Consider the following 72,089-nt stretch of genomic DNA (forward strand, 5'->3'; position numbering starts at 1 on the left):
GGGAATGTGGAAATGAAAGAGAGAGGGAGAGAGAGGCTGGCAGATGTAATGAGCCGCGGTGAAGGTGTACGCAGACGGGCACTCCCACGCCTCCTCCCTTCGGCTCTCACTGCAGCCCTGGGTAACTCGCAGGCTAACACAAACAGCTTTTCTCCCGCAGCCTGCCCTCTGTCACTGTAAGTACATCACCCTTCTCTTATCAGCATGCAGATTCCAGCCACGCACTCCCTCGCCTTGGCTTTGCACCTTTGACAGCAAAAGCACATTGCGAAATTAACTTTCCTAAGCTAGGAAAGCCCTGCCTAGAAAACTTACTTTTTATTTGTCTTTATTGTTCTTTGGAAACAGAAGTTCATGCATCTTTCCCACGTTTGCTGCCTTTGTGGCGGGGCTCTGGTGCTCTTGTCCCCGGGGCTCTGCTTTTCTCAACTGGATGAATCTCAGATTCGAATGAAATTTAATGATATTCTCCATCTGTTTAAAGTCCAGGCGCAGTGCCTTGTCCTTCTGCGAAATGATATCTTAAAGGACGAAGAATATTATTCACGGTTTGCTTTTGTTGCTGAAACAGGAGTTGCAGCCTCGTTGAGGCACTGACTGTCCCAAGGGCACTGTTATTTGGGAGTTGATATTATCTGCTTCTCCCAAACTTAAACGAAGTGCCGCGGGCTGCTGGGGTGTTCCGGTGTTTGTCGCACAGAGTTAAAGAGACCAATGTTGAAAACTTTTCTCCACGCTGTAATTAAAGTTTTCCAACTTCTTCCCTTTTGCTTTTTACACTCTTTCACATATTCTTCGTTTTGTTAAAAGTTCTCCTTGGTGTTTTGGAGTGAGTGACATATTTGTCCTGTTTACACAGTAGCTGTGAAACCCTTCCTGCGAGAAGTTGGTCACCTTAAGATGAAGTCATGTAGGTCTGAATGATCCTCCCGGTTGGTGTAAGCCTTTCAAAGGGAGAAGTCGAGGTTTTAACGGCTGCTCTTTCCTTTCCTTTCCTTTCCTTTCCTTTCCTTTCCTTTCCTTTCCTTTCCTTCCTTTCTTTCTTTTCTTTTCTTTTTTTTTTTTTGCGTGGGTGTTTTAAATATTAACTTCTGAAGCAGGATTAATTGCGTTGCCCTTCCCAAGTTCAGGGAGAACCTCTCTCCAGGAACCTTGCGCGCCTTGTCTCTGCCAGTTCGTGCCTCTTCTCTGGAGGTGCGAGGCCAAACTTAACAAAGCCGAGTTGCCTTTGGTTGGTCGAGGTGCAAAGGGACACAAACACAGCGGGGCGCCCAGGCAGCAGCCGCAGCAGGCAGGTAAGTCAGCCCCACCCGCTGGCCTCTTCTTCCCTCTCAGTCCTGGCATTTCAAAGGCTGGGTTCGTGGCGAGCTGGCTCCGGACCCCAGGAGAAGTGAGCTTGTGTGTTCCAGGACTGGGATGTGGTGTCGGGTGCACTTCATAGACGTCTTAGAACCCGCAGGCGGTGCGGATCAGGTGGAAAGCCCACCACATCAGCGGATGCCTGGCTCTCTGCCTCACCCATTTGCGTGGTACAGCTGGTGCTCAAGGCTTTGGAGGAAACCCTTAGCAAACACACACCCCTACTTTTCCCGGGCCACATGTCACCCAGTGTAGGCTGCATTGTGACGCCCAGACTCCAAACTTCAGTTTCCTTTCTTTGGGACACAATATTGTCACCTGCTCTGGGTTGTTTGCCCCTCAGCCATCCTCTTTGGTACTAGTTTATGACTAGAAATCTAAAGAGGTATCTTGAGCTCCTTTCAGAAGGTACTAGGGCCTTGGATCATAGAAATCTTGGTAATCTTTTCCTTCTTGCCTCCTGCTAGCCCGCGGCCTGCTTTCTGGTCGGCTGGGTGTGCTTCCCAGGTCCCAGAGTAATCTGTGATTTAAAAGACCAATGTGCTGGTGTAGGGAAAGCCAAACCTGCCTCAGCAATTAGGAGGGACCCAGTGGCGCCCATGTTTGCTTATGCAGTGGCTCATCTGTGGCTTTTCCTTGCGAATTGGTCTTTGACACCTATCTTAGCGCTTCTTCTCTTTGCAGGCTTTTAGAGCAGGTCATTTGGTTTGACCTGTAGGATTTGGATAGGGTTTCTGGCACTGGAGTTGAATTTTAAGGAAGGCAGCTGAGGCAGCTGAAGAGTTCAAGGCTCAGGAATTCAGAGATGGGCCAGGTGGAGCCTCGCTCAGACAAAAATGGGGGACACTTTCTCAGATGCAAGTGCAGATTTGGGCTTTCCTCTGGAATGTTAGGTCTAAGGACAGTCCAGTGTTCTAAGGAACACTGCTAAATAAAAATCTGACCTGCTAGCTACTGGAGATTACCCCTCATGGGTCTCTCGTTCCACTATCTGGAGGCAGTTGTGAGCAATGGAAATCTCAAAATGTCTTGTCCTGGACTATTTCCTCCCAACCAGCCTTCATCAAGCCACTTTAACATACAACCTCTAAAACTCTGAACCCCCCAGCTCTGTTTCCCATAGAGCAGAATCAGCCAGTCTGCTTCCAGGCGCATCCTAGGTGTGCTCTCTCTCTCCATCCCACCTCTCTTGTCTGGTTCATATGGAAGCTAATTAACATGTAGCATAGGAGCCGGTTCCTTCCACTGCCTGGTTTACAAAGAGGAGGCTTTCTCTTTTATTCTTGCCTCTATCCATAGGAAGTGGTCTTCTTGTTGGTCATCATTCCTGATCCTTCTGTTTACTTCAGTGTTTTTCCTTAGAAAGCATCTCAGAGGAGCTCTCTTTTGTCAGTTTCCACAAAGTCGAAGCCTTTAAAGTCTCTGCAGGTTATGTTGATTAACTAGATCCTTGCTCCTAGCTTTGTTCCTGATGTAGGTCTCCACTGAACATAGCTGTTTTTTGTTTTGTTTTTGTTTTTTTCTGGGCCTTGTTTGAGGCAGACCAACCTCACCTTTTGCACACTGCCTCTTGCCAGCAATCTGATGAGGCCACAGATAGTTTTCTCTCTTGCCTCATTCTCTTTTCTCAACTACCGACATCATCAGTGTTCCCTCCATTTCTGGTCTGTGAGATAAAGTTCCAGGCCTCTCCTCATTTAGGCATTCTGCATCCGCCCCACCATTAGTCCAGCCTACACAGGGCTCAAAGGGGGATCTTGAGCCCCGGGTAGGTGTTTTATTGGGGGGAGGCAGTGCTTTTTATTAAGTAATTGTTTATATTTGAATATGCAATTTTATGTGCTATTCTGGTAGACTTGAAACTTTTCAACATCTCCAGGCTCCAGCTCAGCTACCTGAGATTGTTCCTACTAGTGTGTCTTTGCAAGGCTGAGTTAATGCACGTGTGTCACCCACTCAGTTCCATAGGAGAGACGTTCGGCCATTTTACTTATTGTTGTACAGGTATGAAGCCATCTGTGATGTTTGCACATATCTTTTTTATAGAAATTTTATCCTGTGAACTCTATCAGTAATATGGCCTTCAGGACAAGGCTACCCACAAAGTTAGGGATTTGTTATGCCAATTTCTTTTTCTTTCAGTTTCTCCTATATTGTTTAAGTTTTTCTTCCGCATTCACTGAGGTTCTATGCATTGATGGTTTTATGATCTCTGTTTCCTGCATCCTTTTCTCTCCACTCTGTTGATTCCTCTTTCTCATCTGCACGACTCACCCCCAGAGCCACTTTTCTCCTCCCTGGTCCAGTCATTCACTGTCCTCCTTCTGTGTTTCCCTCACTCACTATGACCTTCTAGTTCAGTATCCGTGGTTTTTAACTTTCAGACCGTGCCACCTCCAGTCACTTAACTTTTTGGAACCTTAAAGGGCCATCCCTACTTTCCTACCAATTGACAGCCTCGCTTTGCCTTTGCTCTCTTTCCCTCAGAGCTGCCTACCTCTTCCTGCTTCACTTTACCTTTTCCTTGGTTTCTCTCCAGCGGTCCCAGCCCCTAGCAATGCTCCCTCGGTCATTTCTTCTCAGCCTGCTCCGCTCCCACCTAGTTCTTGTTCCTTGTCCCCTCTTGCCCGGAATCGCCCTCCTTGTCATACCCCTGTAGCCGTTGCTTCACTCTCTGCGTCCCGGGCGCGTTTTCTAATTCCAGTCTCTGCTCTAGCCGATCTCTCTGCCCTCCTCTCTCAGAGGCTTGCTCTTGCCTCTGCCTCCTGCTCTCCCCTCCCTTTTTCCCAGCCCTTCCCCCTCCCTCCCAACCGCCCCGCCTGGCTTGCTGCCTCCTTCGCCTCTTGTCTCATCTTGCCTGTGTTGTCTGGGAGGGGAGCCCTGCCTCCTCTCCCTCGCTCAGATCAATGCCCTGGCCACTCACTTTCTGATGTTGCACGACGGGAAATGCTTTGAATACTTACGACATGGCCGCTCACACTGATTGCCAAGATTGACAGCACTAACCATCGCCTTCACTTGTTTCAAGGGGGGGAGCCCCCTGTCACCCGGCTCCGCGTGCACCTCTTGGCACCCCGGCAGCAAACTTGTGCGCTCAGCGCTCCCCCCAGGGCCCGGGACAGGACACCCCCGCAGACTTGAGTTAACGGGCGGCGGGCCGGGGCCGCAGCGCTGGGGACCTGCTCCCTTGCTCCCCAGGCTCAGCTAATTGACCTAGCACCGACCCTTCTTTCTTTAATTTTAAAAATTTCTATCTTTCCCTTTTTCTTTAATGTCTTTTACTCCCACGGCGCAGCGCACAAGGAGCCCTCCCGTGAGGTACCATCCTGGAGCCCGCCCAGGTAACCGGGACGGAGCGAGCGAATTAAGAGAGCGAGGGAGGCTGAGTATGAGAGCAGCAGTGCGAGCTACCTGTTGGGGCGCCGGAGGGGGCAGGGGACAGGAGCCCTGCGTCAGGCTGGGCACCGGCCTCAGCGCCTCCCACTCCTGCCCTTCCCGGCACCTCTGGGGTTAGTTTCTCTGCGCGGGGACGGCGGCTGGGGTGGGACAGCGGAGGGACGAGGCAGGCGAGTGCCAGCCCTTGGCAGAGCCACGGCTGGCCGGGAGGGGACTGGGAGGAGGGCGCTCGTCGGCGGGCAGGCAGGCGGGCGAGCCGAGGTAGAGAAAGGGGCCCGGCGCCGCTCGCTTGCTGTGGACACGCTGTTCCTCAGGATGCCTGCCTCTCTCGGAGAGTTGTGCCTTACTCCGGAGGCGGTGACAGATCTGCGTGGCGGGTTTCTGGTTTTCTTGCCCCCACCCCTTCCCCAAATCACTCCGAGAAAACACACGTTGTAGCCGCAGATAACTGTGCGTAGGACACCGAGGCAAAAGGGCAGGGAGAGACAGCCAAAGCCACCTTTGACAGCAGAAGTGTTATCGCCATCGCAAGTATTCGTCCGGAAATCTGTCTGCCCTCTTGGCCCACCTAATTCCTCCACCTTCGCCTCCCCAAGTAGATAATCTATAGAAGTGGGAATGAGATGAAAAAGAAGTCAGGTGGCTTAGAGAGTGAATTGTTAAGTCTCCGTAAAGTTCGAGGTAGGTATTTCATGGAAGTTCGCACAAGTGTGGGATGGAAGAAGTTGGTGCCTGCTGTGTTGTATTAGTGTTTCTCTCTCTCTCTCTCTCTCTCTCTCTCTCTCTCTCTCTCTCTCTCTCTCTCTCTCTCTCTCTCTCTCTCTCTCTCTCCCCTCCCCTCCCCTCCCCTCCCCCTCCTCTCTTTTCCTACCCTCTCTCCCTTTCACTCGCTCTTTCTATCCTCCAGCCTAGGGTTCAGATGGGGCTCTCGGATGGCAATGCCCTTTGTACCCACAAGAGGGCAACATCTTGAGGGCTTTGTGAACACTGGATCTTTCATCGCGGCATGCTTGCTTGGATTTTAAGAAAGTTTTAGCGAAACTTTCAAAGTGATATTTCATGTTATTCATAATATTAAAAAGTAAAGTCATAAAAAAGAAGAAACAAGAGAAAGGTGGAGGAGGAAAGGGGGGAGGGAAGAGGGGAGAGGGGAGGGGGAAGGGGAGAGAGGGAGGGAGGGAGAGAGAGAGAGAGAGAGAGAGAGAGAGAGAGAGAGAGAGCGCAGTTAGCTTGCCAGGGGAGTCTGAGCCACAAAAGATGGGGGAGGGCTGTTGTAATTGTGGGTTTGGCCGACTGACGACTGGAGCGCTCTCCTAGGCAGTCTTAGTTGTAGCCGGAGGTCATGTAAATCGACCTTAAAAGAATGCATAAGCCATAAATTAAACCCTCACCCAAGGGCTGATCCAAAAGTAGACAAAATCTAACCTGGACAAAACTGGCTTCCTTTAGAGCCGACCTAAACCCCTCCCCCAATAGAAACTAAATGCGAAGTAAGTTTTCTTAGCGAATGAACATTTTGTTTTCTTGAAAAGTGTCGGCTTGATTCGCGGTGTGACTGCGCCGCCGCAGTTCTAAGAGGCGTCTGTGTCAGTCAGGCTGGGGCGCAGGGGCCCGGAGGACCCGCACGGCTTCTGAACGATCCCCATTTCAGTTTGGAATCGTTGGCTAGCTGTGGGGTTGACGCTGGCCTAGGGCGGGCGGGACTCCAGGATCTCCATAGCTCTCTGCTCCTGGGGTGAAGTTTACCCGGAGGACTAAAGAAAACCCGGGTGGCTAGAAGCCGCGCGCTCCCTCATCGCCCTCCACCACCGGGGCTGCCCACGACTTTCCTGGGACACTCAAGTTCTAGTTCCCCTCGCTCCCTCCACTATTGCACTTTACTTTTTATGGTCTTCTTAGCAATACACAAACCGAACTCCAAGGCAGTTCGCAACCCAACGGTGGTCCTTTTTGCTCAGCACGCTTGCTACGCAGGCTGGACTGCTGGCGGCGTGGGCGAGGGCGGCCCCCCGTAAGGCTCGCGCGGGTTCGGCTTCCAGGTCCTCTGAGCTTCAGCCGGCACCCTCGGCTCAGAGCCTGACCCGCAACCTTCGTCCCTCTAGGCTCTCTGCCCGGCCAGCTAACGGCTGCCGGCTGCCCTATCTGCTGCGGGCCGATGTTCGCTGCTGGGCCCTGGGCGGGAGGCGGTGTTGGCGAGGCCCGCCTGCCCCGGGGGAGCTGCTTTCGGCTTTCTCCCTTAAAGGGCAGTGCGAAGAAGGACCCGGGCTTGTGCAAAGGCTGCTGGGGCTGAACCGCTGCAGAGGAACGGCCAGGCTCCGCGGAGGACAGATTAGCTCCGGGTCCGCGCAGCTTTAAGATAAAAAGAATTGGTGTGTTCGGACAGATAAAAGGTGGTCGTTTCCGGCGTATTTTGAGTTTTATTTAAGCTTGTCTGATTCTGGACCAAGTTTGAAAATGTTTGTTTGTATGAGTGACCTGTTATTGACAGCCGCTCCTGATTGTGGTCTAAAATAAGTCATTTACTGGGCTGGCAGGGTTGCTAGTTAGCAAGATGGGCTGTTCTAGGCTGCTTCTCTGTGTCGCCTCCTGTAAGGGCCGCACTTGAAGTTTCAGTCTCAAGATAGCCCGAAGCTGTCTCAGCGGCACAATGGACCGCCAGTTTCACTGTCCGAGAAGGAGTACGGGTGACTTCCCGGTCCTGGACGCTGGGCTCCAGCGTGAACTCCAGTGGCTTGGCTTTTGGCCCTGGCGGAACCGCCCAGCCAGCAACCCAGCGGAGAGAATGCCCCTTCCCCCGCCCACCAGGGTCTCCTCTCTTCTTGTCCTTTGTAGTCACATGTCCGGGTTTTCCCCTGGTCCCGAGAACAGACACAGCCCCGCCCAGTCTATTTCTAGAAGGTGGGTTCTGTGAATAAAAAGGTCAAGTGGTTACGTTCCCGAGCTGGTCCACAGTGAGGGGGGACAGGACAGACACCTGGCAAGACCCGCCCCGCCTGCCCCCCCCCACCAACCCTGGCGGACCTGCCTGCCTGCGACTGGCCTCCCTAGGCCACATTCTTGTGTTAAGTTCGAGAGGCGTAAGAAAGGCAACCCTGAGCCGGCCCAGAGCAGGCGAAGCTGATCCCGAGATGGCATTTTGTTTTGAACAGTTGGTGGGGTGGACGCTTCCTCATAAGGTAAGGTGTCAACTGGACAGTTGGCTGCCCAAATGCCACATGTATAATTAGCCTGCGCACTCAGCACCTCATCCCCCCAAGGCCCATAGGCACGGGCTTGGCTGACTTGAGTAGCTCACTTCAGCTCTGGATTACAGGAATCCCAAGGGAAGCCTAACCGGCCAGGAGAGCCTGGGGAGGCCCTGGCTAGGAAGACTGACCATAAAGCCTCGCTTTTGATTTTTGCCTTTTCTCCTTTTCCAGTTTTTCTTAGTTTTCGGCTAAGGGGCAAGTGCTGGTTAGGAGAAAGGTACCCAACATCAGCGGCAGGTTGCAGATTGGATCGGGAAAGGGAAAGCGGAAAGAATCTGGCCACATCCTACCCACATGCTGCCCTGGGGAGTCTGTTTGAACACCTCTGTGTGCACTCATCTATTGGGATCAGCCAGCCTTGGCACTGTATGTCTTGGCTTGGGAAGGGACTTAAGAACTGCTCACTTGTCTTCCCGCGTCCCCCACTCTCAGGGGTCTATCACAATAATTTAGTGTCAGTGCCTGATTGTAGTTTCTGCTCCCGCTTCAGGCCTAGTTGCTTGGGGCTGCTAGTGGACCCGGGAGCTGGGCAGATCTGTTGTTTCCCTTCTCATTCCTGTTCAGCCTGGGGTTCTTGGAGCAGAGCCTTGTCTCCCTGTCTGCTCAGATGGATGCTAGAGCTTCCTGTTCAGCTTCCCGGGACATCCTAGCCCGAGGCCAGCTTTAAGGCTTGTTGCCCCGTGCAGACTAGACTTGTGCAGCTTCAAACATGACCTTCTCTCTGTCATCCCTCTGCCTCCTGTGCACTCGCTGTGCAATTCAGCGCTCAGCATTAGGCACTGGCATCAATTTGCCTTCTTCCCTTGCTTCTAGACTTCTCAGATATAGTACTGGAAAGATTCTCTGTATTTCAAAACAAATGAGCACTCATTTCCTGAAACGTTCCACAGGTTTAGTGGGACAGAGTTAGCTTTCTCAGCAGCAGGAGTTCCGTGATGAGAAGTTGGGGCATGGCTTATTAAGTTTCACTTGCTTTGATGAGCCAATGCAGTATTTTCTTATAGCATGACCAAGGCTATAGCTGAAGTTTCTGTTCTCTCAGGCCGGGAAATTTTATCGATGCACTTTCCAGAGGGTCTTTGTTGACTACACATATGTGAGCATGTGGATAGGCAGAATGACACGTAGATTTCTTCTAAATATTTGAGAGCCCTTATAAGAAATACTATATTGCCCCTGTTTTTAAGAAAAGGGAACACACCACTTAATGGTTCACATTTTGAAAGCCAATGTGCACTATAAGTCATTGGATCTAGTTTATGGCTAAAGACATCAGATGACCAGGACCTGGATACCAGGAAGAGACCACATATTCCTCAGGCAAGCTGGCACCCTTAGCCATTCCATGAGTACTAACACCTCTTTCTCCTCTACCCTTCCACATTGCTTACTATGGCAGGATGAGAAGTTTTTTTTTTTTGTTTATTGTTTATCTGGTTTGTTGTTGCTTTTATTTGTGATGTGAAGAAAAGGAATGTTCTCTTGGAGTATATGTTCTTTTAAATTAAAATGCAAAAATTTGAGCTGTTTTAGAATTATGAGGTATGATACATTCTGTACTATATTGCATAACTACAACTCTCAACAATATATTGTAAAAACAAATGTTAAGAGACTACTTACCAAGGAATTATCATGTGCCTGTGTCTTAAACTGACTCTAATGCATTCAGCATCAGTGTTAGATGGAGTGATATGCTGTGAGAATGTTGTCTATGAAGCATCTTTTCAGTAGCAGAAGAAAACAACAGATATTTTTCTTTATAAGGGAAAAGCAAAGATTTACAACATGTCAACATAACTAGTAAATCTTCCTTTTTAAAGCTTCAAAATATATAACTTTAAACACATAAATGATAAATTTTAGTGGCATTACTGAGATTTTATACAAATTTTTATTTGTCTTGTTTTAGGAGATATTGGGTTTTAAGTTAATGATCAAATTCCTAAACCTATTTATCTTAAATATCATAAATCTGAAATATTTTATATAATTCTCTTTCAATTAATACATTAGGTCTTGGAAGGATTGGTATTTCTTGAGAATAAGGTAATACATTGGCTTTAAGGCTTTTTAATATTTTCTATCTTTTCATATTGGCTATTTTAATCCACTAGTGATATAACTCATATCTATATTTATATCATATATATATATGTATATATGTATCAACAACTTAAAACAGCATTTTATGAAATTGTGGTTTGGGTTTAAGAGAACTATTTGTTTAAACATAGTTTGGGGGATACATATATGTATATCAATTGATGTTTTTTTAAGTCGAATAGAACATACCCTAGAAATGTTTCTAAGAGTATGGTATCAGTACCATATCAGGTACAGACAGGTACTAGAAATAACAAAACACGGATAACACGCTGGAAGGTGATTTGCACATGGGGTGTGATATCTGCCATCATGAGGCTAGATGTATCATGTTACTGTATATATATATCTTTTTTAAAAAAATTAACCTAGGCCATTCACATTAACCAAGCTATGTGCATTTATGAGGTTTAATGATGGCAGGTATTATTATAGAAACCTGCTAAAAATGAACAAAATAAGCACTCAGTGCTTTTTTAGAAGAAGAAATGGGTTTGGAATGCAACTTGCTTAAGAATATGGTTCTGTTTTTTTTTTTTTTCCAGCAGGGAGAAATAAAGTGCTGGATAGTGGCCGCATTTCACGTCCTCAGCTGAGTTCACGTTTCCTTGTGATTATGTCCCAAATGTGAAAATAGTCTAGTTATAAAAGCTAGTGTTTTGGAGTATATGGAAACAGTTCTTACTAGACACAAGCATGTTTTAAATGGACAGTATGGCCTTGCCAATTAAGCTTTCAATTGTTATCTGAACATTAATTGTTTTGGTGAGAGGTTATCAGAGATTCTCACCATCCTCTCATTACATATTCATTATTCATTCTTAGGAAGGATGTTTTTATTTTCCTTGTTCTGTAGAAGAGGGTAAAGCTTTTCAGCTAATTATTTTGTTTAGACATTGAGTCAAACTGGAAATAGTTCAAAATTTGCATTATGGTTTTTGATGGAGTTTTTTCCCAAGTATATAGTATCTGATTGTCACAGTTTGGATAAGAATATCAACTGAAGAGCGTGGACAGGGGCTGAGAAATGGACCATAATTTAACTCTCCTCCAGGCTCTCACCTCCAAAGTGGGATGCTGTTGTTTTTCTTCAAATCTGTGGTAATCTTAAAGGGAACAGGAAACCCTAAAATCTCAGAGAGGCAGTATTGATTCAATTCTTAACTGCAAATCCTTCATATCATTGCTCAAAATATCCAACTTTGCACCAATATTAGCCATTCTTTTTATAGTGACACCATGCTTAGTAAAAAACTTCTAAGCACTGAGGTCAGGTGTTGAGATTGGATTCTAGTTTATTTTTTATGAATCAGATAAAGATTTCTGTGCATGAGACCATATGTGAAGATGAGAGAACAAGAACATTTCCATATCAAAGGCAATATATCTGAGGCTGCATGGTAATTAAGATGCAGTGGTTTGGGCTCTGCACTGGCACTTAGAGCATCGCCCGGCCCTGTGCATCATGCAGGCTAGTGCCTCTGCATACTTCTTGAAATACACTTATGATTTTGTACAAACATTTATGCCAGTCCACACTTTTCTGTGGATAATTTGTATTTCATCCAAACCATTCAAAGTCAAAGTTATTTTTCGAGCTACCCCCTCATTATGGCTTTTGTGCATCAACTATTTTTATTCTAGTTGTTTGTATTTCCTTTTACCAGAATGATGGCTTGTTTATATTCAGAATCTCTTCTTGCTCCTCTAAGACCCCTAATATATCACCCATTTTACCATTCACTCAAAAAAACTTTCATCTTTAGGAAGGATGTGAGTTATTTTCTGAGGTTAATTCTAGATCATGCAATCCACTATAAACTAATAAACCACATTAAAAGTTAACTGCCTAGTTATTTGTGCTTTACAATGCTAATATATTTAGGACTCCTCAGTAACTTGCATAGTATATAATGTTGGGAAAATTTCTTTTCAAAATGTTTAGAGAAGAATTCAGAAATCTTTTGTTTTACTTTTTTACAGCATGAAAATATGTGGTGACATTCCCTTTCATACTCTAAGTGAAAAGCAGTACTTCAAGACTGTAGAAATCTTGCTATTGATCTAGAGTTATTTGTTTTTTTGCATTTAAAGGGAGATGCTTTATTTTATTTGTAATAAATTGAATCAGTGTCTTAACCTGTTGGGGACAGAACAGTGCTGCAGTGAAGCCTGCTATAAACTAGAACAGTGAAATAGGAGGCTATAACCATTGGCACTCCAATGCTGTGCTTATTTAGGACATTGTGCACCTCTGGGAATCAGCTGGAATGTGGTATGCAATTTTCTGGACTTTCTGTTTCTGTGTTTCTCTCTATGAACATTCTGCTGTGGTGGGCATGGCAAGGACTCCACTTGGTGTGTTTCATTAGGAAATGAAACCAGGGCCAGTGAAACCTTTTTTAATACTTTCTAGGGATTGAAATATTACTGTGTATTGAGGTCTGATATGATATTATGAATCCTGTAAGAATTTTCCATGTTTTAGTTATTTTGGATCAAATTGTTTAAGTATATTGTTTTAATGCTTTTCAGTGATGTCCCATGTAAATTGGCAGAATGAGAATACGATCAGTGCATTGTATGATGTGCATATTATGGTATGCAGACTTCTCATGCTATCTCAGATGTCACCAGAAGATAACCCTGTACACGATCTTCCTGTCACCTTCGTCTGCTTGCTTGTTTCTAGTCATAGTAAAGAGAAATGTTGAATTGTATATCTTTAATATATTCATCCAAATGAAAAAAGGGACTACAGTGATGCTTTTGATTTCACCTTCTAAATGCAGTCTCTGCTTCTTTGAAGAAAGTAGTTCTTTAAAATTGGACAAAGAAAATTGAAAACACATAATTTTCCAAATCTAAAAAAAGCTTAGTGTGTTTAAGAAGAAAAAACAACACTTTAAAAAAAATGGAAGAGCACAGGTTTAAGAAGGGACCTATTCTGACACATGACCGTGAAGGCTCCATTTCATACTGTGCAGACATATCACTGGGAAATGTGATTGGGTACTTGTTTCTTAGCACCCAAAGGACATCTGCTGAAGGCATTGATATGTTACAGAAAACTTAAGCTTTCAGTTCCAGCTTTACTACCAAATGTAGCATTTGGCCAATTCCAAACTTCCTTCTTGTTTCCTCTTCTGTAAAAGAGAAACATCCGTGTATATTCTTTTTTTTCCTAAACAGAACACACCTGAATTACAGAGGACTTGGGAGAGTCCCAAGTGAGGAAGTGTAGTATCTGGATTTATGACCTCTAAAATTTGATGAAACTCCAATCTTAAAATCTGGAAGCAGTTGTGAAAAGTCATTTCATCTGTCATCTTCCATTCAAAATTGATGATCCTTACTTCATTAGGATCAATTAAATCTCTCCCTTTTGTATGCCTGCAACAAAAGAGATTTTATATCTGAATGTGGTTATATAAATAAATGTTTCACATTTGTGAAACAAAATGTTTCACAACACCAGAGAGTTCTTTTGTCCAATAGATACATTTTAGTCTTTCTGTTTCTCTTCTATTTTAAGGAAAAATGGAAACAAATATTTTTCTTCATTTGAATAATAGACCTGCAAAGAGCAGAATCAGACTTTTAACTTTTATTTCTTGAATCTTCCCTTTTACATCTTATCCCAAACTTAATTGTATGTCCTTGGAAAAGTTACATAGCCTCTTCAAGTATCAATTTACTAATTTAAAAGATGAGACAGTGATAGAATTTATCGCATAGAATTGCTGAGAAGATCCAGTGTGAAGCTGCTGTAGACAGCTGTGTTCAGGACAGATGGATAGTTGTTATGTGGTCAGTACTAGACCCTTGACATGAGAAGTGGCCTTTATTCTCTAATATTTTATAGATTTCCCCAGTTTTAAAACTGCATTCATATTCATTGTCTTTTTCAATAAAGAACATGCAGGACAGATAGACTTACCAGTCATCCTGCCTCTGTGCCTCCTGGATATGAACACGTTTCTCTTGGGGCTTTGCTTCATGATATTGTTTGTTCCAAGCAAAGATTGTATGCTGTAGGTAGGACTGGTTGTTTGGCTTTGTCTTTCCATCTTCTCCCTAGAATGTCAGTGCTCATTTGCTCTATCTTTGTGTTCAGTTCCAGAGCTACCATCGCTGTGCTTTCCATGACTAGTGGAAATGACCAGTGCCCTGCTGACTTAGGAGCACTGCACATTTGTTTTGTATGTCCTTGATGAATGAAAAGTAGAAAATGGCTTGGCAATTGCATAATATAAGTGACTAGTTTCAAAATATGGGGTTCATGAAGAGGAATATATGTTCTTAGTGGTGGAAAGGTTGGGAATCACTTGATTATATGATTTTGAAACTGAAACTGAATAATCCTTGAGGAGATATGAATATGGGTAATTGTGAGCAGTGTAGTCATTACCGCAGGGGTATATGTATATGAGCAGAAGTTCCTATGCTGAGGAAAGCTTTGAGTACATGGTGGCCTTCGGTCTGTGATAGAAAGGATGGTTGGGGGTAGAAGTCAGGTAGTACCTCAAGGAACACTGGGGCAACATTTGATATAATTCCTTACTATCTGGTGAGTCTGATAATGAAATGTCTCATTGTGTCTTTGTGACTTCCAAAAAGGCTGTATCGCTATAAATGTGATATGGCCATAGACCAGTAACTTAATCACTGCATCTCTTTTTCTGAGCTCGATTTTGTGGTCAGAAACATTATGGGTATATTTGAAGGTACAAAAATCTTTCAGATTTGTTTTCCTTCAAATTTTTTAGATAAGGTATAAAAATTAAAAGAAGTGGTTTATTAATAAGTACACTTGAGCCTGGGGATATAACCCAGAGGTAGAGTGCTTGTGTGCTTGTGTGGTATGTATAAGGTCTTCAGTTTGATTCCCAGACACACACACACACACACACACACACACACACACACACACACACGAGAAAACCAGTGACAAAATAGATAAGCTACTGATTCAAGATTATGAATTAATATGACCTTGTGTGTTGTACCGTTATGTGCTCCTTTTATTCATTTGACAAGCGTAGCTGCAGAGAAAATGCTATCTGAAAAGTTCGTGATCTGGGTATTAGTTTGAATTTCTCTTATTTGTTCCTGGCATTACATATTAACAATTTTAATCTTAATAAACATGAGTTAGCATAGTTCATAATTTTGTTGTCCTTATGGATGCATGCCTGAACTTGTATTCAGGTGTGTGTGTTGGACAGAAGTTAACCTTAGTGTCTTTCTCAGATGCTATCAACCTTATGTTTCAAGAGAGGGTCTCACACTAGCCTGGAGCTTGCTCAGTTGCCTGGAATGGCTGGCCTGAGAGCTCCAGGTATCTGCCTACCTCTGTCTTCCCAGTTGGGTTTAGTGATTACAAGTGCACACCATCATGCCAAACTTTTTATGTATGTGGGTTCTAGAAATTCAACTCAGATTTTCATGCTTGCTGTATGGTAATAATTTTATCAGTTGAGCTATCTCTCAAGACTCTTCATAACTTTAAATTGGAGGGTAGCTCGAAAGTAAATTCTTCCTCAGAGTATAGAAATAGGAATTCCTATAAGATGATAATGGGCAGAGACCACAGCAGAATCAGGGACAATAACAACCCCTTCCCACTCCTGAGAATGTTCAAACAGGGCTGCTGAATTTATTCTTGTTAGTTTTATAATCTAAAAACTCATGGTTTCTAGATTCTCAAGGCCTTTCCTCAGATCTGAGGGCTTCTGGTCTTGATCTGGAGTTTCTTTAGTGTTTAACAACTCATTTCTTCAAATTAAACATGTTCACTGAGATCTTGCCACTCAGGTGACTGTGATATAATGACAGAGAAAAGAGTGGGGACAACACAAGTGTCCAGAAGTCAAAGGGTATCAAAGACAAAGCAGGTAATGACTGTTGGAATATAGGCCCACCGCTTTTCTAACTGTGCCCCCCAGTTTGATAACATCATGAAAAAGTGATGCCATCTTTACATTACAAAGAATGCTCCGGAGGCATTCTTTGTAATGTAAAGGGTAGGACGTGTAGAAAACAGTTTTAAGGCACCCGAGTCACTAGCTGTGTTCCCTTTAAAGGAGCAACAGCTCAAACAAAAAGAAAATAAATTGAAGGTGGAGGCTGAATCACATCTAAGTTATTTAGAGCAGTGTATTAGCTAACTGAATCCCAGGAATGAACACACACACACACACACACACACACACATACACACACATACACACACACATCATTCTTGAGTCAAAAAGTCCAAGTAAATGCAAGAGGAAAATTTGACTACTTAAAAATTTCTTAGATTCCTTTTTCTTATAGGCACCTATTTATTTATTTATTTATTTATTTATTTATTTATTTATTTATTTATTTATTTATTTATTTATTCTTTTGAGACAGGACCTCTCTACATAGTCCTGGTTGTCCTGGAACTCACAAATATGGACTTCTCTCTGCTCCTGAGTGCTGGAATTAGAGGTGTGTACCACCACACCTGGTTCTAGTTCTTTCTTACTATTAAAATTTTCTGTTGAAATTAGATGTATTGAGATTTAGAAATAATTTTAATTTTGATATCCCCAAACTTGTATAACATTATAGTAAACTTCAAGTTTTTTTTATGATACCAGAGCCTTGTATGTACTTATCAAAGGCTCAACTACAATATTCTAAGGCATTACTAACAGAAATTATCTTTTGAGTTTTATAGATGATAGTCTTAGGGACTGCTTTGAGCTGTACATTTATTTAGGTTTATGTGGCTCATAGTTTCATAATTTAAATTGTGTGGTATATTGTAGTAGGCTTATTTTCTTCAGTGTGTGTGTGTGTGTGTGTGTGTGTGTGTGTATGCGTGTGTATGCATGTATATAATTAGCTTAAATAGGATAAAGTAAGTGAACTTGGGAACTCATATTCTTCTGTGTGGTTTGACAAGGGTAAAGCAAAAATGGTTGCTCTAATTATGACACATTGTTCTAAAGTACTATCCCTACTTAAGTATGTGCAAACTATGAAATGTCTTTGTCACAGCCATGTAGAAAGGTCATCAATATTTTCAGAAGATGTAGAAAAGTTTATCCTTTCTTACATTGTGTTAATGTTTTCTTTATATTTTAGCACTACTTTTACTTGTTTATATTCTTATTCTTTTTTCTTTTTAATGTGTGTATAAACTAGTCCCTGTAACTGAAATACCAACATATTAGGACATTTGTGTATAAAATCATATTTTATAGTTTAAGAAGCTAAAGTAGTATATATGTTAGTTTTGCTTACTTATCAGGTTTATATTAAAATGATTTTAAAAAGAAGTACAATTTTATTAAATGTAGTAAGAAGGACATTGAATTATATGGCCATCAGAAAATTTCCCAAATGTATCCTCTGTTCAGTTAAGTCTATAGCTGATGCATCTTTAAGAATATCTGTTATTACTAATAAAATGTTAATTTCAGTGGAAGAGCACAAAGGCACCATAGCTGTGGGTACCTGTACTTCCTCATTGGGATGAGCAGAGGACACAGTTTTAGGTGAAAGACACAGAGTTTAGGATGTTCAAAAGGATATGGAAACAGAAACCCAAAGTAGTGTAGAACTCTAAGCACAGCGAGTGACTCTGACAAGACAGTGGTAAGGCTCAGGAGGACTGGCAGAATTGCACATTGAGCATGTGCCCAATACATGTACATACTTATTTAAAACTTTAGGCATGCCCTGTTGAGGTAATGTATGCTATGATACATCTCTAAAGAGATATTTAAAGGAAAGCTATAGATGGAACAAAAATTTTAAAGTTAATTATATTTTCTCATACTCTAACCCAGGACATATTTTGTTATTTGTCAAAGTCTTGGCTGCACACCATGATGAAGTGATTCAGCATCTGGTTCTAGGCTTCTTTTACTCTGCTACGTGCTTTTGATGCTGTCACACTTAAACAGTAGTTCTGGAGATGGAAAGCGCACGCACGCAGGGGAAAATTACATCACCATTACACTTTCTAAATTGTGATATTAATGTTTTTAATAGTAGGCACAAAAAATGTAAAGGATTTTTCTTTTTAAATATGACCCCTAAATCACTGTCTTTCAATTGATTATTTCTATCAATTGGGAATGAAATTATAGTATTTTAATAATTTAATAAACAGACTCAAAATCCATTAAGACTTTGAATATCATTAAACAGGTTAGAATATTCTGTTGCCAATTTTAAAATTGAAAACAGATGAGAATTTTTTTTTTTTGTTCTTTGGATTTTTTTTTTTTTTTGAGACAGGGTTTCTCTGTATAGCCCTGGCTGTCCTGGAACTCACTCTGTAGACCAGGCTGGCTCGAAATCAGAAATCCGCCTGCCTCTGCCTCCCAGAGTGCTGGGATTACAGACATGCACCACTACCGCCTGGCTCAGATGAGAATTTTTAAAGGTAATAGACAAAGAATTTTAGTGACCAAACCACCAAATGTGATGCTTACAAATTTGTTTTCAAATCAATGTGTAAATGACACTTTTTTTTACTTGTTTGATTAAAATATGACCTTTACCTTAAAGAGACATTGTATATATGTATGTTTCTAGTTACTTACCTGTGTATCTATGTACCTTATCATCAATATGTCTATCATTTATCCTAGCTTTTTAATTACCTGTCAGAATATCTATCAATAATCTATCCCCCTCCCTTTGGCTTCTGTATCAAGTGTTATTTCAGGGACGTTCAGGGACGTATGTTAGGTCATTTGCTTTTGTTCCTTTTCTTTAAGTCTGGAAACTTCTCTCTGAGATAAGCAGGAGAACCTGTGGATGGTGCAAGCCGTTTTCTCTAGTGCTTGCCATTACCTTTACAGCCTTAGGAAGTCTCCACTGCTTCATAGGTTTGTCTTTAAAGGTAGACGTTACATATGTGACCTCAGCAGTTTTTAAGCAGTAGTTCGTGAAGCCTGTAGTGCTGTCTGTAGACTCATCCTTTGTCCTTCTGCCTCAGCCAGGACAACCAATTCAGCAGTTACACACTTCCTTAGTTACCCCTGGAAGTTACTTTTATTAAACAAATGAACAAACAAATGAACACACAAACAAACAAGCAAACTCATGGCCAAGATTGAATCTTCTGTTGTATTTCAGTGGTTCATTCACAAGTATCACTTTAGGCATGCTAAGAAACACGTGGATTTAGTATTCTGAAAAACAAGGCATGATAAGTCGTTGTGCAAATTTTCAGCCGTGTTTTCTATGAGCTTTTCAATTTTGTTTGTGACAGAGCTGATGTACAACCCCAAAAGATGTCATTTACATTGCATTCTAGGTAAATGGCTCCTCCAAAGTGGTGTATTTAATAGCTATGATTTTAATTACTGGAAGGGATTGTATATTGTTACCCTATTGTTTATCCTGGGTTTTTTTGGTAGCTTTCTTGATGGGAGTAACAAGAACAAACATGAGGCCTGCTATTTTATGAAGAAACTCAGAAAATATGCTTCTAAGTCTTTAATGTGTTGGTAAACATTTGTAAAATATTGGATTGAATTTTTATATTATTTTTAAAGACATTGTTGGAAAGAATTGCAATAATTTAAATTTATATATCTATGTACTTAGTTTAAAAAATCTTGCAGATTGTAAAGTATTTTTTAACTTTTATTATTTAGCATCTCTCTCTCAGTCTCTCCCTCTCTTTAGCTCTGGCTGTCCTGGAACTCACTCTGTAGACCAGGCTGGCCTCGAACTCATAAATCTGCCAGCCTCTGCCTCCCAATTGCTGTGATTAAAGGCATGCGCCACCACCGACCGGCTAATTTAACATCTCAAAGTACTCTAGGGAAGGGTACACTGTCAATGTCATGGGATAGAAATTTGTATCTACAACTGTCATCTTGATAGTTAGAGTATAGATAGGAAGAGTATTGGCTATTTTTGGCCAGATCTGCTTGGATCATCATCCATCCAAAAATGTACTATTAAAGAGCCCCAGCTTACAGTGACACATCTACCAGGCTGGTCACAGGCTTATCATTAAGGCTTACGGTATTAACATTATTTTCTAACTTATATCTTTGGAAAGATTTTTTTAACTTAACTGGTACTTATTCAAGATTAATTTAATAAAAAACACTAGTTATTAATGTCTAAAATTAATCTCTATTTTTATTCAGAATATGTCTTATATTAGATATGAGGCACTAATAATTGATACAGAGACCAGCGTGTCATTCAGTATTTAAATTTAAGTAAGGAATCATTTTCTTACTTTTAAATAAATATATAAGCCTGTTTTTTTATATATTTCCTAGGATGGTACATCCAGTTAGGGGCCATGGGATGGAAAAGTAGGTGAGAATGATAGGGAGAATATAGAGAGCAAGGGGAAGTTATGGGATCCGAGCTTTCTTCCAGGGACAGCATCCCTGCAGAGAAACCCAGACAGCAGCAGGAAGGTCACCTGTGTTGGAGTTCAAGAAGAAAGAATGACACTTTATGGGGCCTGACAAGAGAGAGGAGACAATCAGACACCTTTGATTTCTTATGGCAAAGTCAGCCTCTGCTTTTTTCTGAAGGGACAAGACAGACTTAGGAGTCTGTCTTATGTTAAGTCCATCTCCCATGCTTCAGGAGGGGTGAGTGAGGGTCACTACTGTGAATGTCTGCGGCTCTTTGTTGCTTCCATACTCATGCTCCTTTAGATTTAGATGGAGTCAAAGCTGAAGTCAGAAAAGATGAGAAAAGTGGTGCCCAGTGATTGCCTTTGGCAACTGTCAAACCAGCATTTCCAGCTTGTTCCCCACCCCCCAGCTCAATGGGACACTTCCTATGTGGATTTATTTCATAACAAAAGCAGTTTGGGAATTTCAGCTCAGCAAGCAAACTTTGGGCGATGTTGGCTGTATCATTTTTCTTTATGGATAAATTCATTGTCAGACTGAGAAGTAAGTTTAATGATTTTTAAGGAGGTTTTGACTTTGATGTCCTGTTTATTACTTTCTGGGACAGTACCATTTCTTCATATAAAACTTTTAATAGGTTTTCCTGTTCTATATACCAGTCTTAAGCCACCATGTCCACAGTGCCTTCCGAAGCAACAAATGCTATGAATCTAACATACGATTCGCATGCTAGTGGGCTCATGAGCAAACATGTAGAACTTTACTTCTTCAGACGTTTCTGACAGAATGCATTTCTAAGATGTGATCCTGGGTAATGTGCTCTTTCTTTTTAGCTCAGTGTCTCGGGAATACCTCAGGAAGGGAAACTTGTATCTGTGAAGGAGCTTGGACCACATGAGGTAGGAAGGGTGTTGGGATACAGTCATCAATTCACTGCATATGCTTGGCTAGGCAGGCAGCTGTGGCCACTGCCAGGCTTTTTAGTATGGTTTCTGTCACCAAGAGAGTTGGCTGTCTTTGAAGTATGTGAGTTAGCCTCTTCTAGAATCTTAAGTGCAACTGGCTCTCAAGAGGAGGAGGATAAGGGATCTCTGGAATAAAAAAACAACAACACTGTTTTCATGAAAAGTTTACTTTTCTTCCACTCATATTATTATTTTTTGTCTTTTTTGAGCTTATTGAGGTGAACAGACTTCAGTCTTTTTTATTCTTCTTATTAGGACCTACCTACTGCCATGGATGCAGTACTGAATAACGGAGTGGATGAGTATCACCAAGTGTATACTGACAGGAGTTGCTATGCAACATGCATAGTTCTTGGGCCCTTTCATAAGAACAGAGGTGAAAACAGTGCTTGTATCATAGTTTCTCAAAACTTTGAATGAACATATATACTTGAAAAAACAGATATAATAAGAGTTGTAAGTTCTCATTAAGCAGTTGTCATTTATTATTAAATATTCACAATTACCTTGGAAATAGATATTATTATCTTTGTTTTACATGAAAATAAGTTAAGTCTTGAAAAGGAAAAAATGGCCACCTCACAATCATGCAGCCACTGAGTAGCAAAACCATGGTAGACATAGCTGTCCTGGCTTGAGATCTTGTGGTATGTGTGCTTCTAACAAAGCTGTTCTATAGGCAAATGAGTCAAGAGATTTCTCCTGACAGGCATGAGCCAAGGTGATTAAGCAAGTAAGTTGGATAATCAGTGTACTCAGCAGCTGTGTGTGTGTGTGTGTGTGTGTGTGTGTGTGTGTGTATTTGTCTGTGTTGTGGAATCTCACTGGTGAAGCTATTAAAGTAGTCTTTCCTGAATATGACATGGCATTGACTACAGTGCTTACATTCAGAGCCACAATCTCAGCTTTATATGTTTTCTTTGCCTGGATTTGATCTCAGTTACTACAGAGTCTTGCAAAGTGAGACCTTGGCTCCAATATGAACTAGTTCAGCTAACATGACTTACTGGCTATGTTTCTGTGAGCTTCAGTTTCACATGCAGAAATCTCAAATTCTCTTTCCTTTGGACCAATTGGATGATTCCTTTTCAATTGATGGCCTCTGTGTATCTTTTAGGATTCTTCTCCTGCTAAGGTTACCATCTCAGACATTTATTGTGCTTAGTGACAGAACTTGATGGATTTAGACAGAAACACCTGTTTCCTTTTGCCTTTGATGTCTCCTCATCTCTTTATTATATGCCTTAATGCCTTTCTAAGTGGATGCATTGCCTTCTGTGTGTGTTAGCCATGTCCAAGGCCAATGTGGCCAGTTATCTCTCAGTTGGTATTTTATTGCATGGAGAGTGACATATAACCTTTAAGTAGCACTGAGTCTATTTAAATTTGTTTTTCGATACAGACATTTAAGTGCTTTTAAGGACAGTAATCATTTCAACTTGAAGACTATTGTGTAGATATCAATTTTAGAGTGACGTAATGAAAATACTGAAGCTTTGAATTTCCTATTGACCCTGAAGCTTAATAATATTCTTCCCTGAATCTTTATTGCCTCTGTGGTAAGATGATGTGGGAAAACAGTTCTCAGTCAAATGTTCTGAAGACCAGAGCTTGTGGGCAAGCACACTTTTGCTTTCTGACCTGTACAGTGTAGGAGAGTTAGTTTCTTTGGGTTAAGGAAACTCAGCAGAAACTCATTGTCTCCTCAGAGTTCTATCTCCTCGTCTGCAAAGTTGTACTTACTTCTTAGGGATGTTTTAAGATGCAAAGGAGTATTAGTACTCGTTGGTGGTATAGTGTTTGCTATCATTAAAGTGAATGCCTGTAATGGGCCCCAAACAGAAGAATATTGTATTCAACAAAATAAAATGAACAGCATGAGATGCAATGCAAAATCATTCTATATTCTACCACACAGATCCATTGGGCCCTTTGAGAGAAGCCTGACTCATCTATAGCAATTCATACTTTGAGAATCAATTCAACCAGAAACAAATAAACCTGTTGGAGCTAAAATTCCTTTATTACAGGGTCAGCCTTCCTCCTCTTTAGTGTCATGTCATGGCTTGTGGGGAGGAACTGACATAGTACTCCATGAATCTGGATGTGAGATTTTTTGGGCTTATACCTGTAACTGAAGTGGCAAGAGCAGGAGCTCCGGGAGTCTTAGGAGGCAGCAGCTGCCCACCAAGCTTTAGCATTGGACCTAGTAGCTCATTCCCGGGCAGGGACCAGGTGAATCCTGACTGGGCCACCCACTGTATCTTGCTTCTTAGATCCAGAGGGCTTGAGTTGAGTTGTCTGTCTGAGATTGGATTGTGGTATTGGTAATCCTTTATTTTTCCTCTATTTCTTTTAAGCTTTTTATTGACATGGACTCCAGGTGACCCTTTGCCCCAGAAAGCATCCCCCTAGTGGAGCTTAGCTTCAGTCAGCAGAGCCAGGAATCTGTGGGTACCAAAAGGATCTTGGCAGAGGCTTCAGACTGGCTATGTCAGATCTGGGATCTGAACCTGAGTTTGTCTGATTGTAAAAACTAAGCTCTTTCTATTATGGTTCAATAATTTTTTGCCTGGAGAAGAGGGCATTGGGGAGAGATATTGGAAAACATCACTAGGGGATCCGTAGGTTCATCGTCTAAACTGATGACAAAGTTATATTAAAGAAGGAAGTTGTGAAACTACAGTAACTTCCTGTGTGCCATAATTCCATGAGGTCTGTGCTGTAGGTGACAGGAGTCCCTGTAGCCACCGTGGGCATATGAGAGTACATTCTGGGTACATTTTGTTCAGGTTATAAACTTAGCCTTTTTGCATTATAAAACACACCTAGGTCTGTACCAGTCACCCTTTCATGATGTAATTCCCTGTGATTATCCATTGCTGACAGGGGAGCAATTATGGAAATGACCTTCTTCTGTACACCATAACATAACCTCCATCTGGACTTGACATTTGTGTGTCTACTTAATTTGTGTCTAGCACCTAAGAGGTACTTGGCAGGTACTGTTCAGTGAAAGACTACCTGGAGTACTTTATTGGATTTGGGTTGGCAAGATGGCTTAGACTCTAGGCCATAGAGGGTAAAGGTGCTTTGCTACCAAACCTCATAACCTGAGTTCAGTTTTTGGCACCCACATGGTAAAAGGACAGAACTGCATCCTATAAGTCATCCTATGCATCCCACATTTACTCCATGGCATATGGAGTATATGCCATGGTCACATACACACACACAAAGTACAAAGTTTTTGTTTGATATGTTCAACAAAGATATGTTTCAAGTATTTCCTCATATAAGTTTTCCTCAACCTGACAAAGTGTGTGCTATTATTTATGGTTTATAGATGAAGGGCACTTAAGAATTAAAGAATTTACTTAAGGTGACATTGTTAAGACATAGTGGCCAAGGATTTGAGACTTTAAGTACAACTGTTATAGAGTACTAGGAATTATCACCTTTCTTGTCCTAGATAATTGTCTATTAATAGAACCGCCCCCCTTTAATGGAAGCCACCTCTTACTGTTGACTCATTAATCTTGCTGCCAGCTCAAACTCATAAGCTTTTTATTTACTGTGACTTGTCCTGTGCTGGCTGCCTTGTGCCTCAGTACAGGACCTTGTCTTTATTTCATATAGACATTCTCTGGCGACATTCATCTGAGCTTTCTTTCTTGAGTTGTTTTGGATTATATGGTCACATGGTTTTCTCAAGCAATTTTTTTAGGCATTTACTGATCAGATAAATTTTTACCCCTTAATATTGTTAGTATAGTGTAAAACATTTTGATAGATATTCTAGTGCTTTAACTTCCTTATATTCCTTTACTAAACTAGCTGATTATATTATGTATAAATGTATATTGCTGAATTTGAATTTACATCTGCAATTCAAGTATCTTAATTATAGAGTTATGGCAATAGGAATGTTCTGGAATCATGGGGAGAGCATAGAAATTTATTAATTTTTTAATGGTTAAAAAAAGCCAAACCAAATCCTAACTATAGAAGTATTTTATCACTATACATTTTAAAGACCTAGAGTTCCAATTGCATTTTAGTGATTTATTCATATGTGCTATTCTTTCTTGAGTCAGTTTTTGTAATTTGTGTTTTATTATGGAATCCTCTTTTTCTCTTGGTTTAAAAAACATATTGAGGCCAGTGAGGTTCCTCTTTGGCCAAGGCTAATCCTAGGACTCACATGGTGGAAGGAGAGAACTGACTCCCCAAAGCTGTCTTCTAATCTCCTCATACCCCAGCACCATACACACACACACACACACACACACACACACACACACACACACACACACACGATAAATAAATGCCAAAGAACCCTTTAAAAATATTGGCATAAATTGATATGATTTTAAAATTGTTTCCTACTTTTCTGTGCCTAAGGGTTATATTCTACATTTTTCTCATGTTTTAAAAGTTTTGTGATCTTTTTGGACCTGATTATAGCATTTAACACATTAGTTATTAGAGATGGTTGAGTGTTCTGGCACACAGTTTGAAGTCATTATATATTTACAAGCCTTAGTTGAGTACAATTCCACAAATACAGAATGTACCTTCTATTTACCAGAGAGGTGCTAAAGAAGGTGTTTCTAAGAGGCGGCTGCCGTAAGAACCTTACCCAGTGGAAGGATGTTTGAGGCCGATTATAAACAGCGTGCTTGTCTACTCATCCAGAAAGCCAGCAACGCGATAGGCCTCGTTCTTTTCCTGCTGAATGCTTGGTCCACATGGCATCTTTTTGTGTAGATCTGGGCATGCTGTTTTGGAACTTAAAATCATATTCTGTTAGGAAGACTTTTAGGCAATGTACTAATCAATCTAGAACTTTGTAAACTTTATCAACTGGAAAATTGCTTTTTAAATTTAAGCAGGCATATATGTTACCTGGAGGTCTTTAGTAAAATTCAGATTCTGATTTTTTTCACTAGGAGTTAGGCTTAAGATTTAGTACATTCCCCAAAAGCCCTTAGGTCATATCTCTGCTGCTTTTCCTCTGTGCTGCTGACTGGGACCACAAATAGTTGAAAGGTAAAAGGTAGAAAGATACTGTCTCCTGTTCTGTAAGTAGTAAAAAGACACGTTTCATAAAAGTAATGAAGAAGAGGGCTTCTTGCTAAAATTAGTTTTAATTTATACATAGTAAAATTAATATGTGGAAAGATAAGATTTAAAAAAATCTCTACATTCAATTGAATGATTAGTATAGTGATTCCTTAAGGTCTAATTTCAGACTGAGTTCATTGATAAAAAGCCACGGTTAGACATCCTAGGCTTAGTTAGTGATCACATCAGTGATAGAGACTGGAGGAGGTCATCATGCTTGCTTTGCAAGTGCCTCACCACTCATGAGTCCTGCCTCAGCTCTCACACTGAGAAGACAGTCTTCAACCAACCACTGGGACTGGGATGATAAAATACGCCATACAAATGAGGCTGGACTCTTACCTTACATCATATACATTAACCTCAAGTGTGCTAAGATGTAAATGTGAGAGTCAACTCATAGAAGAAATAGGGACTGCGTTTCTATAAGCTTGGGGTAGAGAATGGTTTCTTGGATATGCTGTGACAAGAAGAGAAATTGAACTTCATCAGCATTAAGAATTTTGTGCTTCAAAGGAAACCACCGAGTTAAGGATAACCTGTCGAAAGGAGGTAATTTTTACAGATCATGTGTCTGATAAGTTATCTGTACCCATAAAAACCCTAAGAGCTCTTAGCACTGAAAAGACAACACTATAGTGTTGTTGTCCTGCCACATATTAAAACAAATTCTTAGAAAAAAAAGGGAACTCCAGTAAAGAACAGAAAAGTCAACCAGTATTTTTCCAAATAATACAATTACATAGCCAATATGTATGTATACACACACACACACACACAAACACACACACACACACACACACACAGATGAATACCATCAAGCATTAGGGGGTGTTAATTAGAATCACAGTGAAATGCTGCTTCACAGCTTCACACATTTCAGGGTCAATATGAGTAGAAGCCAATAAACATGGACAAGCTTGTGGAGAGACTGGAGTGCTTACTCATTACTTAGGGGAATGTCACAGGGAACAGCCAACTTAAAAACAAGCTGGTTGATTTTCAAAGTGAAGTATACTGTAACTGTAAGCCCCAACTCTCCCATTCCTATTAGCTAGGACACATACAGAGTCTAGAACTAGGACCTGTGTGACAAGAAAGCTTTGATAGAAAATTGAGAAGCCATACAAGAAACAGTGCAGTCAAAAACAATGCACAGTTACAGATGACATAGTACAGTTAAAACCATAATACAGTTAAAACCTTTTGATTTGTGCTCATTTAATTTACTAGTTTAAGAAGTGAGATCATATTCATCCACATGTATATATTTCAAGTTAGAATTTGAGTGTATCTGAGATTCTGTTTTTAAAACTATGAATTTGACAAAACAACCTCCCTCTTTTTCCTCTCATTCCATCCTGTCTCTCTTTTTTGTGTCTAATTTAAATGTTTTTTTCCATTATATACTTAACACTTTGAAACATTTTCTCTTCATTTTAAAAGCTAATCTATTTTAGGGAGACCATCAAATGGGATAAAGACCTTTAATATAAGAGTATTATTAAGAGACATAAAGTATTTATTTTAAATCTAAGAATTTCAAGTCTTCACATTATAATTCTTTAGGAATTCCTTATAGCCTTAGTTCTCTGCTCAGTGCGTTTGGTCTGGAGGAACTTTCATGTCAAAAAGATTATGTTTTAATTCAAAGGAAGGAATCTCTTTAAAACTGGTGTTACAGAAGATGTGACTTAGTGCTTTGAGGTGGCAGAATGTGTTTGTGAGGTAGGGAATTTTGTAATGTAGGCTGTTTTATGTATGGTCTGTGAGAGGGGTTGATTCTAATTCTTAACTAACCTTAAAAATAGCATGCACATAGTTTGTGATTTTGAGGAGTTTTTCAGATGTGCTATTCTGTCTCATCTAGTGAAGTCCTTAAATTTATTTATTTGCATTTTTAATATGTATAAATGTTTTGCCTGCATTTATGTGCACCATGTATGTACCTAGTGCCCAAGCAAACTAGAGTGGGGTGTTGGATCCTCTGGAACTGGAGTACAGGCAAGTTATAAGTTGCCGTGTGGGCACCAGGACATGAACCTAGGTCCTCTGCAAGTACATCAAGTGCTCTTAGCTACTGAGTCATCTCTCCAGCACTTGGTTTGTCTTCTAATGTAGAGAATCTTCTGATGGGAAGATGTTTTTAGTTTTTTTTTTTGTAGTTGAATATTTATTGATATTTTTCTTTAGTGACTTTCTGTGCTGATCAGGAAACACTTCTCTATCTGAGGCCATAAAATAATCTCTGTGTCCTACACTGATCTTCACTGAACCAGAATGTGTTTTGACATATTATTTGAAATATAGGCATATTGTATCTTCTTATGGATGTCCAGCTCTTCCATACAATTTATTAAAAGCTTACCCCTCCCCTATGATTGTACAGTTTTCCTTTGTCACCTATCAGCTGCTATTCAGAATTTTTTGGGGGCATCTTTATTGTGTCTTCTTACGCAGCTGACTGTGCCTGCACTAGTGTGCTTCGATGCACATCCTTCGTGGTGCCTGCCTCCTGCCTCCCTGTCTTCTTCAGATTTGCATTGCAGTGAGTCTCAATGCTTCATAAGTTAAACCTTGTTACCTAGTTCTTATTTTTCAAGAGTATCTTAGTGCTTCTTGTCCCATTACATTTTTGTATGAATTTAGAATTACGTTCCATACATATAAAAAATGACCTAGGATTCTTGATGTAGTTTGTTTATATTTATCTGTAAGAAAAAAATTTTAGGTAGAAATGATGCGTTAAAATGATCAGTCTTCCAATTCTGTAGCCTTAACATATTCTTCCTTTATTTTTATATTTTGAAAGTCTCCCAATATAGTTTTATTTTTCCTTATAGGTCTTATGAAACGTGGACATTAAGAGAATTAAAAAAATTTCAAGGAAATTGAAGCAAAAACTTGTCTGCTTAATGAACAATACAAGCAGTGTGAATTGTCATGACAGGAGCAAAGATGCTCAGTCTTCATAGTAGATATCGCTGAGGTAGATAATTAAATAGTAGACAGTTTGTCTCTTTGTAGGTGTTTGGTAATATGTAAATAATATGGAAACCACTGTATTTTCATTTAGTTAAATAAGTAAAAGGGAAAATCTGTTTCCTGGTTCTTTTATTGGCTACTTGCGCTGGCCCTATCTTACTGTTTCTTTTTTGGTATGGATAGACCCATTGCCTGAGGTACCTAGGCTTAAACAGATATTTTGGCATTATGTATAGCCACCACAAGGGGAAGGTCTGTGTAGTGATTTCCAATCTAAATATACTATATGATTTTTGTATAAGATTATCCAAAAATGTTAAATGATACCTGCATTGCTTCTTAGTAGAAAATACAGCCATTTTCATTTAGCCTCTTTCTTTCTTTTCTTTCTTTTTTTTTTTTTTTTTTTTTTTTGAGATGGGGTTTCTTTGTGTAACCCTGGCTATTCTGGAACTAGCCTTGTAGAGCAGGCCAGCCTTGAACTCACAGAGAGTTGCCTGTTTCTGCTTCCTGAGTGCTGGGATTAAAGACATGTGCCAATCACTGGCTAGCCTCTATTAATAGTTTTGAAATCACCAGAGCCTGTAAGTGTGCAACCTACATACTCCAGAACAAAATTAACCCAAGTACATCATCTAATATTTGTGTGTCATTTATCTTTTGTTTCCAAAAATGATAGTGAAGCAGGCTGTCATAGTTTGTGATAATCAGAAGTTTCCATTGGGAGTTGGAGATGCTGTATAGATAGGCCCTAACCCTGTCACTTCTGGGGAGCAGCAGTGAGTCTGCTTGCTTCTGACAGCAGACAGCCCCAGTGCAGAGCCCTGGTTTCATGTTACATTTGGTATTAGCGCTGTTCTTTCAGGAGCTATTATGCTGTGACATCAAAGATTTTCAGACAGGGCAGTGGTGGGTTAGCACTGAAGTTGTCTGCTAAAATTTTAAAGAACTGAATTAAATATATATGGTTAGACTTTAATATAAGAAGTAGAGACAGAATTAGAATGGAGTAAGTAAAGCTGGAGAAATGATCAATCTATGGGCTGTCCACTTAGTCTTTCCTTGTTTAAGCCAAATTTTATGTCTTCTTTCTACATCAAGTACAAATGGCCCTTATGTTAATGCCTGAGGAGTTGATCATTTGCAGAGAGACATTATGAAATACGGCAAAAATAAAGTGGTTAGTCTGACCCACAGTGTGAATGATCATGTGGACAGTGGCTGCCTTGACTGACACCCTTCTCACCAATGAGCTAGTCAGTTCAAAAGAGCAGAGCACATGCCTGAGTAGGCTCACAAATACGCAGGTTTCAGGTGTGAGCGAACATACACACCTGCAGCTGGAGAGTCTAGTCACTCCAGTTGTATGAATGGAAGTGACTGGAAGTCCGATCGGATCACAGTGCTGTCCTTTGGAAACGCTAATTTGTGCAATGGTGAGGACCGTTATTGCTCACCTCTGTCTGAATGTGCTTTGTTAAGAAAAATAATCAAAGCATTGTGATTTCAAGTCTCTCTCTCTCTTCTTTGGTGGTGAAATCAGAGTTTCTGTCATGTAATGTTATTATGTTATTTTCATGACTACTGAGATATGAAATGTTAATTAATTTTAGGAGCCAAGCAAGGGAGCTAAATCTTAAAGTGAAAATCTAAAGAGCTGTAGAATTATATCTATCTTTTTGGGACCTGTAAATTAGATATGTCATGATAAAATTTTCTACATATTAAAATTCTAATGCTGTTATTTGAGAAGTAACTGGTATAAAACTTCCCAAACCTTTATAGATCCTGTGCTTTTGATTATGTTTAAAGATAGTTTGCTTCCATTTCAGACTAATGTATCATATAGCCAGGAAAACACTCGCTTAGGAAGCAGCAGGCAGAGGTACTGCCCTGGCCTGGGATTCTCTGCCCCATCCTCTAATGTCATCAGAGTGATTAACGGCCAATGTCCCAAACTCTGCTGTGCCTGCCTCTGTCAGGGATGTGCTAACCTGAATGGCTTGAACGGATTGAAGTCGATTGCATTATCTAAAATGCTTTCATGCCTTCCATGTTTTAGTTTGTTTTTATTTTTGGCATAACAAAAATCAGAAAGAAGTATCTGTCCATTCACAGAAAAATATTTTAACAGCTATTAAAGCACCTAAGATTTCTGGGCTCAGAACTGCTTAAGGATATTTAATATTTTTCTTTTAAAAAGACTATAATTTAAAGTTACAGTATTTGGTAGGAAAGAAGGAGAATATTGAGATGCATGCTTACTCATTCATAAGCAATAATCAATCATATAGAAAAATTAGTATTTTCAGTACTGTCTTAATTCTTTTGCTTTTACCAGTTAGAGAAATCCTCATTCAAGGATCATATCTCCGAAGCCCATATGGACTGGCATAGTTTTGTGAGCTGCCTGGAAGTAACATAGGTGTGTTGGATGTTTGTAGTACTGCCCCTGACTGACAGACTGAGAGGCGGAGGAGTTTCTTCTGTGTCATAGGACACTGAGGCAAAGTACTTTACTTATACTTTAGCTTTTGTGAACAGTTTAAAAAGTACTTTAAAGTCTGGTAAATTATAATGTCTGTAAAACTGATTCCAGCAGGTAGGTTCAAGGTTGTCCTAACTGTCCATCACCAAATGGAAAGCTTGCCTTAACTGTCCAGTATGAGAACTTCAAAGTGGTGTTTATAAGGCTCAGTTTCAGGAAGCTGTAGAGTGCAAAACAGAACTAGAAATCAAACCACATCAAATACAAAGGAACAAGCTGGACAGTGTCTTCAGTTAATAGAAAGTTCTGGAAGAAATGGAGTTGTGCTTTCATAGATAGAAAGGAAAGTAATATTTGACCTAATGTTGTAGGATTATGTCTAGAAGCTTTACATTTATTTAAATGAACTATCTTTGGAAATAAACTTTGAGAAATATTTGCCAAAAAGAAAACAGTGGTGTTCCAAGGGGGCTGTCTGATGGTGGAGGCAGCTCCTCCTGGGAGGGGCTGCAGAGGGACATCAGAAGCAAAATGTGTTTAAATAAAGGAATTCATGATACGCATTTAGAGAGCGAATTGGACAGCACTTATAATCGAGGAGGCATAGTAGTCATTTTAGAAACAAATTATCTGTCTACCAAACCCCTCCAGTAATAAGAAATCCCCACTAAATTCATTATTATTCAGATTCAGTATGTCTTAAATGATCCTTCCAATCCAGAAATATTTATCATGTGATGACTATTGCTAGATCTCACGGGGACAGAAAAAAAAAAGAATGTTTCTCTGAATACAGAGACCTTAATAGTAAGATACAAGATGCTGTCTACTCAATTGTTAGGTGAGTTTGCACCTTCTTAGATGAGAGAGAATAAAACCAGCATCAAGACCTTCCAGGCCTGGGCCTTCGATGCTTCTAGTCAGTGGATTACTTGCTGGCTGTGCACAATGTCTTCTTTTGATCCCCAGCATTGCAAAAACATGGAATGGTGACACACCTGCAACCCCAGCCCCAGGGAGGCAGGAGGGTGAAGGAGGATTATAAATTAAAGGAAATCCTTGGCTATTGGTGGGTTTGAGGCTAGCTTGGGACAGATGATACCATCTCAAAACCAAACCAAACCAAACCAAACCAAACCAAACCAAACCAAACCAAACCCAGACCAAGACCCAGACCCAGACCTAAACCCAAACCCAAACCCAAAACCCAAACCAAAGCAAGCACCTTAAAGGCCTGACTGGTCCTTCTCGGGTGTATGGCTTGCTTCTTCCTCTGTTTTGTTTGAGTATCTGCATTATTATTATGTATGTATTATTATTATTTGAATGTTATCACAGTGAATGGTCAAACCTACTAAAGGAAATAAATTCAGGATTTTTCTCTTGTAAAAACCAAGGAACCTAGTTTTCTGTGTAGTACAGTGTTTTAAACCAACACATCTTTGTTTCCTTTTAATGGCTGGCAGGAAAAATGGCTTGAAAATTCCATTTGCAAGTAGACTGTATGATAGAGACTGAGTTTTCAGTGCTGTGTCTAAGCGACAGAAGGGAAGGTCTGAAAAGATGGAAAGTTCTTCCTTTCTGCTGAAAATATAATGCATTTAAGAGAGAGTATTAAGTCTTATAATTAGGCATTTCCTGGAAAATTTTTATAAATCTCTGGACTACAGGTTAATATTGCCTCAATAATCCAAAAGCATTATTGATAATTTGTGTGGTAAATGCCAGGAAATCTAAAAGTGGACAGTTTATCTAAAACCCAAATAAACTATTACAAAATTACTAAGGTGTGTGTAAAAATCTCAACATGGAGACTGTAGAGATGGCTTAAGGTTAGTCTACTGGAGTGTGGTTAAGAGCACTTCCTGCTCTCCTAGAGGTCCCGAGTTTGGTTCCCAGCACCAGCATCAGGTGTGTCAAGATCACTTGTAACTCCAGTTTCAGTTTCCAGCGTCCTCTTTGATATCCAGTATACACACACATATATGTCATAAAACATAAGCATTGTCTTTATTTAACTTATTTTGATTTAGAAGTCATGTTTCTTTCTGTGTAGAATAAACATCCAAAACATACTTTATTTTGCATATCATACAAAGTAAAAGAAAGAGGATCATTTAAGTAGTCTCATTAAGAAACTGATACACTGCTTTATCTAAGAAACAAAATTTATCATCTATTTTTTCTTATTTTTCGTGCATATTCAGTTAAAGGAATGATAATACTCATGTTTAAACTACTTTTTCTTAGCACATTATTTGACTAAAAACATAAAAAGTAATTGATCTGGCTGATATTCACATTTCCTTGCCTTTTAAGGGAACAACAGTGGATAAAGTGAACTCTGATCATTTTTTATTGTCCCTTTCAAAAAGGGCCTGAGATGCATTTTCTTAAAAATTAAAAAGATTAAAGTTAACTTGGATTTCAGATTGTTCTGAGAATTGGCATGCTAAAAAAATGAACAGTCAAATACTCAGGTGTAACAAATACCACTGCTAAATACAGAAGTATCTTGGGAATGACTTTTACCTTTTCAAGGTCACAGGCTGTTCTGCCAGGCACTGATGGATTTGTTTCTCCTTCCCTTCCCTTGGTAGACTTAGTGAGTATCCACACTGCCAGGCAGTGAGAATATGTGCACAGAGACTGAAATATGCCACCAGGGTGTAGGAGAAGGCAGACTGAGGAGTGAGGAAGGTGAGGTGAGGTTAAGGTGGCTGAAGGGAGGTGGGCAGTGTGAAAGTCATCAGCATACTGTCTGTTATGCTATGACATAACAGCGCTGGACAAAGGATTGTAGGAGCATGCGTAAGAGAGAACTTAGTTCTGACTGAGTGATGAGCTCTCAAGTATTATTTTTATGAATATGATTAAGAATTTTTGGCACTGGGTCATTATGTCATTAACTTCATTGTGATAAATTCTGTGGGTAAAATACAGAACATAGAAGGGTCGGGTTCAGTGATATATCCACATGTTGTGCAGCTGTCATATCCATATGGTCCTAGACTAGTTCATTACCTAAAAAGAAAAGGCATCAGTAAGTTGTTTTTCTTTCCTCCCCTAGCACTTGGCATCCAGTAATCTGCTTTCTGACTCTATGGATTTATTGCTGATAATTTCATAAAAATGCAGTCATGGAATTTACAACCTTTGTCCTAAGCTGTTTTTGCTTAGCACAGTGTTTCTAGGCCTATGAATGTTTCAGGACATGTCAATATTTCCTTTAAAGATTGAGTAATATTCCATAGCACATGTGGACATGTGGGTTGTTTTTGCCTACTGCCTTTGCATGTAATGCAGCCATGATATCTGTGTCCAAGTTTTTGACACAGTTTGTATACCCACTTTCAGTTTTGCGTATATTCACAGCAATGTTAGGTCATGTGATAATCCTGTTTAATTTTCTGAGGAACTATTGTACTGTTTTCCACAGTGTCTATACTTTTTAATTTTTGGCATTTCTACTAGCAGTGTATGATGCTTCCAGTTTCTCCACATGCTACTCAACTTATTTTCTATTAAATTAATTATTGCCACATTAATGAGTATATTAAACATTATTTGATGTCCTATTTCTTTCGGTACTGCAAATAGAAGCTTCTCTGGTGAGAGTTAAGATAATGGGTAAAATGATAAGTCATTAAAGTCAGTTTAGTACTGTTTTAGAAAAATAATAGTAGATTTTCTCTTAGGGTCTGTGACATGTCTATCTATAGATAGATCTTGGCCCAACAATGGTACCAGGTATGGGTTTTGTCTTGTGGAGAGGGAGTTAAATAAAATCAGAAAGTGGTTGGTTACTCCCATGATGTTTATGCCACTATTGTACTAGTGGGCCTATCTTTGCCAAGCCAGTCTTTACTGTAGCTTGCAGGGTTCACAGCTGGGTACTGTTGTTGATATTTTTTTTAATCATCTAGCATGTATAGGACTTTCTAGCACTATGAAAGCTAAGAGGTAGGAATGAAACTTCTAGATCATTATCAGCTTATTTTTTCATGTTCAGTAGCTCAACTATGTGACAATAGGCTTTTAACAACAAGTTCTGGAGGGTAACCAAGAACATTGGCAATAGTAATATTTTGGGGGCTTATGAAACCTCATTAGGCAACAATTCCAAAAGAGAAAACCTACTCTGGACACTGGATTTTTATCTAATAGATGTCTAGTTGTATGTAGTATAGCGGCATTATTGACCTGTTATAGAGTAACTTCAACTCTCTCTCTCTCTCTCTCTCTCTCTCTCTCTCTCTCTCTCTCTCTCTCTCTCTCTCTCTCCTCTCCCTTCCTCTCCCTCCCTCCCTCCCACTATCTTTCTCTCCATCTTTCTCTCTCTCCCTCTTTCTCTCCCCCCTCTCCTTCTTTCCCTCTATGTATGTAGGTTTTATATATATCCACCTATAAATATGAGTATGGAATCTTCTACAGGAATAGGTTTCCACATGACTTTTAGAAGATCTGTACTGTTACTTGTTTCCCCCACATTTCCTCCTCTTCGTCCTCTACTCTGTCATGTCTATTTCTTGAAGGGAGAGAGCTGGAGAGGAAAAAAAAGAATAAGAATAAGAAGGAATGGATACAAAAAATGTGGTATATATACACAATGGAGTACTATTCAGCCATTAGAAACAATGAATTCATGAAATTCTTAGACAAATGGATGGAGCTGGAGAACATCATACTAAGTGAGGTAACCCAGTCTCAAAAGGTCAATCACGGTATGCATTCACTAATAAGTGGATATTAGCCTAGAAACTTGGAATACCCAAGACATAATCTTCATATCAAATGATGTCCAAGAAGAACCGAGGAGTGGCCCCTGGTTCTGGAAAGGCTCAGTGCAGCAGTATAGGGCAATCCCAGAACAGGGAAGTGGGAAAGGGGGATGGGGGCATAGGGGGAGGGAAGAGGGCTTATGGGACTTTCGGGGGAGTGGGGAGCCAGGAAAGGGGAAATCATTTGAAATGTAAATAAAAAATATATCGAATAAAAAAAAAAGACTAGGAGTTTGGTTGAACTCTGGATATGGTGAAATACACCGGGCTTAGCGGCTTAGTCTACTTTCCCTCAGCAGGAATGACCCCGTTTACTAACGCTCTCTAGCTGAATACACCCCAGTGCTACTGTGATGGTTCATTTGTCAGAATGTGCTGCTACAAGAACTTGATTCTAACTCTCCTAGAACATAGAATAATTAAACAATTTTAGAGATTAGTAATATTCATTTTAGTCTTACTGGACTTTGAAGATGAGTCAAAGCAGATGTTGCCTATAGTTTAGGCTTTTACTGTTTGCCTCAGGTTACTATCAGCAATCTGGAGAGCCAGTGCCCTAAATCAGAGGCTCTTACGCTCTTTACTATTGGTGTTTGGTGTCTCTTTGCACACTTAAAAAAGCTTTTGTTCATGTGGGCTATTTTAATTGGTATTTACTACATTGAAATTACTTCTCCAATTGATAATTTCATTTACATTAGAATTGTTTGGTCCATGAAGTAGAGAGTATATACTACTTGTTCAATGTTTTAAAACATTAAAAAAATGGAATGTATGATGAGTGTGTGGTATATATTACTTTGTGATTGTTACTTGTTTATGATTAAAACATTAAAAATGGTATATATGATGAGTGTGTGTATGTATGTATGTATGTATGTATGTATGTATGTATTGGGGCATGCATGTGTCACAGTGTGGTGTTTGCCTGTGTCTTCCACATTTTGTGAGATAGAGACCTTTTTGCTTATTGCTCTGTGGACCAGGCTGGCTGACCTGCAAGCTTCTTTTTATGATTCACTGGTCTGTCTCCTGAATCTTCTGGATGGGGTGCCCTGGCATGATAGACACTTGCATTACTGCACCTAGCTTTTTGCATGTGTTCTGGGATATGAATTCACGAACTCAGGTTGTTAGGCCTATGTAGTAAGCATTTTACCTCTTGAGCCATCTTCTAGCCTCTTAATATTTTTTAACACAAAGACAAGGGTTTTTGAGGGATATTGGCTGGAACCTTTTGAAATTTTTTTGGTGCTGACTTTTCTGTGAGTTTTTGGTGTTTGTTTTGGTGTTGGGATAATATAAGCACTGTGAATGCACTGGGCACAATTTCCTCCTCGTTTTATGTATGAGACTGTGTAGAATTGCTGCCAGTGTTCTACATTAGGTCAGATATTTGGGCCTGGAGATTTCTTTTGAGAAGTATTTAAATTTGTGAGTTTAACTCTCATAAAGGTTCCGGAGCTGTTGAAAGTGTTCCACTATAGATAGCTGTGGTGCATGGAGTGCTCTAGTTCATACACATGGCCATAGCTGTGCATGAAGATCCCACATTTTCTTCATTTACCATCTCCTTCATGTCAGCATGGTATGGATGTCTTTGGTCTCATTTCTGACATCGCAAGTTTGCATCTCTTCTCTTTCTTTGTCAGTTTTAATAAAGGCTTTCTAATTTTAATGATAGTTAAAAAACAGTTGTTTGCTTCATTATTATAGTGATTACCATTATTATTTTGTATGTCCAGGGTATTGGACCTGGGTCTCTCTCATGTTCAACAAGTACTAAGCTCACCCCCAGCTTTGTTCCATAAATATTTTCCTAGGTATTATTTTTTTCTGTTTAATTTTATTATTTTCTTCTCTTCTGCATCCTTTGGGTTAAATCTGCCCCTTTTCTCTGTGTTCTTGAGGTGAAAGTTCCTAATAAGAGGCTTGTTGTTTCATGTGTGTTTTCAGTGCTATAGATGTCCTGTTTGACCTTGTGTTAGCTACCCCCCACATGCTTTATGCTTTCATTTAGTTCAGATTTTTTTTTTGCTATTTTTGAGATTTCATCTTTGAGCTATACATTGCATGGCTTCTAAGGGTTTGTTATTCTGTTATTGATTTATGGTTTGATTTCATGTTAGTTAGAGAACATGCTGTCTACCAGTTCTTTAAAATTAGTTTGCGTGTATAGGCAGGTGTGTGTGTGTGTGTGTGTGTGTGTGTGTGTATGTAGGCCAGAGGACAATGTTGGCTGTCACTGATCAGGAGCTGTACACCCTGTTTTTGAGATAGGATCTCTCAGTGGTCTGGAACTTTCCAGGAAGACTAGGTGGCTGGCCAGGGAGCACCAGGGATCTGGCTGGCTATGTCTCCCTAGTGCTAGTGGGATTATAAGTGTCCAACACTTTATCTGGCCTTTTCTCCCTTCAAGGTCTTATTAGTTAAAATATAACTATACCACAATCCTTCTCTTTTCTCTGATCCCTTCCATGTTATACCCTTATCCCCAACCTTGATCATGGTCACTCTTTTTTTTCTTAATGTAGGTTATAAAGATTAAACTAGGATCCCTGTGAACTGACTGATTCCCTCCTTGAGGCTCATTTTAAAGCAGTTTATAAGGCATTGTGGTATGTAATCTAGGGATGCTTGTTAAAAATGGGTATTATGTAGCTGGCTTGAGCATTCATTCTGTCAATTTTATTTTCTGTTGGTCATAGTTGAGTTCTGTGTTTTCTGTGATCTGATGCAGTTCTGTCAGCTGTTACTGCTAGGATAATGGTTGTAGTAGCCCAAGTAGAATGGGGACCACATATTTCATTACTTTGCTTCTTTATGATGTACTTGGCTTAAGTATTTCCTCTACTTACATTTAGAACCTTGGGTAGTGTGCTTTATATAATCCAGTAAACTTAAGAGGAGAAGAAAAATTGATTGATTTACTCGTGTTTTCCTCTCTTGCTCCCTCCCAGGACTGAACTCAAGACCTCATGCAAGCTAGTTAAACACATAACCACTAAGTTACCTGTTGTGGCCTCTTCTTCCTAACCTTTCAGTGTTTTGTGTCCTTTCTGCTTGAAGAACTTTTTTCTACATTTTTTGTGCATGATCTTGCTTTGGATAAACTCTCCTCATCTTTTCTTTTGAGAAATGTTTAGATTTCATCCACATTCCTGAAGAATGTTTCACTGTGTAGGGTTTTGCCTGTCTTTTAGCACTTAGCAAATATCAGGCCACTCCCTCTGGCTTTGAGGGATCTGATGAGAAATCTGCTGCTGTGTGAACTTTGTTTCCCTGTACTGTAACTGACATGGCATTTCCCAAAGGTTTCTGAGCCTTGATTCATCTTTTTTTGAAGCTTCACTTGTCTCTGTTGCTTAGACTGGATGCATTCCACTGTTTTCTGTCAGAGGCAGTGGTCTTTCTGTCCTTTTCATCCTAACCAATCCTCTCTTGAATATTTTTATTTTCCAGTTCTGAATTTCATTTTTTTCTGCTTTACTGAAAATTTATCACAATGCTCAAATGAAACATTACTTTTTCTATTTAGTATTCTGCTCTACAGCTTCCTTGGTTCTGAGATCTTGCCATGGACCCTGTGGAGACTGGCAAAAGCCATACAACTCTTCTCTTGTCGTGATGATTCTGGCTTTCTCTTTCTGTAGACTTCTGAGATTTTACCTGGGTTACCAGTTTGAGTTCTTTTTTTTTTAAAGATTTATTTATTTATTATATGTAAGTACACTACAGCTGTCTTCAGACACCAGAAGAGAGAGTCAGATCTCATTACAGGTGGTTGTGAGCCACCATGTGGCTGCTGGGATTTGAACTCTTACCTGCTGAGCCATCTCTCCAGCCCCAGTTTGAGTTCTTAGCAGATCTGTCTGTCTCATTTCTTGGTGATGAAAGGTTTCCAGGGAAGGAGAGAGTGCTTGGAAGAGTCCTTCCTTATAGCCATGCCTTGGCCTTGAGGGACCCTTGCAATGGGTTCACAGAGATGCCATGGTCTGTGCATTTAGTTATGAATGCTGTTCACCCTGAGCCCTTCTAGACTGAAGTCCCTGTGAGTGTTCATCCTGGTGTGTTTTCTCACTGTGGGGCACCTCACTACAGGTCTGATGCAGGATGAGGGCCTTGGTCTGTGGGACTTCTGGGGTGGCTGGTTGAGCTAAATGTTCTTTCACTGCTGCCAGTCTTTGTGAACAAGGATCCTGCCATTCCATGTTGGCCCATAGCTACCTCCTTTGTAGAGCATTTAAACACTTTCTATGGCTGCTTTAACATGTTTGCCAGACAGTTCTAATATTTAGGTATTATCTATTGATTGACGTGTTCATTTAATTTGAGAGCTTTCTGGTTCTTTGACAATACATTTTGATTTAAGCCCAGACATCTTGGTACTATCTTTTGACAAAACCTTCTTTATTAGTCAAATCCCTTTGTAGCAGGGAAGGATGCTACTCTTTTACTGCTAGATGGATTTAGCAGTTCAGGTCCATATCATGACAAGATCCTTGTTATTGAGGTGAAAAGTTCTGACCTCAGAATGGTCCTCATTGACATTCAAGTGGAAATGACCTTTTGCCAATGGGCAGTGGTACTGCTGGACTCTCCTGTGGGTACCCTTTGATATCACTTTAGTGAGAGTAGGAGGTTGCCCTGATCTGGGACAGCACCACCAGAGAGGCAGTTACTGACTGGCAGAGTAAAGGTCCCAGGCCTCTCTCTGGCCTTTTCTGACACTTCTGGAATGAGAGAGTGATGTTCAGAGCCTCATTTACAACCACGAGAGAGTGGGACTCTAGTTTCCATGTGGCTTTTGTTTGAATCACTTGAGAGGGCACTACAAGACATTTTCCTCTCCAGTATCTACTTGAAGTAAGAGTGGTTATTGAAGAATGGGTTGTCTTGCCTAATTCTGTCAATTTCCTGGTCCTTAGGCCAAAGAGAACAGACTGCTCTTGGGACATGTCTATTGGTTTCCTAGGCTGTACTTAGGATGTAGTTTGCTTGTGTCTATTGGTTTTTTTTGGCTGTTTGCAGCTTCAGCTCAAGGGGAAAGATGCAGCTGAAAAAAAGCTCAGGGAAGTCACAGCAGTGTTGTCAGTTCTCTTGGCTGGTCTACCTTTCCACATCTGCTGGTGTCTTCTTATGTTTATGTTAATTGTATGTAGAAGAAAATGATTCTACTCCATCGTTTTAGACTTGGAAATCTCTAATCTAGTGAAGGGCATTTTATTATCATAGTAAGGATAAAATTTACCTTGAAGTCCCCTGGAAGGACCCCATGATCATATCTTAGGAACTACTGTCCTGGATCAGAAAACATGTTGACAATATGAAAAAAATTTGAACATTTTTCTTACTTTGATATTTGTTTTTAATTTATGTGTGTATGCACATGTGTGTGTAGATATCTATGAGGGCCAGAGGAGAGCATGGGGTCTCCTGGAGCTGAGAGTTACAGGTAAGACATTTTCTGTGGGTGCTGGGAATTCAGCTTTGGTCCTATGGAAGAGCAGCAAGTATTCTTGATCACTAAACCATCTTTTAAGCTTCTGACAATATGTATCATTAAAACATTTTTGGTTGCGTGCCTATTGTTCTAGTGCTGAGATACAGCAGTGTAGAGAAAAGATCCTGGCCCTCATGATCTTCAGTTTTTTGACTCAGTTGACTTGGCAAATGATTGAAGTTGTAAGTTTCTATTACCCAGGGCCATGTCTTTGCATTCATTTTTCAGTATTTGTCTCAGTTTGCTGTCTTTGTTTATCTTAGGCAAGGCATTATAGCCATAGGTGTTGACAGGAGCTTGGATTACTGAGAAAAGTGGTGTTCAAAAGCAGTAGAATGATGTGATCATGTAGTGTCACTGTGTAGTTGCAGACTAGACAAGAGTGATGTGGCAGGCCCTCCCTCTCTCCTTCCCTTTTCACTAGTTCCATCTTTCTTTCTTCTGACTTTCTCCTCCCCTTCCTTTCCCTCCTCCACCTCTCTATTTTCCTCTCTTTTCTTCTTTCCCATTCCAGTTTGAATTATAGACAAATAACTTTTCTAATTATTACCTTCCAATTTGTATATATTTTACATAAATCATACAATGCATGCATATCTATAAAACATATTCATATATTGATTGATATATGTAATGCCAAGTATTACATATGTTTGGGCTCAATAAAAGATGACAATATTGGCCATTACATGGAGTAAGAATTGGAATGATTTTTTTCTTGTTTTAAGGTCTCTCTATTTAGAATTGCGTGTCCTGTAACTCACTATGTAGACAAGGCTGGCCTCAGACTCAGAAATCTGTTTGTCTCTACCTCCTAAGTGCTAGAGCTAGAATGTTTTAATGTTGTGCTGTATTGAAATGCCCGTGAGGCATGTGTGCCATAGAGCCATAGATCCCTATCCATTCCAGCTTTCATTTGAACTCATTTTAACAGTTCCTTTGTGTGATTCTAACACATTTGTGATGGGTTGGCTTTGAAAACTTTCCCACCCTGTCTCCACACCCAGTACCTCAATCATAATTAAACTCATAATTTACTTTCTTGAGATCTTAAGGTCAGCCTAATGTTTGTCACCCAAATATGCAGACTATGGCTATTGTCTGAAAACCTCCTTTTTTTCCTTGGCAGAGAACATTGTAAAAGGCAGGTCAAAATAAACTTAAAATTCAAAACTTTGCTTTAATTAAAATAAACTCTATGGACATGCATATGACTGGTGTACTAATAGCCTAGGGAAGTCAGAGACTCAAAGGAAATATTATTAGCATTCTTTAGATTCTAAGTAATAGCAACAAACCAATATTGTTCAAATTACAGTTTTGAAAGATTAGCACAATGCAGTTAATAGGACCTGAAAGTCAATAACAGGTAGGTGAGAGATGGGGTAAAATGATTCATTTCTTTGCAAGGTAGGAAACTGCTTTTCTATGTCTTGGTCATTTTTAAAGCACCTGGTGCCACTTGCTGCAAATGAAAAATTTAGCAGTTAATGATGGAAATCATTGTGAAGGAGAAGCCTGCTAGTGACATCCTTTTAGTCACTAACATGCTTCCTTGTTGGTTCCAGAGAGCAATGAATGAGGCATTATATCACAATGGAGGCTCATGGTCCTAATCAGAGGTCCCTGGGTGCCTCTTATTCTTCAGTTTCAGATTTGTCTGTTTGATCAGGGGCAGCACTGAGATGATGGTGATGAAGACTGTACTGGACTGTGACTTTTGGAACTTGAAAGTCTTTGGAGCTGGGTTGCTGACAGCATGTGAACCCTGAAGAAAGTACAAGCTGTGTAATGTTTTAAAGAAACTTTCAAGCAGCATCTTCCTTTTGTGTCCTTTGAAAAAGTCCCAGTCAGTATTAAGGTGCATGTGAGAAGGTGTTTTATTGATTAAAGGAGATTTTTTTTCCTCTCGCAAACACTCATGGAGACAGTGTTCCTATTACTTTCCTCTTGGTGCCTGCTTTTACACAGAAGTTCATTAACATGTGGATATGCAGTGATTGAAGTCAGACCGCTTTTCACAGTGGAGCTGTCTTGATATAATGAGCTCCTCTTTAATGTTCAAAAATTGTTGTTACTTTCTAAAAGGGGTTGTTTGTGAATTTCATTAAATTTAATCTCCTCTTCAAACAATTTCAGCATTGTTCAGTTTACTACAATTAAAATGCTTTCTGATGCTAAAAAAGCCACTTTTTACAGATGTATCACAAATGCAAGCACTGTGAGAAGGCTTTGTTTTTCACTCTGAAAGAAAGGCTGCTATTTAGCTGAGAACTCTTGGTGTTAAATCAGGAGAGGCACACACTGCTACAGTCTCCTTTGCTCACAAGGTTAGATTTCATAACACCTTGGTTCCTTCATTCCCTGGACTTATATCTTAGCATAATGACAGCTGAAATGCAGGGCCTTGTCTTCTCAGTTGACCAGAGTGCAGCCCTTCACTCTTAGAAATCTGGAAATCTGGAGCTTCTGCTGAGGTCAAAAATTCCCAAAGGGACGCATGAGAAATTCCTAGGAGCAGAGCGGGCTTACAAGTCCAGTGGACAGCTCCACTGAAGCCGCTCATCTTTTCTGCTCAGTAGGACATGAGAGGCATGAGAACAATCCCCCGTCTCTTGAAGATAAAGAGGCAGGTAGTCTTTTTGGAGAATGCTGAGAAGGAGAAAGATCAAAACACTTTCATGTGCTAGAAAACTTTTCCAGATACTGCCAGAACAGTTGGTTGTTTTATCAGCATTGGTAGTTTATAGAGCTTTCTGTGCTGTACTCCCCTACCTGGGGAAGTCAGCTAGATGCTTCAGTTCCCAAGGTCATTAACTTCTTCCCTGAGCATCTGGTGAAGTGAAAAGGACTCACATGTTCTTGATAATTAGAAAACATGTGCCAAAAAAGTATTTAAGATATTGAATTTTTGAAATAGTGCTTTGAGTTGTTGAGGGCAGAGCCAACATGTGAAATGTGTGGGGGTCCTTAGTTGATGGAGCTCATCTTGTCACCAGGCTGGCCTTTGTAAGTCATTGTGATGTAGCTCTGTAACAAAAGCGCTGTGGGGTCTCTCTGTTACCTCAAGTACAATGATGATACTTTGGTCTGAAAAAGGAGCAATTCTTGTGATTCACGAGACAGGAAAGATTTCCATGGCTTTGTAAGACCTAACTATGGTAACATTACTGATATTATTTATAGCCAATAAATAAGGCAGTTGCCAATGTTACAATTTGAAATCATAAAGGTAAAATTTTAGGTGAGAAATGAGGATATTTGTGTTAGTCATCTAAGAAAATTTATATATGAGCAAAGTAATTATAGAACAATGAGGGGATGGAGCTTGTTTAGATTGACTTGTATGTCGAGACTGCCAGCTTCACAATGGAAATTGTTAAGGTGGAATTAGCAAGAACATTCTAGTATATAGTCGAGAAAGGATTTTGATGTGAAATTGGTTTGTTGGAGATCTTTCACAAAGAATATATTTACAGGGGACAATTCACATTATAAAATAGGTAGAAAAAGTTAGCGAGCTAAAATGGAAAGGAACAGGGTTAAGAAATCTGCCACATGCAGTTCATACACTGAATTGAAAAATCCCTGGTCTTGCTTGCTCGGTCCTCCCATTTCACGTGGTCATACACAAACTATACTCAGGGTACTTTGACATCTTCAATAACATTTTTCAGTAAATAAGGGAAGTTGGGATGGAGATTTGAAATTTTATGTAAAAGACAGATGTGTTTATGAGTTCTGATCAAGGCATTGAATATGGCTAAAGAGAGGCACCTCACTTGGAACACATTGAGTTAACACTGAAAGTGGAAACTCAAATGTGGCAGTCAAGTCATCGTGTGGGAATATAATGAACATCCAGCCAAGCCAGAGAGTCTTGTGAATCTGCTTACAATCATCTCAGTAGTCTTAGCTGAGACCTTTGGATTGTTTAGAGGCACAAAATCAAATTTGTGTGCATTCTATGTTTTATCAATTAAATTTCCATTTTTTTTAAAAAATAAAAATAAAGCTGCTGAACAGTTAAATGTTACCACTAAGCATTTACAAGTAAATATATGATTAGAATAAAACGTTATCTTCTGAAAGCAAAAGCATCTTACATGGCCTCATACTGGGTACTTTATTTGACTGCATCATTAAATATTTTAATCTACAAAGAGAAGGTTGTAGAGACTAGTATAGGTTAAAAATATTTGTTTTTTAGGTCGATTCTCTGTGTAATCCTGTGACTGTATTAGAATAATTCACAGACAGAAGGGTTTAAAGTTGTGCTTTAATTGCATTTGAATATTGGGATGACAGACACAGTGGAGTCACACATGTTCACACATGCCTGCCATCTCAGCACTTGGGAGGTTGGAAGCAGGAGGACCAGGAGTTGAAGGCCATCCTTAGCTACATAATGAATTTGAGGCCAGCCTGGGAAACATGAGACCTTATCTCAAAACAGATAGACAACAACAACAAAAAAAACAAGATCCAGTAGAGTAATTTTGTTTCGGTGAGAGAAAATGTAGGAATTGTGGTGGCTGGGTGAGAATGGTGAGCTACCACACAGTGACAGTCTTTATTTCATCGACATTGTTAATTTGGGGACCTGTGTATCAGCGGTTTTGATTTGTTTTCTTCCTTGCTTTCAGACTATAATGAAGTTTTACTAATTATCATAATTATCTGAGTAATGTTCCCAGTTATTTTGACTATTTGAACTGTCACTAAGGGATCAGTTTCTATATGTTCACCTAGGGGCCTTTTGTTGGATGCCTGAGGTAGAAGATAATAGACTATACATGAGAACTGTGATTTCTTATACATCTTCATTTTGACTCAAATGCAGGAAAGCTTTTATTACATAAATAATAGAGATGAAAGACATCTAGAAGTTTTATGTCAGCTTCTCAATCAGCTTATCTAGATCAGAATCTTGGGACGTATTTATATTAAATACATTTGGATGTAAAATTATGGAGTGTCACTAGATCATTGGTAAATATGAATATTTTCATAATTTTACCTAAGTAGTCAAAGGCACATGGTTAAAGAATTTCTGTTTAATAATATTTCTATTTTAAAAAGTGATTTAATACTCTGGTAGACAAAATTCTTTGGCAACAATTTTTATGTGCTTAAAACTTTATATGTAATAATAATGATGATAGTATATTTTATTTGAGAAGCACATGCTTAAATTACATATCACACCTGAGAAAAAATGATTTGAAAAAGAAATAATTATAGCTATCTTGGTAGATGATCAGCTAATTAGTGGTAATTTAGATTAAATGCACACACTGAAAGCTGTAATAAGTTTTCATAGCATTGTCAAGTTTTTAAGGTGCAAGTTAAAACATTCTTTTCTTTTAGATTGTTGAATTTTGCTATTGAGACTATAAGTTCCATTTGTTTGTTTGTTTTTTGACTGTCTATTTCTGGTTGTGAATTTTTCAAATTGTCTCAACAGCTCGTAAATGATTTAAACGGGAGATGTCCTCCATTTGTAGACATTTCTCCATGAAGCACTCATGGGAGTAATCCTGTATATATTTTAGGCAACCTTATGTTTTGTGCAAATCAAGTGACATTCAATACAGATACTATGACAAGAGAAATCAAAATAGCCACCTAATTGTAATTATCCCCTCCCCCATCATTATATCTCTGCGTGCAGAACAACTGATTTCTAAAGTGAAAACTCAACTGCTGAGTTTGGCAGGTACAAAGGGTTCTTTTCTCCCTCTGGATTTGTATTTCCATTGCTTGTGGCGTTTATTGGAAAGTTCAGACTGACCTCTCCCTTGAAAGACTTCATTTGAATTCTAGTAGCTTACAGGAAATGATTATTTTGTGTTTTCTGAAATTGTCAACATTTATGGTATAGTTAGATTGTTAAGGGAATAAGGATGGTTTTAGGTAATTTGAGGGAAATCATTATCAAGGGTTGGGCCAGATAACATATAATTAGCTGTCACAGTAAGTGCATCTTGGTAAAATCAAACACATGCATGCGAACACAGGGATGAAGGCCTTCTTAACTGTTTTCTCTCAATGTGTGACATGGGGCCTGGCGTGTGGTAGATATTCAGTGGTGATTGAGAGAAGGGAACTCAATGGGAGGGAAAAGAGCACTCAGTCCTTAGTTCCATGCCATCCTCTTATGGTGATTTTTATCTAATTGAGATTCCCCTAGACTGTAAAACAGGAGAGTTGTTTTTCCCCTGAGCATGACTGTGGCAGAAGTGTGAGAAACCCTGTTCCAAAGGGTTGTAAGCACGTTGTCTGCATTACTCTTTTCTGTATGTTTACTTTTAATGGTTAGTGTTGAAAATAATAAGACAAAAGTTACATGTAACATTTCGAGGAAAGCTTTTATGACAACTATGAACATTTTAAAAACCAAAAGGCATTTATTAGTTTATTGACGGAGAGTAACATTATTTATCTTGTAGATAAGGTTTTTGATGATAGTGGTAAAGGTCCTGAATAATGAAGTTCATAAGTCAGAGATGAAACTCATCTATCTCGACATTGTGAATTGATATTTATTTCAATGCTCTTTTTTTTTTTTTTGGATATGTGTTAGTCAGATTTCTGTTGCTGTGACAGAAATACTGGAAAGACCTAACTTATGATGAGAAAGGCTTGGTTCACAGTTTTAGAGAGTTCAGTCCAGAGTCACTTGGCCCTATTCTTTTGGGTCTATGGTAAAGCAGAGCAATCATGGTGGGGAATATTCAGGAAAACAACGCTGGTACCTCATGGCAGCTGGGAATCTGAGAGCAAGAGCCAGTGACTCAAGCCTCCATTGAAGTTGTGTCCCTTGTGACTTGATTTGTTTCAGTAAGCCACTTTTTTTTTTTTTTTTTTTTTTTTTTTTTTTTTTTTTGAGACAGGATTTCTCTGTGTAGCCCTGGCTGTCCTGGAACTCACTCTGTAGACCAGGCTGGCCTCGAACTCAGAAATCCACCTGTCTCTGCCTCCTAGAGTGCTGGGATTACAGGCATGCACCATCACCGCCTGGCAGTAAGCCATCTCTTAAAGTCTTGCTGACTCCCACTAGCAACACAATTCCCCCACCAAGCCCTCAACATATGGCCTTCAGGGGACATTTTAGCACCAGATCATCCCGGGGCAAATATGTACTAGATGTTCCTGGGGTCTGAACCTCTTTAAAAATATGATCTCAGCAGAGGGGGGTGGATGCTGGGTAGTTATGAATTGCTGATATGTCAGGTAGATTAGTCACTAAGGAAAGAGATACAAAGAAAATATGTTTTAACGATGATAAATTCCCAGGCTTCATGTTTAGAGTTCATTTTTTTGGCAATACTAACATTTAGTGATTATTATATTTACTATGAAATGAAGTAATTACCATTGTATGAAAATAGTTCATGTACTCACACAGTATTGTTTCTCAGAATTAAGGATTTTCATTCCCATTAAGATAGGTATTATGCAATGCTGTTTTAATTTTCCTGCTTCTCAAACTGTGTCAGAGACCTGTGATATTTACCAAATCCTGACTTACAAATGTCAGCCCAGAGAAAGGCTGTGATTACTTATGGCACAGGGGTCTCATTGTAACCTTTCAGATCTTCATTTATAACTTTCAGGAATATTATATAAAGCATTTAGATGCATGTGCATGCAAGCACATGCCCCAAACCTCTGTCATGCTAAGAGAGCTAAACAGGGTTAGCAATGCTTTGTGAATAAATGTTTAGAAAAATTGTTTTCATTTCTGGCTGGCTCTAGATGTTGTTTGGTGTATCAATACTTAGTTTATTTAGCTAACATTTATTGTAGTGAAGGTTTACTGATGAAGAATTATCTGTTAACTTTCATCTGTGTGAAAAAAAACTTGATTTTTGCCTTTGTGATATAAAGATACTATAGGCTTAGAAAGTCATACATTTTTGTATGTTAATGAAGTTGCATTATGGTCTTTGGATTCACTCTAATGCAAAGTCTGTTGTCATAAGTTCCATTGCTCTATCTGTAGTGTGTTATATGTATTAATTAACTTTTCTTGTGTTAGTTCTAAGGCATTTCTCCTTTTAGGGGGCAGTAGCTTGGTTATGATGTACTTGTGTTCTCTTCAAGTGATTCCATTTGTTAATTCTTCTTGTGCCTTTCTTGGAGGTCCCCAGATTTGTGACTTTATAGTTTTATTCACATTTGCAAAGCTTTGGCTAGATTCTTCATTTGGCTTCTCCTTTCTCATGGGACTCCCATGTGTGTTAGATTGTTTGACGCCCTGTTAATTGTCTTCTTTTCTTCTCTGTGCTTCATTGTGAATGGTTTACATTGCTTCCTTGTCTCGTCTGTTGTTGACACAGTCTTATCGACTTCCATTCTGGCTATTATTTCCTTTTTTGCTTTACTCGTTCTTTTTGTACCTTCCATTTTTCTTTTCAGCAAGTTTGTATTTTTGAACACATTGGCATTTTACATATCTATGTGCCATATTTATCTGTTAAATCTGTTGTTTTTCACTTCTGGATCTCTTTCTATTGATTTATTTCTCTCCTGGCCATAGGACATAATTTTCTTTGTAAGCCTAAGCATGTATATACATATATGCATATATATGCATTATATATAATCTGTTTTAATATTTTACTATCCACATTGCATTAGTATTTTATCAGTTTACAAGTCCATAGTGCAGCAGTGGAGAGGACTTTGGATTTTCATTATCTTTCTGTGCCATTATCTTCTGTTTGACTCTCAGTGGTGCTGCCTGCACAGTTTATCTACTGTCTCCTGAGTATTCTTAATACCAGCCTATGCTTGATAATATGCATAGATCCTTCAGGTGATGCAGTGCTTTGGCACATGATGGGTCCATTTCATGAATCTCCAAAACAACTGTTACTCTTTGTTAAGTGTGCAGGCACCATTCTTCTGCACACAGCTCAAGGGTACAGCAGCCTGAATATAACTGCTTTCTCAGGAGTCTGCATTGCCTGCATATCTGTCTGCATATCTAAGCTTTTGTATAATTTAAATCGACACTGTCCAATTTTTAGATTTGAAATTACATTTCCAATCCCTGTTTATGTTTTCTGATAATTTTCTTATTAAATCTTTTGGGAATGTTCTTTAATCACCACTTGCCTTTATTTTTCTTCAGTCTTCAATAATGAAAAATGTGGTGGATTTTTTACTGTTTACTTCTGTATTTTCTGGTATCCTTGCCTTGCCTGTTTCTTTAATGACATTCCCAAACATGTTTTTTTAATCTAGATTTGGAGTGAAGAATGTTCCCATTAAGGGCTGAGAACCAAGTGTATTGTGCCCTGCACTGACTATCCTTGATAAGCCCTCTGTGTGCACTAGAAATACTCCCCCACCTGTCCTGTTCTAATTTGAAAAGTCTCTCCCCTGAGACACATACTTCTTAATAATTCAATGGAAAAAGCATATTTTCAAATGGAGAGGTCTCCCAGTTGTGATTCAATGTACTTTTCTACTGTACAAAACAAGATTAATTTTGTACTTTTGGGAATAATATATAAACAATTCTATTCTACTTGGATCAATTTGTTCACTTTTTTGATATTTCCATCAAAGAAGACTCAGGGATACTGAGCTGGAGGACTTAGCTACTCAGAAAACAGGTGAGATTCTGGATTACAGATGCATTCAGATGTAAGCCATGGGTACTTTGTGCTTGAGCAGCACAAGGGCCCTTATCCACAAAAAGAAAACATCTCCATTGGTTTAGGAAACATGGTCCCATCAGGTCAAGAGTATAACTTTATAACTATTCTTGTGACCTCTGTAGTGTAGGACTACCTTATCAGTTCCCTGCAGGAACCAGCATGGGCATTCTTAGCCTGAACAAGATGTTAAGATGAGTCCTTTCTCAATCAACACAATGCCACAAATTCTGGAAAAGCCATCTAATTGGACAGAAGAGAAAGACTTACACCCTCCATGGGATAGCAACTGTTTTTCTTTAAAAATTCCTTTAAATGCTACAAGTGCAGTGGCCTTAGCTCTGCTCATGCGAAGTGTCTACTTAGGTGTCTACAGCATCCATCAGCAAGCATTAGGCTGGCTTAAGGCTGGCGTTGGTGGAGGAGCTAAGTTTACCTTACCACAGTTTAAGTTTAAGTTACCACAGGCAACTTCAGATTGACTTCAGAGAGTGAGGTCAGGTCTATCCAAAAGTAGGGTAGAGTTCAAAGCTGGGATGGCATCACCTGGCTGATGAGTAGTGGTAGTAGATGGCCACCACAGTGTTAAGTGGGGACATTTAACTGACTTTTATTTTTTTATTTTTTATTTTTTTTAATTTTTTTAACTGACTTTTAAAAAGAGATGAAAGTATAGGAATGATCCAAGAGGTTTTGTAGTCTTTGGGTGAATGAAAAGAAGCACAAAGGTGACTAATCTAAATCCATTTGTCAATTGGAAATTATTAGAGTTTTGAAAACAATCTTTTTAATTAATTAATTAATTAATTAAAAATTTTTAGACAAAAAGCTGTGTTTAGAGAGGGTACTATAGAGCAAAAGTGGAATGGACTGGCAAGTGCTAAGATAGGAAAACTTAAGAAGTCATTTTTAAAGGTATGTTTGAATTAGTGGCAAAGTGCCAGAAGTCAACCTGTGTTAGAGTGGAGGCTGTGAACACAAGCAGGGAGCCAGTGGTACTCACTGGTCTGTGTTTTTTCCAGCATTTGACTAATCAGTGCAACACTAGGCTTACAATTTATATGGGAAGCATCAATTTTTGTGCTTCTATAATCCTTTAGACTACAACTGCATTCATTTTTAGATGCCAGGCTTCTCTGCTTCCTCCTGTAGATGGAGAGCTTTGTCTGCCTACCTCAGCCATCATCCTGTTAAAAACACTCATAGACAGCGGCTGCAGTGCGAGACAGCAGTTGACTCTACAAACTCTCACTTGTGTCCCTAGAACTTCCCATCTCATAACAAACTACAATCTTGATAGTTTAAGAGGCAGAACTCCCAAAGATGTAAGAAATACCTGGTAATAGTGCATTTTATACCAGATTTCTGTTTTTCTGACCAACAGCTAAGTTTTCCTCATTTATAATCATTAAAAAAGTAATTTAATAAGAATGTACAACTCAAATTTTGATAATCTTAATTGTAGCTCACTTCTTTGAAAGACATACATCAGAGCTATGGAGATGGGTCAATGGGAAGAGAGAGGTACCTTGGGTGAAACCTGATCCTCAAATTCCATCCTCAGGACCCACACAAGGAGGGAGAGAAATGACTCTGGCAGATTGTCTTGTAACCTTTACAACAGTGCTGTGATACACACACCCCCCTCATATACATATGAATAAATAAATAAATGTAACACAATGTTTAAGAGCCATAATTCAAAGAATTAAGTGCTAGTTGTAATTTCAGCATCACAAGAGGCAAAAGATAATTTAAAAATAGTGACAGTTTTAATTGTTTTTATTATCTTTTGTAACATCTAATTTATATGTGAAATTTGTGATAAAATTATTTATATGTGCATTATCAACATAATCATATTATTTTGGATTAGAGGATTTAGAGGCACGTTCTGGGTTAAAACCAAATACTTCTTGCCCCCCCCCCCCAAGACAGAAAAACTGCCAATAAAACTAGATTTTTCTGGGATGGGGATATGACTCAGTCAAGAAAGTACTTGATGCATAGTTTGAGACTCTGAGTTTGAATCCCCAGCACATATGTGAAAAATTGGTTACAGTAGTACACATCTGTGAGCTTAGCCCTGGAGAGGTGGGCACAAGGACCCTGGGGCTTGTTGGCCAGGTGGCCTTACTATCTCAGTGAGATTGGGTTTAACAAGAGACCTGTCTCAAAAGCAGAGTTGTGGGGCCACTGAGATAGTTAGGAGGTGAAAACACTTGATGTTCAAGCCCAATGACTTGAGTTCAATTCCACAGTTGTCTTCTGACCTCCTCCTGGCCCCACACCATGGCATCTGCATCCTCACACTTACACGGTAACGAATTTTAAAACTCCAGGCTACGGTATGTGACAGAGGAGGACACCTGATGCTGATCTGTACACACACACACACACACACACACACATGCACACGCACACACTCACGCACACATACACACACATATACACACACAGGAGACAGAGAGAGGTTTGGGGAGAGGGAGGGAGGAAGACAGAGACAGATAGAAAACGAACCTGAAAATTCTTACAATCAATTAATGACTTTAGCAAGCTCATAGATTGCAAAATTACTATGCTAAAAAAGATAAAAGGTTTTCTGATCTTCAAAAGCAATAAGCAATCTTGTAGTTCCTTGGGACTTGCCCATTTTTGAATACATTATATGAACGGCGCCTTGCAACACTCATCTTTTGTTTCTAGATTGCTTATTTTTCTACATTTCTCTTTAGTTCATCTTTGCTGTACCATGAATGAGCTTTTATTATTTATTTACTTATTTTAGTTCCCCCCCCCCCAGACAGGGTTTCTCTGTATAGCCCTGGCTGTCCTGGAACTCATTCTATAGACCAAGCTGGCCTCGAACTCTGAAATCTGCTTGTCTCTGCCTCCTAAATGCTGGGATTAAAGGTGTGTGCCACCACTGCCTGGCTGAGCTTTTATTTTTGTAAGTGAATAGTGTCCTGTTGCAAAGCAGTGCCTTCATTTTGGTTGTCTGGCCTCCTGTCGAAGGAGATGGGCTGTGGCTACCTTTGGCTGCTGTGACCAGAGCTGTGATGAGTGTCCACAAAGAAGTTTCTCCAAGTACCTGGTTTTGATTTGGTGGATCTGGTGATTTCGTGCTTAACCTTTTGTGGAAGTATGAAATTGTTTTCCATAGTGGATGTGTCTAAGGGTCACACAAGCATTGCACAGAGGCTGTCGAGTTCTCATCATGGGCACTCAGGGGTTCTTTGCTGTGGTTCTGACTTCTACTTTCCTACTATACAGTGAAATTTCCTAATGCATGCAACTCCGCATGTGCTTCTTGGCTATTTGTATATTTTCTTTGGGAAATGACTACATTTTCAGTAATTACAATTTAAGATATTTTTAGTATTGGGTACTGAGGAGTTCATTTGTATTTGGGACATTAAATATCCCAAACATAAATAACACTGTGTTTTGCTAAGATTTTCTGCTTTCTGTGTGTTTTCTTTTCAAGTTAAGTAGTGTTATTTGATATATAAAAAGTTCCAAATTTGGTTGCTGGGTGGCTCTTATCACTCTTGCAGAAAGATACAAGAGGACTTTTCCTTCTTGCAGAGGACCTGAGTTTACTTCCCTGCAGCTGTGCCTAGTGTTTCACAAATGTCCATAATTCTAGGACCAAGGGACTGAAAGCTTCTGGTTTCTGTGACTGCCTGCACTCATAGGCACACACATACACAGACACATAATTAAAAATTAATTGGAAAATGTTATAAAATGTGAAGAAGTTTAATATATTTTTCTTTAGTTACTTGTGTTTTGGGTGTTATCTTTAAAAATTATTATTGTAGCCTGTATATGTATATCTGTTTGTATGTGTCTGTACATGTATTGTGTGTATGTGCATGTATATGTTTGTGTCTGTATGTGTGTATGTATGATCTATATGTGGATGCTAATGTGACACCGTGAAGGTCAGAAAAAAACTTAGTTGTGTCTGTTCTGTTTTCACCTTTATCTTAGTTCTAGGAATTGAATTCAGATCAGCAGGCTTGCATGGCAAGCAATTTACTGCTGAGCTCCCTCACCAGCCCCTTTGGTACTATAACTAAGAAATAACCGTGAAGTCCAAGGCTGTGAAGATAAACCCCTGGGCTTTCATCCAAAGTCTCTGAACTTAATGCATAGGCTTAGGACTCCCTATATCTCACAGTGACTTCTCTTCACAAGGTGTGAAGTGAGGATCCAGTTTCCTTTTGTTTTGTTGAACAGACCACTTTTTTTTCTCACTGAATACGTTGGTGCTCACCCACCTGTGGATGTCTGCACTTGCTTCTGAGTTCTTTCTTCTCTTCTGTTTGTTTTACTCATTCTTAGGCCAGCACTACACGTGATTACTGTGCCTTTCTGGTAAATTTGGAAAGGTTAGTGTTCTAGTACATCCTTTTCAAGATAGCTGTGGTTATTCATGGCCCTTGGCAATTTCATATGATTTTATAATCAGCCTTTCTACTTCTTCAGGAAAGGCCATCTGAGTTACACACACACACACACACACACACTTATATTTATATATATATAGTGTGTGTGTGTATCCATTTTTTTTAAAAAAATGGATAACACTACAAAAATAGCCATGTCCTGATAGCCAGCAGCAGATCTTGGAATGTTCTACTGTACAAGTTATTGCATCTTAATGGATGGAGAGCTGGTATTTCCATGATAGGTTTTTATTGCCAGCTTCTGTTTCTATTAAGGATAATGAAAACCTCATGTCTGGGCCTGTGAACAAAACTACTATGACCTTTGATATGACCCACCTGTTGTGCCTTCACAATCAATGACTGTCACCCCATGTGAGGGTGATCTGGAGAGTAACATGCCTGCAAGGTGGAGTGTAACACTTACAGATGTTAAGCCTCAGAAATTGAGATAAATATGGACAAATGTAAAAGAACAAATGAAGCAAACAAGCAACCCTTCCCAAACCAACACAACTTATTTAACCAAGTATTTTGAGAAACGAAGGTAATAACAGCTGATTGGCTCATAGTACTCTTCCCAGAGAGACTTGTGCCTTTACTCATAGTATGCATATTATGCTGCTACCTGGTAAGACAAATGACTTCCTAATTCAGACCTGGGCAGTTTTTACAGCTAAAGAGACTTCATAACCACTGTCTGGATTATACTCATATTCTACTGCTGCTTTTATGGAAAATTAGAATTATTTATTGGTAACTTGGAAATTATTGATCATCCTTCAAAAGGAAATATAAACAGATATATCATTTGCTCTTGGAGCTTAGGTTAGACTTTTATACTCTGGAGTTTTGTAGAAAATAGTTTGTCAGCTAAAGAATGATATCAATTCTTGGTTGTAGAGAAGGCTTAACAGTTAAGAGCACTTGTTGCTCTTGCACAGGCCCTAGGTTTGGTTCCCAGGATCTCGTGTGGCTCATGACTCTCTCTTACTCCACTTCAGGGGATCCTACATCTCTTATGATTTCCTTGGGGTTCTGCATAATGTGATACACACTCAATAATTAATAGTAATAGTAATAATAATAATAATATATACACACTCAAGCACATATACATATGCCCCAAATAAATATTTAAAAAAGAATTTTATCAGTTCTACAAATATTTTTCAAAAGTGCATTGCCTTTAGTTATTTTCACCAGCTTAAAATTTTTCCTTTTTTTTCTTTCTACTTCATTTTTAAAGAGTGTATCAATTCTTAGAGAGATACCAGTACTGACTTCAGTGAGCCAATGTTAGTGTTTTAAATTATAAAAAACCCCACAACTAAGATACTTTTGCATATACATGTAAGATTCCATCATCATGGAATTCTGTGTTATAGAAACATGAACACATCTTTGTTTGGGCTTAGGTAAAGATGGTTCCTCCTTGAGCAATATTTAGACTAACACTTTTGTTGAAACATCTCTCTCTCTCTCTCTCTCTCTCTCTCTCTCTCTCTCTCTCTCACACACACACACACACACACACACAATTACATGATCATTAGTGCCGTACATGTAGCTTTGTGAAGGCTTTGCTCGTAGGATCAAAGGTCACAGTGGTGTCCAAGCTCCCATCGAAGGTTTCTGGGTGAAGCTTGGCTATTGTCTCTGCTCTTGAAATCGTTGCTGCCGGCACCGCGGAGCTTGTTTGTACAAAGGATGACACTCATCTGAGGGTCTGGAGGATAGTTAATTCTGGGAGTGGAAGTCAATAAATCTTCCCTCCCCTCCCCCCTCGCTTCTTTCTCTCCTCTCTTCTTTCCCTCTCTGCTCCTTCATTCTTTTCCTCCTTCCCTCCTGTCAGTATGAATTGTCCATGAGCTGTTTCTTCAGATCTTGCCTTCACCCCTATTCTCTTTTGTCTTTAGACAGGGTCTCATACTAGTAAATAACTCAGCTTGGTCTTGAACTCTTGGTTGCCCAGACTGTCCTCACAGCATGATACACCTGCATCAGCCTCCTGAGGCAGAACCATGCTCAACTCCTATTCTCTCAGAGAAGTGAGGGTGTTACAGTTCAGTGCTCCACCATGCTGTGAGTAGACTGGCATAGAATTCTGGCTGCTGTTAGAATTGATGTTTTTATGTTTAGGTGCAACATTTCAAATGTTAAGAAGTTGTGGAGCCAATCCATTTCTACTTGGGGATTTCTGATGCTCCAAAGGCTAGACAGCAGCATTATTTTGGAGTTAAAGAAACCTTGGAGGTCATTCATTTCAAATTTATTATATAGATAGGCCAGAATTCTAAAAGAAATACCAGTCTAGTTTGACTGGAAAAGTGATCTTATGGGATTGTATTTTTAGAGCATTGAGAAAAACCTAATGTAATCTATAACTTTACTTCTTTATGGATCCCAAGATTCTTAGTTCTCAAAATTCATCATAGTTTTGTAATATAAAGGCCTAAGAATTCATCCTTTGAGAATTTTCTAGGCATCTCTGAGGATTTCTGTATCACAGACCAATGTTTGCAAGCTGCTGGTGAAGGGTGAGTGAGAATGTATTTCTCTGAACTCACTTGCTTCTGACATGTTTTATTAGGTGTATTTAGTATCATGTTGAAAATATGATATGGTAGCTCCAAGTGTGTTTCTTTGGATCTAATAGGATATTACTATCATATATAGGTGGGCAAGCCATATATAGACAGGCATGGCAAAACATGTGGTTCAGATACTTTATTATAATGAATATAAATAAATATGTGGGAAGAATTGAATTTGTTTTTAAAGTGACATTTGAAACAATTTTATTGTTACCAAATGGCAAAATGTGGTTATTTTAGCATATGGGTAATTTATTTGCAATACTGACAGTTGAATTACTTCTTATCTATCCAAAAAATGTACTATAATAAGATAAAAATAAAAAGTTAGAGATGTTATTGATATATTTAAGACAGAATTTCATGTTTTCAACAAAGGCATATATACTACTACCATCAAAACTCTTTTAAATATCTTTACTTTAGGACAAAAAACATTACAACTTGCTGCTACTGAAAAAGGGGTGGCAAAGAGCTGTCAATAGGTGGCTTTCCACTCTGTTTTTCATGTTTGATTTATTCAGAATTAAATTTTAGAGTATAGTGCACATGTGCATGTGCATGCGCATGTGTGTGTGTGTGTGTGTGTGTGTGTGTGTGTGTGCATGCTGAGGCCAGAGGCTAAGGCTGGGTGTCTTCCTTTACTGCTCTTCACCTATACTTGAGACAGGGCCTTTCACTGTAGCTAGCCTTGCTGGCCAGCAAGCCCTTCCTTCTCCTTATTTTCATCTCCTGTCACCTTTCTTAGTACAGGGGTCACAGTGCTGCTGCTGCCCAGCTTCCGCAGGGTACTGGGTGTGGACCAGGGCTTCCTGCTCACTCAGCACTTTGTTCTACTCACTGAACAATCGTCTTGCTCTAATGTATGACTTTTAAAATCTCAGGATGCAAGGTTTTTCCTCCCATTAGGGTTAATTCTCTTCACTGACCCTTTTATTGCTTCTCCATTATACCTAATTTTTAGGAGATAAACAGTATCAGCGCAAGTGATCTGCTGCCATTCTCAACCTCATACACTAGATTATTCACAAAATATTAAAGATGTTCACTTAGGTTTAAATATTATGTTTCTATCACAAGATACTGGTGTTATATACTCTTGATTTATGTTGAAAATTTTTGTGGTTTTTTTTGCTGAATGAATATAATCAGCATGCTAAGTATTATGTTTTAAAAAGATGCCAATCTGTAATTTTGTGTCTAAGTATTTTTTGATGATACAGGGCATCAATATTAAATGAAAATTTAATTCAGTGATTTCATTTTGTTGAAAATATTTCTATCAGAAATTCATATTCTACTTGTATTATGCTGAACATGATGCTGCATGCTTTTCTCTTCCAAGCAATCACCAAAACATCGAAAAGTTTGATTTAAATGGAAGTGTTCCTTCATGGAATGCACAGAATCACCTGTGAGGATGATTAAACTCCAGAGGTCATAGGAGTTTTGCAGCTCACGCCTTAGCTCTGAGCACCCAGTGTCTGAGAGCTCTGGCATTTCATGCTTCTGAAAAATGCTTGCACAACCAATCTTATGTCTAGGTCTGATGTATCCCTTTGAGCATGGGGATCAAATTATAGAGTTTCAGGGATGGTAGGCAAGCATGCCACTCTGTCCCTTATTCCTTCTGTCTCTAGAGTCTCTATAGAAAAATGTTTGCGAAGTATCACTTAAAAAAAAATCCTAGAAAAATATTAACTAGTTTGATTCTCAAGCTGTTAACTAGAAGTCATTAAAATGGCAGTGTGCTTAAAGGCTGGCATACTTCCAGGGTTGACTGTATTAGTGAGTGTTCTGTTACTATAAGATATCAGAGAACATCAACTTAGGGAGAAAAATTTATTTTGGCTCACGGTTTTACAGGTCTGGTGGTGGTGAGGCAGAGTATCATTACAGGAAACCCTAGTAGACCACAGCTGCTCACCTCTTCGTGGCCAGGAAGCAGAAAGAGCTCTAAGAAATATTAGACAGCAAACCTAGCCTGTCATGCATGTGTGACAAGTTACTCCATCACTGGGCTATAGTCCCACCCTTATCAGTCTGTTTTCAAAAAAACAAATTTCTCCATTTTCTCAGGAAAATGCTATTTAAAAGATATTAAAAAAAGATTTATATATTTATTTTCTATGAGTACACTGTAGCTGTCGTCAGAGAAATCTAGAAGAGGGCATCAGATCCCATTACAGATGGTTGTGAGCCACCATGTGGTTGCTGGGAATTGAACTCAGGACCTCTGGAAGAGCAGCCAGTGCTCTTAACCACTGAGCCATCTCTCCAGGCCTAAAAGAGATTTTTTTTAATCATGATATAGTGACATGTTCTAAGTAGGAATAAGTAATTTAATTTTCTTAATTAAAGAAGTAGATTACTGTTGCATATAATTGCATATGGTCACCAGCATTGAGCATTTATTGCATAAAGACATGAACATGGGAAGGGGCTTGCAAGAGGGAGGGAAGTCTGAGCAGAGTGGGAAGGGGGTGAGAGGATGGGGCTGAGAGCAGTCAGAATGTATTATATACGTGCATAAAACTCTCAAGGAGCAAATTTAATTAATAAAAGCCTCATTATAAAACTGAACAAAGCCATACGATTTTAGAGCATTGGGTGTAGAACCTAGTGCAGGTTAATGTCACAGGCTGTCCCTCCCTCCCTTCCTCCCTCCCTCCCTTCTTTCATTCCTTCTTCCCTCCTCCCTCCCTCTTTCCCTCCCTCCCTCCCTCTTTCCCTCCCTCCCTCCCTTCCTTTTCTTCTGTCTTCTCTCTCTTCCTCTCCTCCTCCTCCTCTTTTTCTTTTTTTTTCTTTTTCTTTTCTTTTCTTTTTTTTTTTGATAGTCTCTCCCTAGATAGCCAGGTTGGCCTTGAATTAAAAATCCTCCTGTATGTAGCTAAGTGCTCAGAATGAGCCACCTGCCACCCTTCCTCATCTCCAGAATTAAGAATAGAGTCCTGAGTTGAGGAGTGTGAAGAGAATGATATTTAGGGATCTATCCTAAGACTAGTGACTTAAAAAGTTATGTATTTAAAATGTTTAGGTAGTCTCATTTTTTAATTAAAAAATTTCCATACAATATATGTTGATCGTATTCTTTCTCCTCCAGCTCCTCCCAGCAGTTTCCCCCACTTCCCTACCCACCCACCTTCATCTTCTTTCTCTCTCTAAAAATAAACCTCAACCAAAACAAAAAAGTAACCAAACTTACTTAAAAAGCCACAATAAGATACCAAACCAAAGAACACAAAAATACAGAGTCCATTTTGTGTGGGACCTACCCTAGAGTGTGGTTGATGTAGCTCGTAACAGCCCATTGGAGAAAACGGACTATTTCTTTCATAGAGGGTATCAATTGCAGACAGTTTCTTGGTTAGGAGTGGTTTTTTTTTTTTTTTTTTTTTTGGTGCCCGCTTTCCCTTCTCAATGCTAGGAATTTGTCTAGTGCGAACCTGTATAGGTCCTGTGCATGCTGTTACAGTCTCTGTGAGTTCTTATGTATGCATTATTCCTCCTGTGTCTCGAAGAGTCTGTTTCATTGGCCACCACTTTCTTTTGTTTTGTTATTTTGTTTGTTTGTTTTTGTTTTGTTTTGAATTTGGTTTTTTTGAGACAGGGTTTCTCTGTGTAGCTCTGGCTGTCCTGGAACTCACTCTGTAGACCAGGCTGGCCTCAAACTCAGAAATCCGCCTGCCTCTGCCTCTCAGAGTGCTGGGATTACAGGTGTGCACCACCATTGCTCAGCTGGCCACCACTTTTATCTCTTATAGTCTTTTACCTCCTCTTCCACAAAGATCCCAGGGCCTTGAGGGTAGAGGTTTGACACAGACATTCCATTTTGGGACTGAGTGCTGCAGATCATTCTGTCTGCCATCATGTGCACATTGTCTAGCTGGGGGGGGGTGTCTTTCTTTTGTATTTTTTCTTTCTTTTCTTTTTAATTGAAAAAGTAAGTAAAAACATTTTATTATAAAATTGATGATTTACGTGGAAAATATTTCTGACAAATTGAAAAAATATAAATAAAAACATGTTAAAATTGACAATTTTCTTTTTTTTCGATATATTTTTTATTTACATTTCAAATGATTTCCCCTTTTCTAGCCCCCCACTCCCCGAAAGTCCCGTAAACCCCCTTCTCTCCCCCTGTCCTCCCACCCACCCCTTCCCACTTCCCCGTTCTGGTTTTGCCGAATACTGCTTCACTGAGTCTTTCCAGAACAAGGGGCCACTCCTCCTTTCTTCTTGTACCTCATTTGATGTGTGGGTTATGTTTTGGGTATTCCAGTTTTCTAGGTTAATATCCACTTATTAGTGAGTGCATACCATGATTCACCTTTTGAATCTGGGTTACCTCACTTAGTATGATGTTCTCTAGCTCCATCCATTTGCCTAAGAATTTCATGAATTCATTGTTTCTAATGGCTGAATAGTACTCCATTGTGTAGATATACCACATTTTTTGCATCCACTCTTCTGTTGAGGGATACCTGGGTTCTTTCCAGCATCTGGCAATTATAAATAGGGCTGCTATGAACATAGTAGAGCATGTATCCTTATTACATGGTGGGGAATCCTCTGGGTATATGCCCAGGAGTGGTATAGCAGGATCTTCTGGAAGAGAGGTGCCCGGTTTTCAGAGGACCCGCCAGACTGATTTCCAGAGTGGTTGTACCACTTTGCAACCCCACCAGCAGTGGAGGAGTGTTCCTCTTTCTCCACACCCTCTCCAACACCTGCTGTCTCCTGAATTTTTAATCTTAGCCATTCTGACTGGTGTAAGGTGAAATCTCAGGGTTGTTTTGATTTGCATTTCCCTAATGACTAATGAAGTTGAGCATTTTTTAAGATGCTTCTCCGCCATCTGAAGTTCTTCAGGTGAGAATTCTTTGTTTAACTCTGTACCCCAATTTTTAATAAGGTTGTTTGGTTTTCTGGAGTCTAACTTCTTGAGTTCTTTATATATATTGGATATTAGCCCTCTATCTGATGTAGGATTGGTGAAGATCTTTTCCCAATTTGTTGGTTGCCGATTTGTCCTCTTGATGGTGTCCTTTGCCTTACAGAAACTCTGTAATTTTATGAGGTCCCATTTGTCAATTCTTGATCTTAGAGCATACGCTATTGGTGTTCTGTTCAGAAACTTTCTCCCTGTACCGATGTCCTCAAGGGTCTTCCCCAGTTTCTTTTCTATTAACTTCAGAGTGTCTGGCTTTATGTTGGAGGTCCTTGATCCATTTGGATTTGAGCTTAGTACAAGGAGACAAGGATGGATCAATTCGCATTCTTCTGCATGCTGACCTCCAGCTGAACCAGCACCATTTGTTGAAAAGGCTATCTTTTTTCCATTGGATGTTTTCAGCCTCTTTGTCGAGGATCAAGTGGCCATAGGTGTGTGGGTTCATTTCTGGATCTTCAATCCTGTTCCATTGATCCTCCTGCATGTCACTGTACCAATACCATGCAGTTTTTAACACTACTGCTCTGTAGTATTGCTTGAGGTCAGGGATACTGATTCCCCCAGACTTTCTTTTGTTGCTGAGAATAGTTTTAGCTATCCTGGGTTTTTTGTTATTCCAGATGAATTTGATAATTGCTCTTTCTAACTCTGTGAAGAATTGAGTTGGTATTTTGATGGGTATTGCATTGAATCTGTAGATTCTGCTTTTGGCAAAATGGCCATTTTAACTATATTGATTCTACCGATCCATGAGCATGGGAGGTTTTCCCATTTTTTGAGGTCTTCTTCCATTTCCTTCTTCAGAATCTTGAAGTTCTTGTCATATAGATCTTTCACATGTTTGGTAAGAGTCACCCGAAGATACTTTATAATGTTTGTGGCTATTGTGAAGGGGGTCATTTCCCTAATTTCTTTCTCAGCCTGCTTATCCTTTGAGTATAGGAAGGCCACTGATTTGTTTGAGTTGATTTTATAACCTGCCACTTTGCTGAAGTTGTTTATCAGCTGTAGGAGTTCTCTAGTGGAGTTTTTTGGGTCACTTAGGTAGACTATCATGTCATCTGCAAATAATGATAGTTTGACTTCTTCCTTTCCAATTTGCATCCCTTTGACCTCCTTATGTTGTCGAATTGCCCGAGCTAGTACCTCAAGTACAATATTGAAAAGATAAGGAGAAAGGAGGCAGCCCTGTCTAGTCCCTGATGTTAGTGGGATTGCTTCAAGTTTCTCTCCATTTAGTTTGATGCTGGCTACCGGTTTGCTGTATATTGCTTTTACTATGTTTAGGTATGGGCCTTGAATTCCTGTTCTTTCCAAGACTTTAAGCATGAAAGGATGCTGAATTTTGTCAAATGCTTTTTCAGCATCCAATGAAATGACCATGTGGTTTTTTTCTTTGAGTTTGTTTATGTAGTGGATTGCATTGATGGATTTCCGTATATTGAACCAACCCTGCATTCCCGGGATAAAGCCTACTTGATCATGGTGGAAGATCGTTTTGATGTGTTCTTGATTCGGTTGGCAAGAATTTTATTGAGTATTTTTGCATCGATGTTCATAAGGGAAATTGGTCTGAAGTTCTCTTTCTTTGTTGGATCTTTGTGTGGTTTTGGTATCAGCGTAATTGTAGCTTCGTAGAAGGAATTGGGTAGTGTTCCTTCTGTTTCTATTTTGTGGAATAGTTTGAAGAGTATTGGTGTTAACTCTTCTTTGAAGGTCTGATAGAATTCTGCACTGAAACCATCTGGTCCTGTGCTTTTTTTGGTTGGAAGACTTTCTATGATTCCTTCTATTTCTTTAGGTGTTATGGGACTGTTTAGATGATCTATTTGGTCCTGATTTAATTTTGGTATTTGGTATCTGTCAAGGAAATTGTCCATTTCCTCCAGATTCTCCAGTTGTGTTGAGTACAGGCTTTTGTAGTAGGATCTGATGATTTTTTGGATTTCCTCGGTTTCCGTTGTTATATCTCCCTTTTCATTTCTAAGTTTGTCAATTTGGATAATTTCTCTGTGCCCTTTGGTCAGTCTGGCTAAGGGTTTATCTATCTTGTTGATTTTCTCAAAGAACCAGCTCCTGGTTTTGTTGATTCTTTGTATGGTTCTCTTTGTTTCTACTTGATTGATTTCGGCCCTGAGTTTGATGATTTCCTGCCTTCTACTCCTCCTGGGTGAAATAGCTTCTTTTTGTTCCAGGGCTTTCAGTTGTGTCATTAAGCTGGTAATGTATGCTTTCTCCGTTTTCTTTTTGGAGGCACTCAGGGCTATGAGTTTTCCTCTTAGCACTGCTTTCATTGTGTCCCATAGATTTGGGTATGTTGTGTCTTCATTTTCATTGTGTTCTAAAAAGTCTTTAATTTCTTTCTTTATTTCTTCCTTGACCAAGGTATCATTGAGTAGAATATTGTTCAGTTTCCGCGTGTATGTGGGTTTTCTGTTGTTTTTGTTGCTATTGAAGACCACTTTTACTCCATAGTGATCTGATAGGAGGCATGGGATTAGTTCGATCTTCTTATATTTGTTGAGGTCTGTCTTGTGACCAATTATATGGTCGATTTTGGAGAAGGTACCATGAGGTGCTGAGAAAAAGGTATATTCTTTTGCTTTAGGATAGAATGTTCTATATATATCTGTTAAATCTAATTGGTCCAAAACTTCAATTAGTTTCATTGTGTCCTTGCTTAGTTTCTGTTTTCCTGATTGGTCCATTGAGGAAAGTGCAGTGTTGAAGTCACCCACAATGATTGTGTTAGGTGCACTGCATGCTTTGAGCTTTAATAAAGTTTCTTTTACGAAAGAGGGTGCCCTTGCATTTGGAGCATAGATGTTCAGGATTGAGAGTTCTTCTTGTTGTATTTTTCCTTTGACCAACAAGAAGTGTCCCTCAGAGTCTCTTTTGATGACTTTGGGTTGAAAGTCAATTTTATCTGATATTAAAATGGCTACTCCAGTTTGTTTCCTGAGACCAATTGCTTGTAAAATTGTCTTCCAGCCTTTTACTCTAAGGTAGTGTTTGTCTTTGACCCTGAGGTATGTTTCCTGTAAGCAGCAAAATGTAGGGTCCTGTTTACGTATCCAGTCAGTTAGTCTATGTCTTTTTATTGGTAAGCTTTTAAAGTCCAGACTCAAGTGTCATCTTTAGCTCTTATAATGACTCTCACTGTGAAAAGATTTGTAGGCTAGGCGTAGTGGTACACATTTTTAATTCCAACATTTGAGAACAAGAGGCAGGCAAATCTTTGTGAGTTTGAGGATAGCCTAGTCTCCAGAGTTAGCTTCTAGGCAGTCAGGATCCTGCCTCAAAAGCAAGCAAACAAACAAAAACCAACCAACCAACCAAGCAACCAAGCAACCAAGCAACCAAGCAACCAACCAACCAAAACCTGACAAAGCCAAAAAGACTGCAAAGGATTTATAAATGTGTTTGCTACACTTTCCAGGTCAAATGTTTCCTAAACTTTATTGCCTATCATGTATTAAGCCTTTCTCAGTGAGTAAGTAACTATTATCATTCTGAATCTTTTAAAACACAGTATGTTTTAATACTGTCTTGTTTATTAGAGATTAGCCTTTTAAGATTCAGATTAAGTTGGTGGCCTATCTCACACTGTAGTGAAGCTGAAATTGGAATCCATGTTCTTCTGACTCCAATGGTATAATTTTTCTGCCATATGGTCCCAGTTTAATATACTTAATACTTTTAAATGAATGATATACAATTCTATCAGAATTAGATCTTATTGTCACCTTTTGACTCGTTTAAATTTAAAAAAAGGTGTTCGTCATTCATCTACTCACACATATGAACAGTGATAGTGCTGGAGGCTGTGAGCTGACTTTAATGGTCATATCATGTTTTGAAAAGTCACATATTGCATCAGTACAGTGTCTCCACTTGGCTCATCTATGACAAGCTCATTCCTGCCAGTCTCTTTAACGTCTGTGTTCATAGGCTTACACCATGCTTTCTGTTAACCTTACATTTGCTATTTTCACTTAAAATGTTTCTTCCCAAAGCCCTTTTTAGGCAAACTCTGGCTTCCATATAACAGAGCCCGCCTGCTGAGCTAGTATTTAATACTCTCCAAGATAACTTGCTCATCAGTCTGGATTGGGGGACCACTCTAGTGTCCTGCCATCCTGCACTGGGACCCTCCACTCCCCTCACAATTCTGGAGCCCCCAGCTCTCTTCAAATGACTTGAAACAAGTGCTAACTTCAGTTTTATAAAATCTAGTACTTTCCTTGCAGGGTGGGGGCCAGGTATGAGGGAGACTAACTTATCCAAACTCAGGTAGTATGCTTAGGAGACAGGGACAGTACATTCTTCTGTTGTCCACAGCCATCCATTTGCTATTTCATAAAGAAAGTCTCTTATCCTTCTTAATGACTTGGGTCTTAACCATATAATTACTTGGCAGAAGCTTTTAGAAGCCTGCAGGTTTCCATCTAGAAGCATTGCAGAACCGTCAGTTTCTTCTAAAAGCACTGAAGGCTTGTATGTATTAAGCCTCTTCTTGCCATTTCCTGTTATGCAAATGACACGTTTCAACCATGGGATATATAACTGTCAACCCGAATTCCAGAAGGAGAAGACAACAGACTAGACCTGAACTTCACTTAAACCTGGAACACGGGCATAGAAGATGACCTGTTCTCACCGTATGTAACACAAGCTGGGAAATGAATACTTGTTGCTGTAAGTCACAGAGTCTTTGAGGTTGTTATGCAACACAATACTACCTTGTTTACTAGCCCTGAATGTGTCAGCTTTGCTGCAGTCACAAAGAACCCCAAGCTAGCTTACAAGTACAAACATTTGTTTCTTCAGTCCTGGAGCTACAGCCTGGCTTTGGCTCTGTTTGCTTTGCTTGGCCAAGTGTCTTCTTAGTCTGTGACCTGAGTTGAAGGAACAGCTTCTGTTGGGGACATACTGTTCCCATGGAAGACCCAGGAGTAAAAGAGGCTTTATCACACCCACACAGGTACATTTAAATCTTCCACAAAGGTAGGACTATGCCATATATTTCTATATTTTGCTGCCTGATGATGGGTCAGGGATATCTACTTTGTCTCCTGAGAGGCTTTGGAAGTCCTAGGCAGAGGTGGGAACAGGCAGTTGGAAGCAGTGCAGTATAGCCACAGGAGACTTTTACTTGTAGAATCCTTCTGCCTGTAGCATTTCTCTTTCTGTTCCAGGATGACTGAGTAGGTATCCAGTGCTTAAAAGGCTTGGGAGCCGTTGGCGAGATTAGCTTCATTTTACTCACTATAGACTTTTAAATGGTTTCTTTCAGTGCAGGTTTTAGCCAAGGCTTCAGTGACAACAAGAAAGAGTGTACAGAAAGGTTAACTATCAGAAGAGGGCTGGATCCAGGCACATGCATTCTAGAGAGAGTCAAGAAACTTCTCACAGTCACTTTTCCAGAACTCTAAAAGGAAATGGCTATGGCAGTAGCCCTTTCTGTTTGACTTGATGCCTGTCTCTCTTTTTCTTCTTCTTCCTCTTCCTCCTCCTTTCACTTCCTTGGGGCTCTCGGAATTTTTATGAGCCCTTTAAAAGTAATTGAGATGCTGTTCAGAATGCTTGCAGCAGACAGGTGCTATCTGCAGTCCGGTCGCTGGGCTCAGAGTGAGAATTTCCTTTGGCCGCTAGAGCCATTTCTCAGGGTTGGTGTTTGTGTCCCAGACATGAACATCCATCTGGAAAGCCTTCGATCTGTTGTATAGCCTGTAAAAGTTCCTACTATAGATTTACTTGTAAGTTTTCATTTTTATTGTTAATTGTGTAGTAATACATGTGTATGTGTGTGTGTGTGTGAATTGGGGTACATGTGTGCCACAGTGCCTTTGTGGCAGTCACAGGACAACTTTTATGAGTCTCTCTATTACTGTGAGTTCCAAGGATTAAATGACAGGCTTATACAATTAGAGCTTTACTTGTAGGGGAGGGAGAAATGGGGGTAGTCACTAGAAAGTCCCATATATCAGGGCCCCAACAGGTTCCCAGGACCCAACAGAGAGAACTTAAGCCAAAATACCCAACAAAGGGGAGATAGAACCTGTAGAGACCATATTCAGTGGATAGGCACAGCCCCCAGTTGAAGAATGGGGCCACCCACCCACCTCAAAAATACTAATCCAGAATTCCTCCTGTCAAAAGGAAATGCAGGGACAAAGGGTGGAGCAGAAACTGAAGGAAAGGTCATCTAGAGACTGCCCCACCTAGGGATCCATCTCATCTGCTGACACCAAACCCTGACACTATTGCTGATGCCAAGAAGTGCTTGCTGACAGGAGCCTGGTATAGCTGTCCCCTGAGAGGCTCTGCCGGAGCTGGACCAATACCGATGCAGATGTTCACAGTCAAACACTGAACTGAGCGTGGAGACCCCCATGGCAGAGTTAGGGCAAGGACTGTAAGAGCTGAAGGGGTTTGCAACCCCATAGGATGAACAGCAATATCAACCAACCAGATCCCCCAGAGCTGGATCCAGCTGGATATGTATCAGAGGATTGCCTTATCTGGCATCACTGAGAGGGGAGCCCCTTGGTTCTGTGGAGGCTTGATGACCCAGGCTAGGGGAACTCTAGGTCACTGAGGCAGGAGTGGGTGGCTGGGTGGGGAAGCATCCTCATAGAGGCAGGGGGATGGAGGAGGTGATAGGAGCTTGTGGAGGGGAAACTGGGAAGGGGGATAACATTGGAAATGTAAATAAATAAAATAACCAATAAAAAATGAAAAAAAAAAGCGAGCTTTATTTGCTGAACCATCTTGCCAGCCCCACTCCTCCCACATTCCTGTAATGTGACTCAGAGTACATGAAAAGTGGCTAGAGGGAAAATTTGGTAGAATAAGAACCTCTTCCAAAGCTATATTGAAATTTATTCTGAGTCCTTAATTCCTCTTCTGTGTTTTGTATATCTATTTCTTCTTACCCAAAATATATCTGGATCTTAGTTTAAGTAAATTTGATACAGGAAGAAGAAATGCTGACTTTCAGGTAAACCGGTACTTTTTTATATTTTAGTTTTATTTTTTGCTTGCATGTCTGTGTACCATGTGTATGTAGTGCCTGGTACATATAGAAGGCAGAAGAGGATATTAGATTCCCTGGAACTGGAGTTGCAGATAGTTGTGAGTCACTATGTAGGTGCTGGAAATTAAACCCAGGTTCTCTGGAAGAACAACCAGTACTCTTTTTTTTTTTTTAAATATTTTTATTTTATATATTCTTTGTTTACATTCCAAATGATTTCCCCTTTCCTGGATACCCCCCTCCCCATATGTTCCATAAACCTTCTTCTCTTCATCCATTCTCCAATTACCTCCCTCCTTTTTTTCTCTGTCTTTATATTCCCCTCCAATGCTAGATCAATCCTTTCCAGGATCAGGACCCTCTCCATACTTCTTCATGGGAGTCATTTGTTATGTGATTTGTGCCTTGGGTATTCAGGGCTTCTGGGCTAATTAATATCCACTTATCAGAGATTGCATTCCATGTGTATTCTTTTGTGACTGGGTTACCTCACTTAGGATGATATTTTCCAGATCAAACCATTTGCCTAAAAATTTTGTGAATTCATTGTTTCTAATTGCTGAGTAGTATTCCATTGTGTAAATATACCACATTTTCTGTATCCATTCCTCCTTTGAGGGGCATCTGGGTTCTTTCCAGCTTCTGGCTATTATAAATAAGGCTGCTATAAACATAATGGAGCATGTGTCTTCATGTCCAGGTTTAAATATCCAGTCCGAGTGGCAGTTGTTTCCTTTGTCATTATCAGTGGCGGCTATGTGGTTCGGCCTCTGAATTTAAGTCATACTTTGGAGACGTGTCTGTGTGTGTACTGAGAGCAGCATGCTTGCAGCCCCACAGCCCATGTGAGAGGGAGAGTCAGGTCTGTGCTGCAGGATGGTAAATGTTTCCAGCGTAGAACTGCCTATATTCAAATTATTGTCATTCTGTCATCCTAAGTAATTTATAACACTCCTCGTCCAACAAATCTCATTTTTAAAAATATGTTTTATAAATTCAGGGAGTCTGGGAAACAGTAAGTTACTGACACA

Source organism: Apodemus sylvaticus, chromosome 1, assembly GCF_947179515.1.
Source record: "Apodemus sylvaticus chromosome 1, mApoSyl1.1, whole genome shotgun sequence".
Lineage (NCBI taxonomy): Eukaryota > Metazoa > Chordata > Mammalia > Rodentia > Muridae > Apodemus > Apodemus sylvaticus.